Source organism: Delphinus delphis, chromosome 12 (genome assembly GCF_949987515.2).
Source record: "Delphinus delphis chromosome 12, mDelDel1.2, whole genome shotgun sequence".
Classification (NCBI taxonomy): Eukaryota; Metazoa; Chordata; class Mammalia; order Artiodactyla; family Delphinidae; genus Delphinus; species Delphinus delphis.
In genome coordinates this window covers 18,460,857-18,532,945 of record NC_082694.2, presented here as the reverse complement: position 1 = coordinate 18,532,945, position 72,089 = coordinate 18,460,857, and the positions used below count along the sequence as shown (strand labels likewise).

General features: G+C 34.6%; 1 non-coding gene across 1 annotated transcript; it reads right to left on the bottom strand.

Moving 5' to 3' along the window:
• Positions 1-48,987: 48,987 nt before the first annotated feature.
• On the bottom strand, positions 48,988-49,122 carry LOC132435702 (small nucleolar RNA SNORA70). Its single transcript, XR_009521644.1, has one exon. It is a non-coding gene; the product is annotated as a small nucleolar RNA SNORA70 (small nucleolar RNA).
• Between the last annotated feature and the right edge of the window lie 22,967 nt (positions 49,123-72,089).

Sequence of the window (72,089 nt, the reverse complement as noted above, 5' to 3'; positions counted from 1 at the left end):
AACAAGTGATTTTTTCTTATAGACTCAATGGAAGAACTAGATAATGAAAATTGGTTTATTGAAAAAGGTAACATTTATTCTTATGCATGCACTGATTCTAGTCTTACATACTATGGAGGTTTTATGAACTTTTCTGAAATCCTCATTACTGTCTGGAAATTACTTTATGTGTTGGAACATAGGAGCATAGGAACATCAGCTCTCTTTTTGTAAGAAACTGAAGATAAAAAAAAAAAGAACACCTATATTCTTGACAAAAGTTTTCTTTTTTTTTTTCTTGAGTAGTTGATAAATAGTTCTGGCAAGTTAGCTCATTAATTTAGACCTAATACTCATGAACCAGGGTCATCGGTTCATCCTGTTAGTTGTTCTGCTTCTCTGGCCACAAACCTCGCTGATAACCTTGATCTGACATCCTGAATATTTGCAACTTTGTTAGAAGAGGCATTTAAGTACTTGAGCCTTAAAAGCTGGGCCCAAGGCTTCTCTGATGGTGCAGGGGTTGGGAACCTGCCTGACAATGCAGGGGACATAGGTTTGAGTCCTGGCCCGGGAAGACCCCACATGCCACAGAGCAACTAAGCCCATGAACCACAACTACTGAGCCAGCGCTCTAGAGCCCGAGAGCCACAGCTACTGGAGCCCATGCCCTGCAAACAAGAGAAGCCACCACAATGAGAAGCCTGCACATTGCAACAAAGACTAGCCCCCACTCATTGCAGCTAGAGAAAAGCCCACATGCAACAAAGACCCAACACAGACAAAAATAAATAAATAAATAAAATTAAAAAGAAAAAAAAAAAAGCTGAGCCCAAACTATGATGTTATTGATATACAAGTGAAAGTGCATGCACTGCTCACTGTGAGGAAAGAATATCACTCTCACATGGGAAAGGCAGTATATTTGAAAGCTGAATCAGGGCACTGGTGATTTAGAAAACAACACAACTTGTAATTTCTTGTCCTAAATGGAAGTAGCATACAAGTTTTAGCTTAGGTGACACATAAAATGCTAGAAGATTAGAAGAAAATAATCTATAAACATAGAACTATTAGCCAGCCAGTAGAGAAACTAGGAATAATGTCTTACGAGAAAGGTTTGGTATCACTTCCTGGTGTGGAACAAAAGTACTTGTTTCCTCACACATGTTCTTATAATCATATTAATAACTGCACTATGGCATTCCCTCTTGTGAGAGCACCAAAATCATAACTAACTGCTGAACAATCATCGACAGGAAGACACTGGAACTCACCAAAAATTTACCCCACATCCAAAGATAAAGGAGAAGCTGCAATGAGACGGTAGGAGGGTCGCAATCACAAAAAACTCAAATCCCAACCACTGGGTGGATGATGCACAAACTGGAGAACAATTATATCACAAAAGTCCACCCACTGGAGTGAAAGTTATGAGGCCCACGTCAGGCTTCCCAAACTGGGGATCTGACAATGGGAGGAGGAATTCCCAGAGAATCAGACTTTGAAGGTTAGTGGGATTTGGTTGCAGGACTTCAACAGGACTGGGGGAAACAGAGACTCCACTCTTGGAGAGCACACACAAAGTAGTGTGCACATCAGGACCCAGGGGAGGAGCAATGACCCTATAGGAGACTGAGCCAGACCTACTTGTTAGTGTTGAGAGTCTCCTGCAGAGGTTGGGGGTGGCTGTGGCTCACTGCAGGTACAAAGACACTGGCAGCCAGAGTTGTGGGAAGTATTCCTAGGCATGAGCCCTCCCAGAGTCAGCCATTAGTCCCACTAAAGAGTTGGTAAGCTCCAGTGCTGGGTTGCCCAAGGCCAAACTACCAACAGGGAAGGAACTCAGCCCCAACAATCAGCAGACAAGCAGATTAAAGTTTTACTGCTCTCTGCCCACCAGAGCAACACCCAGTTTTACCCACCACCAGTCCCTCCCATCAGGAAGCTTGCAAAAACCTATTAGATAGCCTCATCCACCAGAAGGCAGACAGCAGAAGCAAGAAGAACTACAGTCCTGCAGATTGTGGAATGAAAACCACATTCACAGAAAGACAGACAAAATGAAAAGGCAGAGGACTATGTATCAGATGAAGGAACAAGATAAAACCCCAGAAAAACAACTAAATGAAGTGGAGATAGGAGCCTTCCAGAAAAAGAATTCAGAATAATGATGGTGAAGATGATCCAGGTCCTCGGAAAAAGAATGGAAGCAAAGATAAAGAAGAAGCAAGAAATGTTTAACAAAGATGTAGAAGAATTAAAGAACAAACACCTAGAAGGATTAAAGTACAAACAAACAGAGATGAACAATATAATAACTGAAATGAAAAGTACACTAGAAGGAAGCAATAGCAGAATAACAGGCAGAAGAATGGATAAGTGACCTGAAAGACAGAATGGTGGAATTCACAGCCACGGAACAGAGTAAAGAAAAAACAATGAGAAGAAATGAAGACAGCCTAAGATACCTCTGGATAAACATTAAAAGCACCAACATTCACATTATAGGGGTCCCAGAGGAGAAGAGAGAGAGAAATGACCCAAGAAAATATTTGAAGAGATTATAGTTGAAAACTTCCCTTACATGGGAAAGGAAATGGCCACCCAAGTCCAAGAAGTGTAGAGAGGCTCAGGCAGGATGAACCAAAGGAGAAACACACCAAGACACATAGTAATCAAATTGACAAAAATTAAAGACAAAGAAAAAATATTAAAAGCAACAAGGGAAAAACAACAAATAACATACAAGGGAACTCCCATAAGGTTACAGCTGATTTCTTAGCAGAAACTCTACAAGCCAGAAGGTAGTGGACCAATATATTTAAAATGATGAAAGAGAAAAAACTACAACTAAGATTACACTACCCAGCAAGGATCCCATTCAGATTCAACAGAGAAATCAAAAGCTATACGGATAAACAAAAGCTAAGAGAATTCAGCACCACCAAACCAGCTCTACAACAAATGCTAAAGGAACTTCTCTAAGTGGGAAACACAAGAGAAGAAAAGGACCTACAAAATCAAATATAAAACAATTCAGAAAATGGTAATAGGAACATAAATATTGATAATTACCTTATATGTGAATGGATTAAATGCTCCAATGAAAAGACACGGGCTTACAGTATGGATACAAAAAAAAAAGACCCATATATATTCTGTCTACAAAAGACCCACTTCAGACCTAGGGACACATACAGATTGAAAGTGAGAGGATGGAAAAAGATATTCCATGCAAATGGAAATAAAAAGAAAGCTGGAGTAGCAATACTCACATCAGATAAAATAGACTTTAAAATAAAGAATGTTACAAGAGATAAGGAAGGACACCACATAATGATCAAGGGATCAATCCAAGAATAAGATAAAACAGTTATAAATATTTATGCACCCAACATAGGAGCACCTCAATACATAAGGCAGTTGTGAACAGATATAAAAGAGGAAATTGACATAACACAAAAATAGTAGGGATTTTAACACCTCAGTTCCACCAATGGACAGATCTTCCAGACAGAAAATTAATAAGGAAACACAAGCTTTAAAATGACACAATAGACAAGATAGATTTAACTAATATTTATAGGATATTCCATCTGAAAACTGCAAATTACACGTTCTTCTCAATTGCACATGGATCATTATCCAGGATAGATCACATCATGGGTCACAAATCAAGCCTCAGTAATTTTAAGAAAATTGAAGTCATATCAATCATCTTTTCCGACCACAATGGTGTGAGATTAGAAATAAATTACAGGGAAAAAATCATAAAAAACACAAACACATGGAAGCTAGACAATGCATTACTAAATAACCAAGAGATCACTGGAGAAATCAAAGAGGAAATCAAAAAATACCTAGAGAAAAATGACAATGAAAACATGATGTTCCAAAACCTATGGGATACAGCAAAAGCAGTTCTAAGAGGGAAGTTTATAGCAATACAATCCTATTTCAAGAAACAAGAAAAATCTTAAATAAACTATCTAACCTTATGCCTAAAGGAATTAGAGAAAGAAGAACGAAGAAAACCCAAAATTAGCAGAAGGAAAGAAATATTAAAGACCAGAGCAGAAATAAATGAAATAGAAACAAAGAAAACAACAGCAAAGATCAGTAAAACTAAAAGCTGGTTCTTTGAGAAGATAAACAAAATTGACATTTTTAGCCAGACTCATCAAGAATAAGATGGAGAGGACTCAAGTCAATAAAATTAGAAATGAAAAAGGAGAAGTTAAAATGGACACCACAGAAATACAAAGCATCATAAGAGACTGCTACAAGCAACTCTATGCCAATAAAATGGGCCACCTGGATGAAATGGACAAATGCTTAGACAAGTATAGCTTTCCAAGACTGAACCAGAAAGAAATAGAAAATATGAACAGACAAATCAGAAGTAATGAAGTTGAAACTGTGATTAAAAATATTCCACCACACAAAAGTCCAGGACCAGATGGCTTCACAGATGAATTCTATCAAACATTTAGAGAAGAACTAACACCCATCCTTCTCAAACTCTTCCAAAATATAGCAGAGGGAGCAGCACTGTCAAACTCATTCTACGAGGCCATCATCACCCTGATACCAAAACCAGACAAAGATGTCACAAAGAAAGAAATCAACAGGTCAATATCACTGATGAACATAGATGCAAAAATCCTCAACAAAATACTAGCAAACAGAATCCAACAGCACATTAAAAGGATCATATACCATGATCAAGTGGAGTTTATCCCAGGAATACAAGAATTCTTCAATATACACAAATCAATCAATGTGTTACACCATATTAACAAATTGAATAATAAAAACCATATGATCATCTCAATAGATGCAGAATAAGCTTTTGACAAAGTTCAACACCAATTTATGATAAAAACTCTCCAGAAAGTGGGCATAGAGGGAACCTACCTCAACATAATAAAGGCCATATATGACAAACCCACAGAAAACATCATTCTCAATGGTGAACAACTGAAAGCATTTCCTCTAAGATCAGGAACAAGACAAGGATGTCCACTCTTGCCACTCCTATTCAACATGGTTTTGGAAGTCCTAGTGATGGCAATCAGAGAAGAAAAAGAAATTAAAAGAATACACATTGGCAAAGAAATAAAGCTGTCACTGTTTGCAGATGACATGATACTATTCATAGATAATCCTACAGATGCCACCAGAAATCTACTAGAGCCAATCAGTAAATGTGGTAAAGTTGCAAGATACAAAATTAATGCACAGAAATCTCTGGCATTCCTATATACTAACAACAAAAAATCACAAAGAGAAATTAAAGAAACAATCCTACTCATCATTGTAACTGAAAGAATAAAATACCTAGGAATAAACCTACCTAAGGAGATAAAAGACATGTACTCAGGAAACTATAAGACACTAATGAAAGAAATCAGAGATGACACAAACAGATGGAGAGATATACCATGTTCTTGGATTGGAAGAATCTATATTGTGAAAATGATTATTCTACCCAAAGCAATCTACAGATTCAATGAAATCCCTATCAAGTTATCAATGGCATTTTTTACAGACCTAGAACAAAAAATCTTAAAATTTGCATGGAGATAAAAAAAGACCCCGAATAGCCAAAGTAATCTGGAGGGGAAAAATGGAGCTGGAAGAATCAGGCTCCCTGACTTCAGACTATTCTACAAAGCTACAGTAATCAAGACAATAGTGTACTGGCACAAAAATAGAAATGTAGATCAATAGAACAGCATAGAATGCCCAGAGATAAACCCACACACATATGGTCACCTTATCTTTGACAAAGGAGGCAAGAGTATACATTGGAGAAAAGACAGTCTCTTCAATAAGTGGTGCTGGTAAAACTGGACAGCTACATGTAAAAGAATGAAATTAGAACACTCCCTAACACCATACACAAAAATAAACTCAAAATGTATTAAAGACCTAACTGTAAGACTGGACATTATAAAACTCTTAGAGGAAAACATAGGCAGAACTCTCTTTACATAAATCACAGCAAGATCTTTCTTGACTCACCTCTGAGAGTAATGGTAATAAAAACAAAAATAAACAAATGGGACCTAATGAAACTTAAAAGCTTTTGCACAGCAAAGGAAACTATAAACAAGATGAAAAGACAACCCTCAAAATAGAAGAAAATGTTTGCAAATGAATCAACAAAGGATTAATATCCAAAATATATAAATAGCTCATGCAGTTCAATATTAAAAAAAAAAAATGGGCTGAAGACCTAAATAGACATTTCTCCAAAGAAAACATACAGATGGCCAAGAGGCACATGGAAAGCTGTTCAACATCACTAATTATTAGAGAAATGCAAATCAAAACTACAATGAGTTTTCACCTCACATCGGTTAGAATGGGCATCAGAAAATCTACAAACAACAAATGCTGCAAAAGGTGTGGAGAAAAGGGAACCCTCTTGCACTGTTGGTGAGACTGTAAACTGATACAGCCACTATGGAGAACAGTATGGAGGTTCCTTAAAAAACTAAAAATAGAATTACTGTATGACCCAGCAATCCCACTACTGGGCATATACCCAGACAAAATCATAATTTAAAAAGACACATGCACACCAATATTTGTTGCAGCACTATTTACAGTAGCCAGGTCATGGAAACAACCTAAATGCCCATGGAGAGACTAATGGATAAAGAAGATGTGGTACGTATATTTAATTGAATATTACTCAGCCATAAAAAGAACAAAATTGGGTCATTTGTAGAGACCTAGAGACTGTCATACAGAGTGGAGTAAGTCAGAAAAAGAAAAAGAAATATTGTATGCTTATGCATATATGTGGAATCTAGAAAAATGGTACAGATGAACACGTTTGCCAAGAAGAAATAGAGACACAGATGTAAAGAGTAAACATGTGGAAACCAAGGGCAGGTAGCATGGGATCTGGTGGTGGTAGGATGAAATGAGAGTTTGGGACTGACATATACACACTAATATGTATGAAATAGATAACTAATAAGACCCTGCTGTATAAAAAAATGAATAAAATAAAATTAAAAAATAAATAACTGCACTATGTTCTTTAAAAGCTAACATAAATTTATTTTAACAGAATTTTACATATAAACATAAAACATTATTTGATGATATGCAAGACAAAATTTTTTAATATGTATCTATGTTTTATAAATTCAGCATAGTTTTTTCATCAGAGTTTGGCATTAGATCAGGAATTACAGGATAGGGAACTGGTAGTGGGTAGCCTACCCCAAGTTACTTTATTCACTAAAGAGAAAAATGCTTAGATGCTTTTATTAGGCCCCTCTTCTTGGCTCTTTTTGCCTTACATGAGTACCAGGATTCTTTAAGCTCTCTTTAGGTACAGGCTAATGTCCACCTAGAAGATACTGTTAGGATGAAGAGAAAGGCATCTCTCAATTCTAACCTCATAAGGCTCCTCTCTGCACCTTCAGAGCTGTGAAAATCAGTGAGAACACTTGTTTGAGTGTGCTGTTCAAGTCCAACATCCAGCACACCTCAAGCAGCTTGCAATAAACCAGATTTAGTATCATTTTAAGAAAAGGCAACAAACAATTAAAAACAATTGAACTAAAGCTTTAATTTAGTTTCTCCTCTAAGTCCAGGCTGAGAAACTAGGTTATTACAGCTCTGTCCTCTCATCCCCTTGACACTCCTAGGGAGCATGGACCATGTTCATTGTTCTAAATTCTATGCTCACGACATTCCCTGGCAGAGCAGGCAGTATTTGATAGATGCTTTTTAAGTGTGATAGAAAGAAATGATTAATGAATAATTAAATTATTGATGTTATAGTAATTATACATGTAGAACTATAAAATTGATTCTCACTTAATATGATCAAGAAAACAATTTTCATGTACATAAAGATACAAATGTGAATTTAAAAATCTATGAATGTAGAAGAAAATATAGAACATACTTTTAACTGGATGGATTTAAAGATTAAAAACACAAACCGAGTAATGGAACTTGCTTGCCAAAACTTTTAAATAATTTTAGAACAGAGATATTATTTAGCAAAATGAAAACCTGAGATATAGACTAGAATAAAGTACCTACAAAATATTTAAAAAAAAATACAGTATCCAGTATATATATATGGGGGATGAATCATATTTGCTTTTATATCTTATGCATGGCAAGATTTCAACCTCATAAAAACAGCTGAACTGTAAATTAAAATAGCTTCACATTTGAATAGCAGCTGGTTATGTACAAAATATACAAAATTAAAAAGTAACTTGTATCAATAAAAGCTGGTGAATAAATCACTAATAATTCATTTACTTATGCTACCATATTATCCTTCAGATATAATCATAAAAGCAATAGCATTCACAAGGTGGCACAAAGAAAATATGGTTCAAATTTCTTTTTCTGAATATTCAGTTTCCTACTGACAAAGAGAAGCTTTGGCATCTTCTTATTCTATTCTGTCATCAAGGTTTTTCCACAGACGTGTTCGAAAATATACTTTCCACTGCAGCAAGTGGGAAATTAAGTGTATGTAAGAACTGAATAATTGAGTTTGTGATCTCTGATTACCAGAGCCAGGGCTAGAGATGCTCCTTCAAGTGAGGCCATATCTATAATGAAATCACTAATTGAATCTTCTACATATACCTCTCTGCTTCAAATATAAAGCATGTATTAATAGACATCTAATAATACTTATACAGCCAGGAAGAAATCAAATATGACAAAGATATTAATATTTTAAACAATTTAATACTGTTGTTCCCACATTGGATAATAAGGGAAATTTCTTTCATTTGTTAAAGTCCTTTATTTATTTTGTACTAATTAATATTATTTCCTTTAAAGTTTTCCTCCTTTTTTTTGTACCAAGATTTCTAACAGTTCTTTTCTCAGGCAGTCATACTTACCATACAAAATTCTCAAAAACAGACCATGAGACCAATTTCTTAATTGAATGAAGATGGTTTTTATGGGATGTGACCTTAGGAAGAACCAGTGAAGATCAGGAAGAATGTGACAGGGAGGGAGGATATATTGGTTACTACTTAGCAGGTTACCACTGTGGGGCCCTGGGACTGAATTCTGTAGGTGACCCCAAGGAGCCAAGTAAAACCATCTCAAGATCAGCCTACCAAAGGATGTTAAAGTAGGAGTATATATTTGGGATTCCAGTACTTATTGCTTGCTTCTATGCCATTCATTTTTCATCAGATCAGGGAGTCTTGCATGCACTGAGCAAATTCCCATGGCACCAGAGGAAGACCTTGGGTCAAGAAACAGCAAAGAGACTTGAGTGCTTGAGAAGGGAAACTATGAGCAAGCAAAGCAAATGTCCACCAGCTTTGTACATGAGGGTGAACTCCGGTGTATAGAAGCAAGTGGAGTTAGGCATCAGCTGTACCCACTGTAGCCAGCCTCCCAATCTTCCTCAAATCTATTCCTTAATTTTCCTATTTTTCAGACTTATCCAATTTCTACACTTCCAACATTTTTTACCTTTCTTCCATTTTTGAAAAAATAGGATTTCCTGAATGGCCACAGTAAATTACAAGATAAAAGAACATTCAAAAATTTAGAGAAAACTATATATTTCTCTGCAGTAAATGCTCTACATTGTTTTAACACCACTGAAGTTTGGAGTCACATTATGTTTTTGGTCTAGAGAATCTTCATTGAGCAAATGATATTCAGTAATTGAAAGGACGTGAAGAACTATGGATTCAGAGGTGTTCATCCTACAGGGTCACAGCCAAGAGGCTTATGTATGCCAAATATTGAGGTACATAGCCAGTGTTCTGTAAATTCAATATCTTTTCTATGGCTTAAAAGGTGTTCATTTACCTGTTTCACAGATGACTCTCTAATTTTCTTCCTAATATCCTTTCTCCCTGGTTTACTATACTCAAGCCAACCAAATTCCTTTTTGTTTCTTAAACATATAAAAAATGCTTCTGCCTCTGTGATTGCCTTTTTCCCTATACATGGAACTCTCCTTCCAAGAACTTTGCAAAAATCCTTCCAGTTCATATATGTTATTCAGAACATTGCTCAAAATCATCACCTCTTCAGGGAAGTCTTCCTTGATTCTACCATTAAAAAATAGCACTACCAGATGACTCTATATTCCCTTTACCCTGATTCATTTTTGTCTACAAATAGATATCAAAAATATTAATTTTTAATTTCTTATTAGCTATGTCACCCATCTTGAAAACAAGCTACTTCATAGGAAAGATATTATCTTTATTTACTGCTGTATTCCCAATACCTAGTAGAATATCTTGAATGTGGTTACTCAATAAATGTTTATTAAATAAATAAACATAAACTTATAAAAATAAAAATAAGCTTTCTAATTAGTCCCTTAATTGTTTTAACTTATACCACCAGTATATTTAATCTTCCTCTAAGGAGGGTCATTATTTAATTTGTTTTTAGCCCCAAGACATAATATAGACTCAATTTACTTAATGTTGAACACATTAATCAAGACCCTATAAAGGTAATAGATCTAAGCTGCCCATATAATTGAGGTCAATATATTGCAAACTATCATTAGGAGCAAGTTTCAGGTGATTCTACTGGGTGAGCTGTCACTTCTTTCATTAAATGCACCCTGCTCTTGGGCATAATAAAATTAAGTTAGAATAATAAAACAGAATTGTTTGATTGTTTATACAGGAAATATTATCCTCCAAATTCATGAAGACATTGATTTATTTTCTGAGGTTCTAAGGTTTTGTTTCATTTTGTTTGGTATTGCATTGAGTTCTAAAAATACTAAACGACAGCTATCTGCAGTCACAATAAAAATAAGAAGGTATTCTATGTATCAACTAACTGATTATAAAGTTTATATGGAGAGGAAAAACAACCTGAATAGCTAACACAAAATTGGAGGAGAAAACAAAGTTGAAGAACTGACTTACTTCAAGACTTATGTAAAGTGGCAATGGTCAAGACAGTGTAGTATTGGTGAAAGTGTAGAAAACACATCAGTGAAACAGGGCAGAGGGCCCAGAAATACACCAACATGTAGTAAAAAAAAAAATACACTGGTCTTTGACAAAGTAACAAAAGCAATACAATAAAGCAAAGAGAGTATTTTCAATATATGGTGCTGGAAAATTGGGCATCCACATGAAAAAAAAAGGCACCTTGTACTCTTCACAAAAATTAACTTAAAGTGGATGGTAGATATAAATATAAAATGCAAAACTCTAAACTCCTTAAAGGCGACATTGGAGAAAAACTGAATGACCTTGTGTATAGCAATTACTTTTTAGATATAATACTGAAGGCATGATCCATGAAAGAAATAATTGATTAGCTGGACTTCATTAAAATTAAAAACTTCTGCACAGTGAAAGAAAATATAAAGAGAATGAGAAAACAAGCCACACGCTGGGAGAAAATTGTTTGCAAAAGACACATTTGATGAAGTTCTCTTATCCAAAATATAAAAAGAACACAAAATTTAACAGTAAGGAAATAAACATCCCAATTAACAATAGACCAAATATCTTAACAGACATGTCACAAAAGAAGATATACAGATGGAAAATAAGCATATGAAAAGATGCTTCTTATAGTATGTCATCAGGGAAATGCAAGTTAAAAAAATGAGATACCGGGCTTCCCTGGTGGCGTGGTGGTTGAGAGTCCGCCTGCCGATGCAGGGGACACAGGTTTGTGCCCCGGTCCGGGAAGATCCCACATGCCGCGGAGTGCGTCAGGAGCCTGTGCTTCGCAACGGGAGAGGCCACAACAGTGAGAGGCCCGCATACAGCAAAAAAAAAAAAAAAAAAAAAAAATGAGATACCACTACACATGTATCAGAATGGCCAAATTCCAGGACACTGACAACAGAAAATGCTAGTGAGGATGTGAAGCAACAGGAAATCTCATTCGTTGCTGGTGGGAATGCAAAATGGTACAGCCACTTTGGAAGACATTTTTAGAAAAGTGAACTTATTATAAAATCCAGCAATTGTACTCCCTAGTATTTGCCCAAACGAGTTGAAAATTTATGTTCACACAAAATCTGTACACAAGTGTTTATAGCAACTTTATTAATAATTTGTCAAAACTTGGAAGCAACAAAGATGTATTTCAGTAGGGGGATGGCTAAACAGTGGTACATTCACACAATGGAATATTTTCAGTACTCAGAAGAAATGAGCTATCAAGCCATGAAAATACATGGGAGAACCTTAAATGCATTTTACTTAGTGAAAGAAGATAATGTACACTATGATTCTAACTACAAGACATTCTGGAAAAATATGAAACTATAGAGACAGTAAAGATATCAGTGGTAGCCAGTTGTGGATAAAGTGGACTTTGAGATAAACAGGTAAAGCACAGAAGATTTTTAGGGTAGTGAACGTATTCTGTATTATACTATAATGGTGGATACACATCACTATACATTTTCCAAACCCATAGTATGTATAGCAATAAGAGTGAACAATAATGTAAACTATGATCTTTGAGTTGTTATGATGTGTCAACGTAAGTTCAACAATTGTGAGAAATGTACCACTCTTGCAAGAGATGTTCATAATGGTGGAGGTGATGCATGTATGGGGAAAGGAGATATATGGGAAATCTCTGTACTTCTACTTAATTTTTCTGTGAACCTAAAACTACTTTAAGAAAATGAAGTCTTACCAAAAAAAATAATTTTAAAACACTATCAACTTGTCATAGGAGTGGGATTTAGAATTTGTCAAAATATCTTGAGCCAGTGAATTCCCAATTGATATACAAACTGCAGGAAAGTTTTGGAAATCTGAATGAAATCATTGGTAAGGATGTACAGATGCTTAAGGGGCAGTGATAAAAGGCACATATCTCTCCAAATGTAAGTAATGGGGTTTAAAAATGTGTCCTCACAATTGCTGAAGCTAATATGAAAATTTTTATTGAATTTTTAAAATTTGAAATCCAAGAAAGATTTGGCATCTCACTGGATCAGGAAGTTAACAAATTTAGGGTCTATGGCCAAACCACCCTAGATGGGCCCGATCTCGTCTCGATCTCAGAAACAAATTTAGGGCATTCAGACAGCATTTACAAAAGGGTCACCCTCTGCCCAAGTGTGTTTCCTGATAGGCTGTGTGTCAAAATCAGTATGTTGTTGTTGTTCTTCCATCTAAATTGCCGTGAGAATTTCTTTTGCTTCTAACAGGGTCACTTTATAAATGCTATGCTCTCTTAGCTCTAATTACTATCTGAGTTCTTGGATGTCTGGAAGGGTAAATTAACAAAAACAAAACCTGGAGGAGATTTGTGTAAATTTAGAAAGGCTAGGGATAGATCCTTGGTTTGGGGGACAAAAATTTAAATTAGTCCAAAAGAAGAACTAAAGCTTTATTTAGTAGCTGTGGCATGTAACTTAGTCTGAGGGTTGGGAATATAACCACGAAGCAAATACCTTTTCCATAACTCAGTGAAATCAACATTGAAGAAGGTGTGACTGTATCTAGTGGAACTCAGCTAAAGGGAAAGGGAGGCATACATCAAAGCCTAGAAGTCCACATAGTAGAATATTTTTTAAAATTACTTTTAAATGAATGAAGTTAGAACTGTATGAATGGTAAAAATGATTGTTTACAATATTATAAAAAGTCAGAATCTTGTTCATACAGAATACTCTGTGTTTAGCAAATAGGAGCATGACTAGGACTGATACATGCCATTTGGCAATGAGCAGCTTTCCTTATTTCATGGGAAGAGAATGAGAGGTTGGGGGCCTACAATCAAGCCACATATTTGTTAATTATAGTGTGAGCTCAGGAAAAATCGCTTCACCTTTCTGGTCCTGTTTAGTTTTCTGCAAAATGACAAGATATAATGAAGTTCCCTCTGTCCTCACATGCCCATCATGCCCACTCCTGTCAATGAGGAGAAAATAAAAGAAAAAAAAATGAGTAGCAAGGTCAGTGGTTTAGTCTCTACAATGATTGCCCATTAAATTGCTACAAGATTTAGTGGGATGGACAACATTAACACATAAACCCTCTAATCTAGACTTTAGAAAATCAGTCTACTTGCTGGCTTTGAAATACTGTTTCTTTTAATTCATCTTTTTCACCCCCTTATCCATCCTTCTCATTCAGCTCTCTTCTGTTTTCATTGCCCAAAATGACCTGAGTGTAGTGCTTCCAGTCACAGTGTGTCAGAGATTATTGTTTACCCTGGAAAATTATGGGTAAAATTGCAAGCGTGAGGTGGATAAACCATAGTTATTAAAAAAAAAAACAGGAAAGAGAGGAACAGAAACAAAAATTACAGACAGAAGGAATAGTTTTCTCTCTTTTTCAAAAGTATATTTCTAAGCATTAGATGTACTACTTCAAGTTTCGCTAAAGGAATATAAAGTTCAGTGGATTTATTGAAAAGTTCTATGTAGAATTTTTAAAGTTTGTTTTTCAGTATTTTATTTTTATCTTTGAAAATTAGTATGCTAATAATTCAACTTGCTACACATTTTTCACAACTTCTTACATTCAGTTATATCACATGCACACTTTTCTGCCCCTTAATTGCAAAAGCATTTTTTCCTTCTCAAGTTCATTTACTAATGTAGTTTGATATTTTTTCCTCCTCCCTATGTCCTCTTTTAAGATACTGAAATTGGATCTCTTAAAATAGATTTGGCTAAACACTTTCATTAACAACTTAAAATATATATTTCATTAACAATTTAAAATATAATGTATTCTTGCCCACTTTGTTTTATTTAAAACTTCTTAGTTTTAAAAAATCTCGATAAACTTGATAAGTATAAAAATGACATAAATAATATTTGTTGTTTTACGATTGTAACATTTTTTTCATTTGTTCATTTCTCTCTACTTAGCATACCCATATTTAGATTAGCTTTTCATCAAAGTCATCTTTTATAAAGGCATTCTTGTTATCCAATTATAAGATGTAATCTAATATGATCAAGGAAAATATTATTGTTTAAGAAAGTTTTTCCTAACAGGTTTATTTAAAACATCCATGAGAATAAATAATGTGAGCACAAATGTTTAAATCCAACACTCATGAGTAGGACTGAAATTAGCAGGAAAATATGAATACAGGGAAACACCTCTTTTAGCATTGTAAATAAGGAAGAGTGAAATTCTGTGCAACAATCTATGAAGGATTTTATTTATGAATTACAGAATTGTTAAGACTTTAGGAAGTTATCAAATATCAAATGATGAATTACCACTCTGAATAATAATAATACCAAAATGAAAATGTGTTAGAACTTCCCTAATGTATGCTTGTAGGATCAAAGTGTAAAAGAAAAGGTGGGCTATGGTCAAATCATAACCACTCCACTTTGGACAACTTTCCTTTTCAACTGGCTCAGTATTTCAATAGAGTAGAAACAGTGAAACCAAAAAACAAACATCATTATACCAACAAGGATGAGGTAGGTAACAGCCTTCCCTCCGTAAGTTATTTCCATTATTTTGCATGTAAGCATTAGAGCAAAGGCCAACCTACAAATTATATGATACCATTGCCATACTTAAAGGCTTTCAATTGTTATCCATTACACCTAGAAAAATATCAGTTTTACCATATGCTATAACCTCATATAATGTGCCCCTTCCTTTTACTTCAAAATTATTGACTAATACCACTTTTTAGCCATCCTCAAACACATCAAGCCATTCTTACCTCTAAGAATTATGAATTATGTTTCCCTTTTCTAGAATGCTTTTCCCTGATATTTTTTCTTTCCTCAAGTCATTCAGGTATCTACTCAGACTGTAATAGCAAATAATTGGGAACAACCCAAACAAGGGGAATGACTGAGTAAACATACTTTATTCACACAATGGAGTAACATGAAGCCATTATGAAGAGAGATTCAATAGCTATAGTTTAAGTGAAAAAAAAAAGATGAAAAGGTAACTATATGGTGCGAAATTTTTGTGATAGAAAAGTGGGGATAAATTATACACAATTGTTTATATTTACAAAAGGAAATACTGGAAGTGTAAAAATAATTAGGAGGACAGGTTGATGGAGTATGGAATCAAAAATTCTTGATGTATACTTTATGTATTAATTGTTTTAATTTTGGAATAATATAAATGTATCACATGTAAAAAGAAACTTAAATTAGAAAAATTGAATTGAATATAGCAATCAAAATACTGGAGTTCATCTTTCAACTCAGATGCAAAATGCTAAAAAAAAAGTGTCAGTTCCAATGTAATTATGAGAAAAACTCACTTAAACTTCAAAATTAAAACTTTCTTGAATCCAACAAAGATAATAGGGAAATCAAGAAGTGTAAATTCCAATGGTGAGCAGAACCATCCATGAAAGATGGAACACATGCAATTTCCCACCCAAAGCAGAGCACAGGACAAAAATGTTACCAAATACAAGTTGGTAAGTACAACTCAACTAGAATTTTAAAATGCTGCTAAAAATGTACAATGGACTATCGTGAAGTATAGATTCTTGGGGAGCCTTATTCAAAGGAAGAATTTACAATCCTTATAAGATCTTTTTTAGAGCCTTCACAGGTGCTTCTGAGAAATATTGGATGCAATGTAGAAAAAAAGATAGAATTTTTCTTGTTGGTGAAGACATGGAGAGGAAGATGGCTCCAGTTCCAGAAAAGGTAAATAAGCTCTGCCACCCTCCTTGGAATCATGCATTATAGGAGACAAAAGTTTTAAGCTGCTGGAACTGGGGCACCAAAAGCCATTGTTGCTGAGGTAGGGGTAGAAGAAAAAAACACTATAAACCCAAAGAAGGACAAGAAATATGTCAATATTACTAGAGCACTGTCTTTAACACAAAGATACAAGGCAAATTTTGGCTGCCTTGAGAGTAGTAGGACCACACAGAAATAAATAAGATGAGTCTCTATAATTTCATAGTGCCAAAAACTAAGGAAGTACTTAACAAACTACACAATGTTGGGAGATATGTCCAAGGGATCAAGAACCAACTGAAAGTACCTAATGAATAAAGCTGGAACAATATGAGCAATAGAATATATAAAGTATCAGTAGATTATAAGTGAAAGCACAAAATAAATAACCGTTACTCCATAATCCTGGATATATGCATATGTTTAAATGATTGTATAAGTAAATAAATGGTAAAAAATAGACAAATCTCTTGGGCAGAATTCCAAATCATTTATGTAGACACTCTGTTGTTAAGGAGGTGGAGCATAATCCCCACTTCTAAATTAAGTGTGGGATGCACAAAAAGACTTCCTTCTAAAAAAGTACAGTATAGAAAAAGAGAAAAAGAGTAAGTTTATAGTGCAGAAACCTGACAAACACTACAACAGACAGATGATCAATGGCTATAACCAATGGAGTTTGTATGTTTATGAAACAAGTAAATAAATTCACAAGTATATACAAATACAGACAGACAGCAATGTGTTTGCACCTACTAGAATTGCAATCATTAAGAGGAATGACAACTTTGAGCATTGTCAAGAATGTGGACGTTAAAGTGAAATAGCCCAGAATATTAATGTTTATTAATTATTCTGTGCATATATCCTTTTTTCTCTGCAACTAGTTTGAGTATCAGGGATATAGGACAAGCAGTTTTGTCAAAATACTAAATTAGGGAGAAGGGTCAAGATGGTGGAGTAGGAAGATCCTGATCTCACCTCCTCCCACACCAAAACTACAACTACATATAGAACAATTCTCTCTGAAAATAACACGAAGAATAGCAGAACAGGTATTCTACAATTAACAATACAGTGAAAAAACACATCAAGGTGGATATGAGGGCAGAGATGCAACCTAATCAAGACTCACACTTCTGGTGAAGCAACCCACAAAGTTGAGGGGATCTCACAAATGTGGAGGTCCTACCTAAGGAGCAAGGGGTGTTAGGCTCATACTGGGCACCCCATCCCTGGAGACTAGAACCAGGAAGATGAGTCCCTATAACTGGATTTGAAAGCCAGTGGAGTTTATATCCAGGAGAGTTGGAAAGCTGTAGGTACCCAAGACTCCACTTTTAAAGGGTTTTTGCACAAACTCACTAGCTCCAAGTTCTAGTGTAAAGGTAACAATCTAAAAAAATTCTTGTTACTCTAGTTGGCCTGCCAAGGCCACCCCAGCATACCCCTGGCCTGAACCTACTCTAGCTCCAGCTGGCCTGCCAAAGCTGTTCAGCACACATGGTCTACACAGGGGATGCTCCTACATAAGACCATACCTTCAAGACTGGGAGAGGTCACTGTTTCACCTAATTCATAGAAACAAACAGAGAAAGTCAAACAAAATGAGGAGACAGAGGAATTTTTTCTGAATGAAAGAACAACATAAACTCCCATGGGAAAAATATAAAAGAATGAACTGGAGGTAAGTAATTTACCTAATAAAGAGTCCAAAGTCATAAAGGTGCTCACTAAACTCTGGAGAAGAATGAAGGAACATAGTGAGAATTTCAACAGAGTTAGAAAAAAATAATCAGAACTGGAGAACACAATAACTGAAATGAAAAATACACTAGAGGGAATCAACAGCAGATTAGATGATAACAGAAGAACATATAAGCAACCTGGAAGACAGAATCGTGGAAAACAGCCAACCAGAACAGCAAAAGAAAAAAAATAATAAAATGGGGTATTTTAAAGAACTTCTGGGACAACATCAATCTTACTAACATTTTCATTACAGGGGTCCCAAAAGGAGAAGAGAGAGAGAAAGAATATAAAACTTACGTAAAGAAATAATGGCTGAAACCTTCCCTAACCTGGGGAATGAAACAAGTATCCAGGCCCAGGAAGCATCAAAAAGAATAAAATACCTAGAAATAAATTTAACCAAGGAAGTAAAACACTTGTACACTGAAAACTATAAGACATTGATAAAAGAAACTGAAGATGACACAAATAAATGGAAAGATATACAGTGCTCATAGATTGAAATAATTAATATTGTTAAAATTCCCATACTGCCCAAAGCAATCTACAGGTTTAATGGAATAATACTCAGCCATAAAAATGAATGAAATCTTGTCATTTATGACAACACGGATGGACATATAGAGTATTATGCTAAGTGAAGTAACTAAGGCAGAGAAAGATAAATACCATGCAATTTCACTTATGTGTGAAATCTAAAACAAAAAAGAGTAAACATAACAAAACAGAAGCAGATTCATAGATACAGAGAACAAACTAGTGGTTGCCAGAGGGGAGGACAGTGGGAGAATGGGTGAAATAGATGAAAGTTATTAAGAAGTACAAACTTCCAGTTTTAAAATAAATAAGTATTGAGGATGCATTGTGAATCATAGGGAATATAGTCAATAATATTGTAATAACTTTGGTGACAGATGGTAATTAGGCTTATCATGGTGATCATTTCATAACATATAAAAATATCAAATCACTATGTTGTACACCTGAAACTAATATAATAAGGCAAATATACTTCAATTTAAAAAGTAATCATTTTTAATGAGTGTACAATAACCTAGGAATAATAGTCAATAACTACAGTTCCTGCTTTTAAACACTTGGAAATGTGAGTGAACACTGTGATTTTAACCATTTCACCTCTTGATGTCATTAACCTATTTTATTCATTCTCAATTAGACATCAGATCCCAATGTAAGAACCATGCCAGTTCTGTTTAGATTTCCAAACATGCCCAGCTCTGTAGTGGAATCAAATTAGTCCAAGCCAACCTGCTCAAGCTATTTTCTTGCTAACTATTATGGGTCCAAAAGTAGTCATATAACCTAAAATGTGGTCATATAACCTAAAATGGTCATATAACCTGAAAGTGGTCATATAACCTAAAATGATCCAGTACTATCGAGAGGAAGAACTTACATTTGATGTTTCTGACAAGGTTTTTCTTTCCTTTTTTTAACCAGTGTTCACAAAGAATTATGCTCTATTTGTACTGTCCATCTCCAGACCACTAGATTGACCAGGATTAGGATGAAGTCAGGGGTGGCATAGTAAAGAAACAATAATAATGTAGTTAACAATGAATGACATCATTAGGAAACAAGATTTATGAAAATAAGTATCAGAGTTTGGGAGAATTTAAAGAGAATAATGGTAAATTATTAGGAGGATATATATGGCTAATTTCATTTTTCTGAAAAATTGAAGCAAAAGAGACCAAAGTCTTAGTCTTAAGAACAATTCCTTGTTTACCCAGTCTATATATAACAGTTTGCATCTGCTAGTCCCACTGTACAGCACACGGAACTATATTCAATATCCTGTGATAAACCATAATGGAAAAGAATATGAAAAATAATGTGTATACATATATATATGTATATATATACATATATATATATAACTGAATCACTTTGCTATACAGCAGAAATTAACACAACATTGTAAATCAACTATACTTCAATAAAATAAATTTTAAAAAGGAATCAATTTTTACATTTATTAGATAAAGGAATTGAGAAATATGTAGGGGTAATTATTGAGATGTGTCAAACTGTTAATGGTGCATTCTATCCTGCCACAACTCATGAGATCATTAAACAAACACATCTGGGTACAAATAGAGCATTTTCCTTTAATTATGTTGAATAATGCAGCTTAAGTAAATATTATTCAGAACTTTACATATCTGGAGACTACAAGTTGATTTTCATTTTTTGAGTCAAAGAGATAGTTTAATTAATCTCTCCCTTTGAGTCAACAGGAACACAAACTGTTAGATTATAATATTTTAGAAGTATCTATTAAAGAATGGAATAGTAGATTCCCTTATTTTCTATCTCTGTGCTCCATCATACTGAAAGCCAATATAAGATAATATCTCTATGCAATTGCCTACGGAGCATCTGTTATTAGCTTTGATTTTTGTAGTTTAGAAATGTGATTTATATTTGTCTTTGAAGTTCATATCTCATTGGGCTATATTGCCATATGTTTCTTTCTGCCTTCCCAAATCAATTTCAAATTCTTATCATAAACTATGCCTCTGACTTTGGTAACAGCTGAGCACATGGTGCAAGACTTCCCATAAAAGAGATTCTTAATAACAATGCAACATGACAACTAGGCACAAACTAGGTTGAAAGATCTGAACTTATCATGACAATCACCACTCACTTATGAACCACAAAAGGAGAGAATAAAATCAAATATTTTTTTTTCTAACATTATTATTTTTTTCAACATCTTTATTGGAGTATAATTGTTTTACAATGGTGTGTTAGTTTTGGCTTTATAACAAAGTGAGTCAGCTACACATATACATATGTTCCCATATCTCTTCCCTCTTGCATCTCCCTCCCTCCAACCCTCCCTATCCCACCACTCTAGTTGGTCACAAAGCACCAGGCTGATCTCCCTGTGCCATGCGGCTGCTTCACACTAGCTATCTATTTCACGTTTGGTAGTGTATATGTTTCCATGCCACTCTCTCACTTTGTCACAGCTTACCCTTCCCCCTCCCCATATCCTCAAGTCAAACTCTAGTAGGTCTGTGTCTTTATTCCTGTCTTGCCCCTAGGTTCTTCATGACCTTTTCTTTTTCTTTTTTTTTCTCTCAGATTCCATATATATGTGTTAGCATACAGTATTTCTTTTTCTCTTTCTGACATACTTCACTCTGTATGACAGACTCTAGGTCATCTACCTCAGTACAAATAACTCAATTTCGTTTTTTTTATGGCTGAGTATTATTCCATTATATATATGTGCCACATCTTCTTTATCCATTCATCTGTTGATGGACACTTAAATTGCTTCCATGTCCTGGCTATTGTAAATAGAGCTGCAATGAACATTTTGGTACATGACTCTTTTTGAATTATGGTTTTCTCAGGGTATATGCCCAGTAGTGGGATTTCTGGGTCGTATGGTAGTTCTATTTTTAGTTTCCTAAGGAACATCCATACTGTTCTCCATAGTGGCTGTATCAATTTACATTCCCACCAACAGTGCAAGAGAGTTCTCTTTTCTCCACACCCTCTCCAGGATTTATTGTTTCTAGAATTTTTGATGATGGCCATTCTGACCGGTGTGAGATGATATCTCATGGTAGTTTTGATTTACATTTCTCTAATGATTAATGACATTCAGCATTCTTTCATGTGTTTGTTGGCAATCTGTATATCTTCTTTGGGGAAATGTCTATTTAGGTCTTCTGCCCATTTTTGGATTGGGTTGTTTGTTCTTTTCATATTGAGCTGCATGAGCTGCTTGTAAATTTTGGAGATTAATCCTTTGTCAGTTACTACATTTGCAAATATTTTCTCCCATTCTGAGGGTTGTCTTTTGGTCTTGTTTATGGTTTCCTTTGCTGTGTGAAAGCTTCTAAGTTTCATTAGGTCCCATTTGTCTATTTTTGGTTTTATTTCCATTTCTCTAGGAGGTGGGTCAAAAAGGATCTTGCTGTGATTCATGTTATACAATGTTCTGCCTATATTTTCCTCTAAGAGTTTGATAGTGTCTGTCCTTACATTTAGGTCTTTAATCCATTTTGAGTTTATTTTTGTGAATGGTGTTAGGGAGTGTTCTAATTTTATACTTTTACATGTACCTGTCCAGTTTTCCCAGCACCACTTACTGAAGAGGCTGTCTTTTCTGAACTATATATTCTTGCCTCCTTTATAAGGTGAGCATATGTGCATGGGTTTATCTCTGGGCTTTCTAACCTGTTCCATTGATCTATATTTCTGTTTTTGTGCCAATACCATATTGTCATGATTACTGTAGCTTTGTATTATAATCTGAAGTCAGGGAGACTGATTCATCCAGCTCCACTTTTTGTTCTCAAGACTGTTTTGGCTTTTCAGCGCCTTTTGTGTTTCCATACAAATTCTGACATTTTTTGTTCTAGTTCTGTTAAAAATGCCAGTGGTAGTTTGATAGGGATTGCATAGAATCTGTAGATTGCTTTGGGTAGTAGAGTCATTATCACAATGTGGATTCTTCCAATCCAAGAACATGGTATATCTCTCAAACTATATGTATCATCTTTAATTTCTTTCATCAGTGTCTTATAATTTTCTGCATACAGGTCTTTTTTCTCCTTAGGTAGGTTTATTCCTAGATATTTTATTCTTTTTGTTGCAATGGTAAATGGGAGTGTTATCTTAATTTCACTTTCAGATCTTTCATCATTAGTGTATAGGAATGCCAGAGATTTCTGTGCATTAATTTTGTATCCTGTTATTTTACCAAATTCATTGATTACCTCTAGTAGTTTTCTTGTAACATCTTTAGGATTATCTATGTATAGTATCATGTCATCTGCAAACAGTGACAACTTTAATTCTTCTTTTCCAAATTGGATTCCTTTTATTTCTGTTTCTTCTGTGATTGTTCTAGCTAAAACTTCCAAAACTATGTTGAATAAGTGTGGTGAGAGTGGGCAACCTTGTCTTGTTCCTGATCTTAGTGGAAATGGTTTCAGTTTTTCACCACTGAGGATGATGTTGGTTGTGAGTTTGTCATATATGGCCTTTATTATATTGAGGTAAGTTCCCTCTATGCCTACTTTCTGCAGGGTTTTTATCATAAATTGGTGTTCAATTTTGTCGAAAGCTTTCTCTGCATCGGTTGAGATGATCATATGATTTTTCTCCTTCAATTTGTTAATATGGTGTATCACATTGATTGATTTGCATATATTGAAGAATCCTTGCATTCCTGGAATAAACCCCACTTGATCATGGTGTATGATCCTTTTAATATGCTTTTCAATTCTGTTTGCTAGTATTTTGTTGAGGATTTTTACAACTATGTTCATCAGTGTTATTGTCCTGTAATTTTCTTTCTTTGTGACATCTTTGTCTGGTTCTGGTATCAGGGTGATGGTGGCCTTGTAGAATGAGTTTGGGAGTGCTCCTCCCTTTGCTATATTTTGGAAGAGTTTGAGAAGGATGGGTATTAGCTCTTCTCTAAATGTTTGATAGAATTCGGCCATGAAGCCATCTGGTCCTGGGCTTTTGTTTGTTGGAATATTTTAATCACAGTTTCAACTTCATTACTTCTGATTTGTCTGTTCATATTTTCTATTTCTTCCTTGTTCAGTCTCAGCAGGTGGTGCTTTTCTAAGGATTTTCCATTTCTTCCAGGTTGGCCAGTTTATGGGCATAAAATTGCTTGTAGTAATCTCTCATGATCCTTTGTATTTCTGCAGTGTCAGTTGTTACTTCTCCTTTTTCATTTCTAATTCTATTGATTTGAGTCCTCTCCCTTTTTTTCTTGATGAGTCTGGTTAATGGTTTATCAATTTTCTTTTTTTATCTTCTCAAAGAATCAGCTTTTAATTTTATTGATCTTTGCTATTGTTTCCTTCATTTCTTTTTCATTTATTTTTGATCTGATCTTTATGATTTCTTTCCTTCTGCTAACTCTGGGGGGGGGGGAGGTTTATTCTTCTTTCTCTAATTGCCTTAGGTGCAATGTTAGCTTGTTTATTTGAGATGTTTCCTGTTTCTTAAGGTAGGCTTGTATAGCTGTAAACTTCCCTCTTACAACTGCTTTTGCTGCATCTCATAGGACTTCAGTCATTGTGTCTCCATTGTCATTTGTTTCTAGGTATATTTTGGTTGCCTCTTTGATTTCTTCAGTGATCACTTGGTTATTAAGTAGTGTATTGTTTAGCCTCCATGTGTTTCTATTTGTTAGAGATGTTTTCCTGTAATTGATATCTAGTCTCGTAGTGTTGTGGTCAGAAAAGATACTTGATGTGATTTCAATTTTCTCATATTTACCAAGGCTTGATTTGTGACCCAAGATATGATCTATCCTGGAGAATGTTCCATAAGCACTTGAGAGAATGTGTATTCTGTTCTTTTTGGATAGAATGTACTATAATTATTAATTAATTTCTTCTTGTTTAATGAATCATTTAAAGCTGTGTTTCCTTATTTATTCTCATTTTGGATGATCTGTCCATTGGTGAAAGTGGGGTGTTAAAGTCCCCTATTATGATTTTGTTACTGTCAATTTCCCCTTTTATGGCTGTTAGTATTTGCCTTATGTAATGAGGTGCTCCTATGTTTGTTGCATAAATATTTGCAATTGTTATACCTTCTTGTTGGATCAATCCCTTGATCATTATGTAGTGTCCTTCTTTGTCTGTTGTAATAGTCTTTATTTTAAAGTCTATTTTGTCTGATATGGGAATTGCTACTCCACCTTTCTTTTGATTTCCATTTACATGGAATATCCTTTTCCATCCCCTCACTTTCAGTCTGTGTGTGTCCATAAGTCTGAAGTGGGTCTCTTGTAGACAGCATATATATGGGTCTTGTTTTGCTATCCATTCAGTGAGTCTGTGTCTTTTGGTTGGAGCCTTTATTCCATTTACACTTAACATTATTATCGATATGTATGTTCCTATTCCCATTTTCTTAATTTTTTGGGGTTTGTTATTGTAGGTCTTTTCCTTCTCTTCTGTTTCCAGCCTAGAGAAGTTCCTTTAGCATTTGTTGTAAAACTGGTTGAGTGGTGCTGAACTCTCTCAGCTTTTACTTGTCTGTAAAGGTTTTATTTTCTACATCAAATCTGAATGAGATTCTTGCTGGGTAGAGTAATCTTGGTTGTAGGCTTTTCTTCATCACTTTAAATATGTCCTGCCACTCCCTTCTGGCTTGCAGAGTTTCTGCTGAAAGATCAGCTGTTAACCTTATGGGGATTCCCTTGTGTGTTATTTTTCCCTTGCTGCTTTTAATATGTTTTCTTTGTATTTAATTTTAATAGTTTGATTAATATGTGTCTTGGTGTGTTTCTCCTTAGACTTACCCTGTATGGGAATCTCTATGCTTTCTGTACTCGATTAACTATTTCTTTTCCCATATTAGGGAAGTTTTCAACTATAATGTCTTCAAATATTTTCTCATTCCCTTTCTTTTTCTCTTCTTATTCTGGGACCCCTATAATTCGAATGTGGTGTGTTTAATGTTGTCCCAGAGGTCTCTGAGACTGTCCTCAGTTCTTTTCATTCTTTTTTTCTTTATTCTGCTCTGCAGTAGTTATTTCCCCTATTTTATCTTCCAGGTCACTTATCCGTTCTTCTGCCTCAGTTATTCTGCTATTGTTCCTTTCTAGAGAATTTTAAATTTCATTTATTGTGTTGTTTATCTTTGTTTGTTTGCTGTTTAGTTCTTCTAGGTCCTTGTTAAACGTTTCTTGTATTTTCTCTATTCTGTTTCCAAGATTTTGGGTCCTCTTTACTGTCATTATTATGAATTCTTTTTCAGGTAGACTGCCTATTTCCTCTTCATTTATTAGGTCTGGTGGGTTTTTACCTTGCTGCTTCATCTGCTGTGTGTTTTTCTGTCTTCTCATTTTGCTTAACTTACTGTGTTTGGTGTCTGTTTTTCACAGGCTGCAGGTTTGTAGTTCATGTTGTTTATGGTGTCTGTCCCCAGTGGCTAAAGTTGGTTTGGTGGTTTGTGTAGGCTTCCTGGTAGAGGGGACTAGTGCCTGTGTTCTGGTCAATGAGGCTGGATATTGTCTTTCTGGTGGGCAGGTCCATGTCTCGTGATGTGTTTTGGTGTGTCTGTGGCCTTATTATGATTTCAGGCAGCCTCTTTGCTAATGAATGGGACTGTGTTCCTGTCTTGCTAGTTGTTTGGCATAGGGTGTCCAACACTGTAGCTTGATGGTCGTTGAGTGAAGCTGGGTCTTGTTGTTGAGATGGAGATCTCTGGGAGATTTTTGCTGGTTGATATTACATGGAGCTTGGAGGTCCTTTGTGGACCAGTGTCCTGAATTTGCCTTTCCCACCTCAGAGCCACAGCACTGACTCCTGGCTGGAGAACCAAGATCCTTTCATCCACACGGCTCAGAATAAAAGTGAGAAAAAATAGAAAGAAAGAAAGAAAGAAAGAAAGAGCATAAAATTAAATTAAATTAAATTAAAAAGTAAAGTAAAATAAAATAATTAAAATAAAAGAAATTATTAAGAAAAAAACTTTTTAAGTAAAAACAAACAAACAAAAAACTGACAAACAGAACCGTAGGACAAATGGTGAAAGCAAACTTATACAGACAAAATCACACACAGAAGAATACACATACACAGTCACAAAAATAGAAAAAAGGGAAAAAATAAAAATAATATATCTTTGCCCCCAAAGTTCACCTCCTCAATTTGGGATGATTTGTTGTCTATTCAGTTATTCCACAGATGCAAGGTACGTCAAGTTGATTGTGGAGCTTTAATCTGCTGCTCCTGAGGCTCCTGGGAGAAATTTCCCTTTCTCTTCTTTGTTCGCACAGCTCCTGGGGTTCAGCTTTGGCTTTGGACCTGTCTCTGTATGTAAATCACCTGAAGGCATCTGTTCTTCACTCAGACAGGACAGGGTTAAAGGAGCAGCTGATTCGGGGGCTCTGGCTCACTCAGGCAGGGGGGAGGGAGGGGTGCAGATGTGGGGTGAGCCTCTGGCAGCAGAGGCTGGCGAGACATTGCACCAGCCTGAGGCATGCCATGCATTCTCCTGGGGAAGTTGTCCCTGGATCACGGGACCCTGGCGGTGGTGGGCTGCACAGGCTCCCAAGAAAGGAGGTGTGGATAGTGACCTGTGCTCGCACACAGGCTTCTTGTTGGCAGCAGCAGAAGCCTTAGCGTCTCATGCCCGTCTCTGGGGTCTGCGCTGTTAGCCGTGGCTTGTGCCCATCTCTGGATCTCCTTTAAGCAATGCTCTTAATCCCCTCTACTCACGCACCAGGAAACAAAGAGGGAATAAAAAGTCTCTTGCCTCTTCGGCAGGTCCAGATTTTTCCCAGGACCCTCTCCCAGCTAGCCATGGTGCACTAACCCACTTCAGGCTGTGTTCACGCCGCCAACTCCAGTCCTCTCCCTGCAACCCAACCAAAGCCCGAGCCTCAGTTCCCAGCCCCCACCCATCCCAGTAGGTGAGCAAACAAGCTTCTCGGGCTGGTGAGTGCTGGTCGGCAGCAATCCTCTGTGTGGGAGTCTCTCCGCTTTGCCCTCTGCACCCCTGTTCCTGCACTCTACTCCATGGCTCCGAAGCTTCCCCCCTCTGCCACCCACAGTCTCCGCCTGCGATGGGGCTTCCTGGTGTGTGGAAACCTTTCCTCATTCACGGCTCCCTCCCACTGGTGCAGGTCCTGTCCCTATTCTTTGTCTCTGTTTTTTCTTTTGTCTTTTGCCCTACCCAGGTACGTGGGGAGTTTCTTGACTTTTGGGAGGTCTGAGGTCTTCTGCCAGCATTCAGTAGGTGTTCTGTAGGAGTTGTTCCACATGTAGATGTATTTCTGATGTAACCGTGGGGAGGAAGGTGATCTCCATGTCTTACTCTTCTGTCATCCTGAAGCTGCCCTCTCTAACATTATTTGTATCAATTAATTGAATCTGAAATAGACTCAAATTCCTTCCATTTCCAATATGGGCTGCTTTTCCTAATGTTTCTAAATCTTTCAGGTAAACAACCTAATCTCATAGTAAGAACGTTATGCGGTTGATGGTAAATTCAATAGACCCTTCATGATTAGCACCGTCTGTTTCTATAAAGAAGGTAAACATAAATCTAATCATTTGAAGTTAAACATCAATAAAATGATATTCAAATATGAATAGCCAAAGTACACAATTTGTCTGTTAAAGATGACTAAATTACTAAAGGATACAGGTATAATATGAAATAATTAGGCTGAATCTTGCCAGTATAGACTTCATTAATTAAATACACAGAGAAGATATTAATCCATTAATTCAATCATATATCTAAATTTATTAACATGAAATATATAAGGCTATGAAAAATTATTTATGAAATATTTGAACAGGAGGCAAGTCTGTGCAACTGTATGTTTTATCTTTGAGCAACTGAGGAAAGAAAACATTTAATGACAGCGAGAGAATATTTTTTCAAATAGAACATGTGTATCTCCTCCCAGCCTTACATTCAGTTCAGAAGCATCTTCTGACAGCCCTCCAATATTAGGCTATTAATTCAAATGCCACAGCAAAAAATGTGTAAATTTAAAATTAAATCTCCAAGTCAAATTTATTCCCTAGCTACCCACTGTACTGTTCTTCATGCATTTGTTTGTGTTTGGTACTTAAATTGTGATTGGTCTCTCTTTTCCCATCCCACACAGCAGTTACATTGTCATTAAAGAAGATATCTTAGAATGAAATAATGTCATTTGTAGCAACATAGATGGAACTAGAGATTATCATACTAAGTGAAGTAAGTCAGACAGAGAAAGACAAATATATGATATAGCTCATTTGTGGAATCTAAAAAAATGATACAAATGAACTTATTTACAAAACAGAAACAGACTCATAGACATAGAAAACAATCTTATGGTTACCAAAGGGAAAGACAGAGAGAGATAAATTGGGGATTTGGGATTAACAGATAACACACTGCTATATATAAAATAAAGAATAAGGACCTACTGTGTAGCACAGGGGACTATAGTCAACATCTTTTAATAACCTATAATGGAAAATCATCTGAGAAAGAATATATATATATATATATATATATATATATATATATATATATATATGTATGTAAGTATACATGCATATATATATATATATATCTGAATCACTTTGCTGTACATCAGAAACTAACACAGCATTGTAAACCAACTATATTTCAATAAAAAAAGAAGATATTCAGATGAATAAAGTAAAAGAAAAATAGTTTAGAAATCCTGTTTACAGTATATGGATTACATCTAAATGCAAAAATAAGGGTGGGGGTGATCTTGGGTTGCCTCGGCCTGCAGTGGCTTGAAGCAGGTTTTCGGTTCCTGGCCAGTGATTGAGGTTGGGTCATAGCAGTGAGTGAGAGCACCGAATCCTAGCCACTAGACCAGTGGTCAGTGACAAGGCCCTGGCACTATGGCTTTGCAGAAAAATAATTCCCGCAAAGATGGAAAGTAGTGAAAAAAGTAAAGTATTTATTAAGAAAAAAAAAAAGAGTACGTGTGGATAGACACACGGGTGGGCTCAGAGAGAGAGTTGTACCATCCTGGCAGTTTAAATCACTTTTATGGGGCATTTCTTCCTTGTTTCCTTTGACCGATCATTTTGACTTACCTGGTTCAAAGTCCATATTTGGTACAGCTCAGGATTTTCCCATGTGTGCACACAAATCTCTTAGCCAAGATGGATTCTACTGAAGAGGCCTATGGGTAAGTGAGCATCAGTTGTCCTCACTCCCCTTTTGACCTCCAAGGAGCCTTTCTGCACATGTGTATTTGGGGAGGTCTCCTGACTTCAAGAATGAGGAATATGTGGTCGCTTGTCTTCTATCTGGGCAGGGCCCAGCCTCCTCTCTCAATTGTCCTCTTATTCCCATCTTGGAGTATCAGTCCACAAGGAACAAACTCAAACCATTTTCCCTGGGGGCACATCTGTCTCCTGCCTTGGGGGGACAAGAAGAGAGACAAGATGCAGTTAACAATTCAGTAAATATAAACGGTATACAGATGTACAATACACATAACAGTTAAGACATTTTCACAAAGGTTTTAACCAATCAGACTCCTGTCACCTCTATGTGCCATTGTCAGTGGAGTGTGGCCTTTGTCCTCATGATCAGAGGTGGGCTTTTTATAACAGTAATATTTACCATACTGGATAGTGGTTTCAATCTTAAGCAAGATTATAAAACAGTTAATCAAAGGGATGATTTGCAGGTCACCTTTAGCATTGCAATCACCATGCGAGATGCAAAATGGAAAAAGTGGTAAAAATCAAAGATATTAAAAATGATGTGTTTGTAGATCAAGATCTAGAAAGATATTTATTGTATTCCAGGAACTAAAAAAATTGTCAATCTAGCCCAGAAAATAAGTGAATTATTGATATCAGATGTGTGAGAGAGAAGGGACTGACTTACAGGATAAAGTAATGATTCTGTATATTATCTTAAGTACAATGAAAAGCTGAAAAAACTTTTCAGAAAAGAAATGGTAAAGTTAGTTCTGAGTTTTTACAAAAACCTTACTTACCATAGTATGATGAAACTATTAAAACAAATACATTTGTAAAGCAGGAGATCCATTAGAAAGATATTATAGTAGTCCATCTTGTCTACCAAAAAATTAAATATGCACAACCTAAACATTGAGAGTTATGTTCTATTTGGCGGAAATTTTTAGGACTCCAAGCCCAGGAGGCAGCACCTCTAGTAAGGAGGCAAAGTGGGGAACCAGGATATATAGGAGTTTTGCAACAAAGTGCAGGTAGTCTGAAAGTCAAAAGATTATTGTTAATGAAAGAAAATCAGGTATCAGTTAAGGAATTTAGTGCTTTTCTATGTATAGGGAGATGCAAGAGTCTGGGCTCACTGAACTTCCTTTGTTATGTACCTCAGCTATCTGGAGCCAGTATCCTTTGTTTTCCTATCCTGAGTTTCCTCAGTGCTCACTGTGAGGAGTGGCTGCAGTCTGGTGGCTGCTAGATGGAAGGTATTCTATTCTTTTCTGAGTTCCCTCAGGGCTCACCAGCTCATCTTTGTGGTGGCTGCAATTGCTGACTGTGACATCCTTTGTTTACTGACATAGCAGTCAATATTCCATTTATCAATCTAAATAATGCAAGTAGTAATGGCAATGTTGGCATTAAGTTGTCAGATTCAAAAGAGATTCCAGCAGTACAATCACAGGTCTTAGTAACTGGATGCATTTCAATGTGAGGGAAGGGATGTCAATCACTTTTCTCAGCTTTAGCAATGGTCTCTCTCCACTGTAACTCTTGACATCACCCTTATTGATTTTAATACCTGAATGAGAAACATATTCAAACACCTAAATCCTGAATAGCTTGATCTTGTTTCCAATGAACTTCTCTTGATTTTAGCAAATAATTCTCAGCTGCACCTAATACTTTGACATTCACATCATACTAATCAAAATGTAGTTACTTAGTTCCAGAATCCTACTTTATGAAGGCCACCTTTCATAGTTATCCTCCTGATAAAGAGTTCTGGTTTATTTACATGCATAGTTATCCTTTATACATTAACTTCTTCTGTCTTCCATTTTTCATATTTTGTCCATCTGGTTCACCATCTCAATAATTCTTTAATCAATATTAAAAACTCACATGGCATTCTGTTAATTCCTTGCCCTCTCCTGGCATTCTGGATGCACTCAACTATTGCTTTATCCATATTGTGCTTGAGCTTTGATGTTTCCCTGGGTCTCTATGAGTTTGTTACCACTTCAGACTTGGTTTCCTATGTTAAGTAGGTGTTAACATTGTCCAGGAAACATTTCATCTTTTAAAGTTATCTTTTTCATTACCTCCAACGTTTATTTCAGAATGTCTCCACCTTCTTAAAGTCTCCTACCCATATGTCCTTCAAACATATTAGCAGAAAACTTCACAAAAGAAATAGAAGGTGTGAAATTGAAACTGGTGACTTCCAGTTTCCAATCCATCATACAAAGAGATAACGTACTAAAAAGCTGAGAAATAAAGACAACAAATAAAAAGCTGAACAAACTAACAAATCTAAATTTCCTCTTAGATCCATAAAGGAAGTGAGATTATAAGGTAAACTGCTGCACCCAAATTAGAAACACACACAGGGAGTTACAGATAATCACAACTTATGGCAGAAACCCAAGAGAAGAAGCCTCTGAAGGAACTAGTTCCGGGGTAGAAAAATACAAACCATAATAGTCAAATTGCTAGAAGGTCAATGTGGACAAATCTGATAGTTAAAAATTCCCAGGTGGTGGAGGGGAGTCATACAGGGCCCTCAGATCTTTGTGAGCTTTACTTTCGGGGTCTTTACTAGGTTGTCATGGTGAAAAGCAGAGAAAAATTCCCTAGTGCTTCTGGCAGGCAAAGGGGAAAAGAAACCATTTTGAAATACGCCAGAGTGTTCTATTCTTCATAACATGCTTGCCCACAAAAGAAATTATTTTAATGGAGTTTAACCTACTGGTTCTTTCTTAGAGTCTAATAAACCTGGGGCGAGATAAATACCCAACTCTGTCCTCACCACAGACAATTATTCCACTGATAATAGAAGGGAAATTGAAAAGTATTCTTGAAGTTCACAACCCAGGGCACAGGCTCAAAGAAACCCCAAAATTGAGACCTAATCATAGGACTGTAGACTGCTTCTTGTTCCCCCACACCTAACCAAGTTACCACAATACCAATACAAATAAAATGTCTATATACTAGATTTCCTTTGAACCAGTACTTCATGTTTGGTTTTCAACAACAAAAAAAGATGTACTAAAAAACACTGATGAGACAGATCAAGCATCAGAACCAGAGTCAGAAATGGCAGAAACATTGGAACCATCAGAAAAGGAGTTTAAAACAACCATAATTAATATGCTAAGGGCTGTAATGGATAAAACAAACCAGAACAATCAAATTGGCAATGTAAGGAGAGAGATGGAAATCCTAAGAAAACTCAAAAACAAATGCTAGCTAATCAAACACACTAAAATATAAATGAAGAATGACTTCATTAATGTACTGGACTTGGCTAGGGAAAGACTCTCTGATTTTATATATATATATATATATATATATATATATATATATATATATATATATATACATACACACACACACAATAAATGGAAAATCAAAGAAGAAAGAATAGAGAAAAAAAGAGCAGAATATTCATGAAATATGGGACAACTATCAAAAAGTGTTACATATATGTAATGGGACTACCAGAAGGAGAAGAGAGAGAGAGAAAGAAACAGAAAAAAATGTACATAATGATAATGTCTGAGATTTTCCCCAAATTAATGTCAAACACAAAACCACAGATTCAGGAATCTCATAAAATACCAAGAGGATAAATGCCAAAAACAAACACACAAACAAAACCTCCAAAACCCTTCACCTGGGCATATCACTTTTTAACTACAGAAAATCAAAGATTTTAAAAAATCTTGAAGCTAGGAAAAACAAAAAAGAAAACGGACAAAATCTTTACTTCTACAAGAGTAAGATAAGAATTACGTCTGACTTTTGAGAAACCAAGTAAGAAAGAAGAGAATGGAACGAAATATCTACAGTATTGAGAGAAAAAACACCAACCTAGAATTCTTTACTCTATGAAATTATCCTTCAGAGGTGAAGGAGAAATAAAGGCTTTATCACAAAAACAAAATTTGAGGAAATTTGTTTCCAGTTGGTCTGCCTTGCAAGAAATGTTAAAAGAAGTTCTTCAGAAAGAGGGAAAATGATGTGTAAGACACCCAGATATCCATAAGAAACAAGAAAAGCACTGGAGAAGAAATAAGTGAAGGTAAAATAAAAACATTATTTTTCTTATTCTTAATTAATCTAACAGATAAATTTTGTTCATAATAACAACATATATTTATGCATACTTACATATACATGTGTGTATACTTATATACGCTTATGTATAATTGAAAGGAGTGACAGCAATAGTACAAGGGACAGGAGGAGGGAATTCTTTTTTTTTTTTATTATCAGGTACTTGCACTAACTGTGAAGCAGTGTAGTGTTTTTTGAAAGTGGACTTGAATTAGTTGTAAATGTGTATTTCTCATTCTAGGGCAACAATTCAAAAAAAAAGGAAGAATAATTGATATACTAAGAAAGAAGAGAAAAACAGAATCATAAAAAGACTCAATTAAAAACATAAAAGACAGGAAAAGAGTGGAGGACAAAAAGAGGAACAAAAAACAAGGGTGAGGAATAGCAAACAGTAACAAATATGGTATCTATTAATCTAATTACATCAGTAATCAATTTAGATGTCAATGGTCTTAATGCACTAATTTAACACAAAGATTGTTAGAGTAAGAACAAAAAACAACACCCATCTAAATGTCGTCTAAACAAAACCAATTTAAATATAAAACCACATATAAATTGAAAGTAAATGAATGGATAACTATATACCATGCCAGTAATAATAAAAAAAAAAAAAAGAAAGAAAAACCAGAATAGGAATATTGATTTCAAATAAAGCAAAATTCAGAGTTAAAATGTTATCAGAGATAAAGAGGGGATATTGCATAATGAAAAAGGGATTTATTATCCAAGAAGATATAACAATCCTTATACACCTAACAATACAGCATCAAAATACATGAGAAAAAAAACTAATAGAACTGCAGAGAAAGGGATGAATCCACTATCTAAGTTGGAGATGTAAATATCTTTCTATCACAAGTCGACAGATCTAGGAAGAAGAAAGCCAGTAAGGACATAGTTGAACTCAATAACATCATCTACGAACTGGATATAATTGACATCTATAAAGTACTTCATTCAACAACAGAAAAATAATAACTCTTCTCAAGCTCACATGGAACATTCACCAAATTTGGCCAAATTCTGGGTCATCAAAAACACCTCAGTAAATTTAAAAGAAAAGAAATCATATGATGTCTTCTGCTATCAGTCCAAAAATAAATTAAACTAGAAATCATTAATAGAAATATAGCTGAAAAATCTCAAAATACCTGGAGATTAAATAATACATTTCAAAACAACACATGGGATAAAGAAGAAATAGTAAAACAAATTGAAATATTTTGAACAAAACAAAAACTAAAATACAATTGATCAAAACTTGGGGATGCAGCAAAAATGTCTTAGAGGGAAATTTACATAATTGAATGCATATATTAGAAAAGAAGAAAAAATCTAAAACCAATAATCTAAGATTCCACTTTAGGAAACAAGAAAAAGAAGAGCAAATTAAATTCCAAAGTAAGAAGAAAAAAGGAAACAATAAATATATGAGCCAAAATCAGTTAAAGATTAAAAAAATCAACAAAACAAAGTGTATTCTTAGAAATGATCCATAAAATTGATAATACTTTAGCTATGCTAACTAAGAAAATAATGGAGAAGCTACAAATTACTAATGTGAGAAATTAAGAGGGGACATCATTATAGATCCCATGGACACTAAAATGAAAATAAAGGAATAATATGAAATATTCTATGTCCACAAATTTGATAACTTAAAGTGAACGAATGCCTTGAAAACCACAATCAAAAATTCACAAAAGAAGGAATAGGCAATTTGAATAGAGATATAGCTACTAACATATAAAATCAGTAATCAATAACCTTCTAAAACAGAAAGCACCAGGTGCCGAAGAAATTATACCAGTTCTCCACAATCACTTTCAGAATACAGAAACAGAGGGAATAATTACACATTCATTCTAGGAAGCCAGCATTACCTTAATTATAAACCTGACAAAACACTACAAGAAAAAAATATATATCTCACATGAACATAGGTGAAATGAATCCTCAAAAAATATTAGCAAATCAAATCCAACAATGTATAAATCCAACAATGTATAAAAAGAAATATACACCATGACCAAGTAGGATTTCTCCCATGTATGCAAGGTAATTTTGACATAGAATGTCAATGAATTTAATCCATCACATAAGGAGGCTAAAGAAGAACAATTACATGATTATATGAATACATGCATAAAAATTGATAAAATTCAACACACATTCATGATAAAAAAAATCCCAGCAAACTAGGAATACAGTTGGAATTTCTTCAACTTGAAGAAAACATCCGGCAAAAACATCTATTGATCTAAAAAAATCTATAGCTGACATCATACTTAAATCATGAGAAAATCAAAGCATTCCCACTAAGGCCAGAAACAAGGAAAAATATCCCCTTTCACCACTTCTTTTCAACGTCATACTGGAAGTCCTTTCTAATGCAATAAGACATGATAAGAAAATATATACAGACTAGGAGGAAATAAAACTGTTTTGTTCTTAGATTACATAATTGTCTATGTCGGAAATCCAAAAGAATAAATGACAACAAGAACAAAAAAAGCTTCAGGAACTAATACGTAATTACTGCAACGTTGCAGGATACAACAGTAACATACAAAATTCAATTATCGTTCAACACCAAGGCACAATTCATGAAAGAAATAATTAATAAGCTGGACTTTATTAAAATGAACATTTCTGTTGTGTAAGTGACAGTCAAGAGAATGAGAAGAAACCACACACCAGGAGAAAATATTTTTAAAACACATGTATGATAAAGGAGTGTTACACAAAATTAAAAATAAACTCAAAATTTAACAATAAGAAAACAAATAGCCCAAATAAAAAGTGTGCTTCATCCTGCATCAGGACCTGCTTCCATTTTCTCTCTTCCATTCCCATTAACATGCTGGGTGAGACTTCCCAGATATGAAATGAGACTTTATTAGAAAAGGCATCATATACTGATTGGTACCTGTATGGATTTTAGTACTTCCTGTTAAAACCTACACACTAGTGTTACTTGTATTTATTTTTATTACTTGTATTTATTATTTATTACTTGTATTTATTATAATGGTTCTCATTATAAAATAAATACTTGAATTGTTTTAAACTTTAAGCTCCATAAGCACAATATCCAAAAATGTTTTAAACTGTACCCCCGATCATATTTTATTATTCATAAATATTTCTGAAATAAATGAGGGACAGTCAATTACTGTTTCAGCTATAAACATCAAAAGAAATGGTGGTGTTACATTTGATGGGAAGTAAATTTGGGGGGAGTAAAAAATCATAACAAGATTTTTTTAATAGTATTATATGTAATTTAGAAAAACAAGTAGGAGGTGGCTAGTGTTTTGGAAAATATTGATCAGAAAATAAATCTATACTGGAAGGAGGAAATATATATTTAAAGAATGGATATAAAGTCAGTCAGTAAACTCAGAAAGAAAATTAAGTGGAAAGATATAGAAAAAAAGTCCATAACTGGCTAACAAAATTGATATGAATGATAACAGTTAATTTATTGTTTTATACTGAATAACCTGAAAGCAAGACAGGTAAGAACCAGTAGGAAATCTGCCATGTAGCAAAACAGTCTGGCTTAGCAAGTGCTGCTCCAAGGTGTCTTGCTTACAGAGATTTCTTATTTAATAACATTATATTAAGAAAAAGCAAAGACAAAATTTGTAGTAAGTAAAAGTGAAGTTAGTATTTCCATCTTTGAGGAAGATATCAAGTTTGGGTCCAATATAATGGAAAATAAATGACTTTGAAAGGATATAGTCTTGGGTTAGAAATTAAGGTGAATAAAGATAAGCCTGCAATCTAGGGACATCTTAGGGATACCCACTTGCTAGTGACTACTATATTGGACAACAGAGATTGTATAACATTCTATTACCTCAAAGTATTCTATGGCATATCAGTTTTGTAGACCAGGTATTCTCAAAGTGTGGCTTTGGTTAGCAATATCAGCATTTCCTGCAAACTCATTTAAAAGCAAATTCCCAGGCCCTATCCCAAATCAGAAATTTAGGGTTGGAAGAAGAGGCAATCTGTTATAACAAGCCCTCAAGGTAATTGTCATGCATACTAAAGTTTTAGAACCACTGTATTAGATCTTTTCTCTCTTTTTCTTTCCCTCCCTCTCTCCTCTCTCTCTCTCTCTCTCTCTCACACACACCACACACCATACCCCCCACATAACCCATGGCTCTTGTAAATTACCCAAATATATGTGTCTCCATATCGCCACATCTCTTCTACTGAGAAGGCACTATTGCACCAAAGCAGAGCCCAGGACTGGAAAATTATGGAGTCCATCCTGTTAATCTGGTAGTTTTTGTGATTTGATTTAGTGTCAAATTTCACGTTGCTGCCCTGATGTGTCTTTTTATATGTTGTTGCCACACAAAAGGGGCAAGTGAGCTCATAGTGCTAGCTATGCATAAGCTGAAGCCTGCCCCACTGGGTAAGATATATGTCTTAAGTCACATTTCTTAGAAGCATAAGATGAGACAGTGGTTCTTCTGTGGGTGGTTTGTTGAGGAAGAACTTTTTGACGAAGCCTGTTTGAGAGTAAAGGAATCGAAACAGGACAAGGGAGAAAGCAAGCAAAGAACTGTGTTCAGGTGAAATTGAGGCTCAAGTCTGATCCCACAGGAAGCTCTGAATCATTAATGGCGATCGTGAACCACCAGCTTGAAGCAGGAGGGCCAGAATACTGTAAGCCCCCCACGTACAAACCTTCAAGTTGCAAACTTTCAAAGATGCGAGCATGTGATCCATCAACGTCAGGCGTGAGTGAAATTTCAGCTTGCCCTCTGTCTCCTGTTGCTGACGATCCTTCAGCTCTACCATCTCCCACCTCCTTTCCCTCCTCCAGTCAGTACCCCTTCTTGCCTGTTCACTCGATATCAGCCCCTGTATGCAAGCTGTTGTACTGTAGTACTATACTTTTCAAGGTACTGTACTGTGAGATTAAAAGTGTTTTCTGTGTTTTTTGTGTTTGTTTTATTAATATATTAATTTGTGTGAAAAAGTATTATAAACCTATTACAGTAGAGTACTGTATAGCCGATTGTGTTAGTTGGGTTACCTAGGCTAACTTTGTTGGACTTAGATGAACGTGCTCTCAGACCTCAATGATATGTAGGGACTTACTGTATTATACATTTTATGAGTCTGTCATTGGCTGTGGGTTACCCCCAAAGATGAGGACATTACCTTCCAAGCATTTCTGGATAATTTGGCTTGTGCAGGCTGCGGCCAATTCTCAAAAGAACAGTTAAGGAATGTGTGCTCCTGGGTAGTAGACTGGTTCTGGACAGAGCACCAGCAGTATCTACTACAGATTCCAACATTGCAGAAAGGTGGTTAGAGAGAAAGGTCAGAGTTCAATGCTATTAATGTTGATTCCATTGGAAATCCCCCCATGCTAGGTTTTATCCCCATGCTAGATTTTATCTTCTTTGTGCCTTGCAAGGTGGCAGTTAGAAGTAATAATGTACTATAACAGATTTGCAATGAATATTTGGGGAGAATTAAGCCATTCTTCTGAATAAGCCATTGGAAACAATTGGTCAACCTTCCTTATTTTGTACTTGATGAAAATGAGGCTTAGAAAGGAAAGTGACAAATATATATATAAGATTAGGGATTTAGAGAGGCACTATATATGTACCAAGATCAAAGTGGTGTCGTTTTCCGGTATTAAACTACTCAATCAAACTAAAATAAGGAGCTACTGAAGATGAAAGAAAAAAAAAAAAAAGGACCTCTTTCAGTTAAAGTATGTGATCTTGATAGCAGCATTCTGGAAGCAGTCTTTCTTACTTGTTCCATTAGTGAGTCTAAAGAAAAGAATCTAATTTGACTATGAGTGCAGACTCTTGCTACTTCTCAGTTCTTACTAAAGCTACAACAGCTAAATCCATCTATTTATGAGGCTGGCCCTAAGGAACAATGTGGGGAATAGTGAGGGGAGTAATTTGTCACCTACTACATCAAGTCACCATGGAATATTGACTCCCTCATTATCACTCCACGCAAGTCATCCTGGTGCCTAAATGAACACATTTGTCATAGAGCCCTGTAAGGAAAGCAACATTTTTGCTGTGGAATTTTGAAATTTCTTAGATCCTTAATAACACTTAAAACCATCTACAGATATTAATGTATTCCGCAATTTCCTAAAGGTTCAAACTGCTGTGAAATAGTGCTTTCTCTGGGAAGTATGCATTTTTGTGAACAAAAATAAAACGTTATGTTTGATAAGCCAAACAGAGAATCTCAGTGGAGTTGTAAGAGCAGGTAAGCAAAAGAGCCTAGAAACTTAATCTTGTTCATTCTCTCCCCTCCATTTGCTCTGATTATTTTATTTAATTTTGTATACCATTTTAATTATTTTTTAACAGTAAGGAAAAACATAAGTTAATATAGTTATTGGTGAAGAGATTTATTTGTTCTCCTTATCTGATGATTGCTGTTGTAGATAATGATAAAATATAGAAGAAATTTTTCAATTATTCAGAAGGTGGTAAAATGAGCTGTTATTCTGTTTGCCTGAATAAAGTGGATATTGGCTTTCTTCGGTTTATAACTTCTTTGGGGGACAGATAGATGAATTTATAAGACAGAAGAACTGGAAACATGAAGTTTTTGATAGACTTGAAGCCATTCAGGACTATCCACTGCCTCTGAAAATTTACAATTTTCAAGCCCACTTATGAAAGTTTCCAAATATGTAAGGGTTGAGTCCAGTTACAGAGTAAACTCAGATATTGATAAACATGATAATGTGGCAGTTGGGAAAAGAGGCTTAGGTCCAGTATAAACCCTTTGAAGCTAGTTGTGAAACACAGGCAAATATTCCTGTTTCCAAAGACATGATTTGTTTCCTTATATAACAGATAACCAGATACTGCTCACTCCTTTAAATTACCACCAGTTTAAACTCATTTTGCTTAGTATAACTTTGATTACTTATTTATTTAGTCATAAAAAGACAGCAGAATAACCTATATTCTGTCATCAACAGTGAGCTGACAACAGTGAAATAGTCCAAGTGCTCTGTGAAACATGGTAAAAAGTTGAAATTCAGGGGTGTGTTCCCAGGCAGGTGAATTTCTGTGGCAGGATGTTTTTTGACTGTGTATAGATAATTCAGCAAGCATATAAATGTTTCTGTGATTAATAGTTTAGGAGTAGAGGAATGGAAAAGGGACTGAAGAAGTTACAGAAATTCATTTTCTCTCCTAACCTTCTTCTCTTCCTCCCTCTAGCAGTCCTTATGGGAGACTATGGAGAAATGCATTCAATCTAAAGGCTTCACATGTTATAGTTGTATGTATTATAATGTATGCATTACAATGAGCACACTAGGCAAGAGCATTGCTATTGCTCTCTACTTGTTTGAAGTCTATCTAGAGCAGTAAGAGAATACATAAATAAATAGAGGAAACAGGTGGAGGACTGTGTAAATGGTGGAAATAAGTAGCACATAGATTTAACTGGTAGAAAAAGGCTCTACCCTTACAGGTTTACACTAGACATATCAATCTTACCCCTTTGCATTACAGAGAGATACTAGCTGTGAAAAATGCTCACCTGGTCTTCTGATCTATTCTAGACTAGATTAAAAAATATGTGTCAGATATCATGCTAGACTTGAACAGCTGAATTGTCAATCAGTGGTAAAAGACAGGCCTTTTAAAAGACTATAATGGTGTTATGGACTGAATATTTGTGTCCTTCTCCCCTCTTCCCAATTCATTATGTTCAAGCCCTAATGTCCAATGTAATAATATTTAGAGGTGGAGCCTTTGGGAGGTAATTAGAGTTAAATTAGTTCATTAGGGTGGGGTCCTCACGATGAGACTAATACCCTTGTAAGAAGAGAAAGAGACAGGAGAGAGCACTTTGTCTACAGGAACAGGCAAAAAGGAAAGGCCATATGAGCACACAGCAAGAAGGCCACAATCTACGAGCCAGGAAATTGGCTCTCACCAAACACTGAATTTGCCTGCAACTCGAGGGTAACATCTCAGCCTCCAGAACCGTAAGAAAAAGTGTTTGTTGTTTAAACATCCCAGTCTATGGTATTTTGTTTTAGCCACCCAAACTGACTGAAAACAAATAGATTTTGGGAAACAGAAATAATTGGCATGGAGCTTTGGATTTGTTCCACTACCTCCGCATCATCCTAGACTTTAACACTTCATTCCTCCTTGATGTTTAATATGGACCCATATAAAGAAAATTTTGTGCCAGTGATATTGTATAAGGAAACGGTGAGGTAGCATTAAGGCAAACTTTGAAGCATGTGTGGAATTACAATTAAAGCAGAAAGATAGGACTTCCCTGGTGGTGCAGTGGTTAAGAATCTGTCTGCCAATGAGGGGACACGGGTTCGAGCCCTGGTCTGGGGAGATCCCACATGCCACGGAGCAACTAAGCCTGTGTGCCACAACTACTAAGCCTGCAGTCTAGAGCCCACATGCCACAACTACTGAAGCCTGCATGCCTAGAGCCCATGCTCCACAACAAGAGAAGCCACTGCTATAAGTCCACACACCGCAATGAAGAGTAACCCTTGCTCGCGACAACTAGAGAAAGCCCGCGCACAACGAAGACCCAACACAGCCAAAAATAAATAATAAATAAATAAATAAGTAAATAAAAAGGAGAAAGATAGAAAGGTAATTAAAATAATGTACATTAAAAAATTGGGTTCTGAATATTTATACATAGGAATTAATATATTCATTGTGAATATTGAGTACATTTAAAATATAAAGAAATAATTAGGAATAATAAAAACCCTCATTCTGGATGGTGATTACCATTTTCTTTTTGAGTGGAAAGAAGATAGAATTTGATTACCATTTTTTATCTAAACTCTTTCTTTATAATTGTTTTAAAGGTAAAACAATTCACAGAAATAAAAATAGTTGTTATTAGGTAATAAAATACGAGGTGTATTTTAGTCTTCTATTTATATTCTTCCATGTTAAAAAAAATCTAAAATGTGTCTATATCTCTTCTCATATTTCTATAATTAGAAATGAACAAATCCCTTAATCAGGGTTTTAGGCTGCTCACATATTTGGATTTTCTGCTTTCAAGATCACTTATCCTATTCCTCAAAGTAATATTAGGTTTGAATAGTTCTTAGATATCTGCAACTTGTCTCATTGGTTCCTTGGAGATAGAGACTGTGACCATACCTTACTTAACCTTGCTTGTATTTTCAGTGGTTAATTTTCAATAATTGATGAATAAAGGAATGAATAATTACAAACACTTATGTTTTTATTTTTCCAGTCTAAAACCCAGCATTTGTTTCTTGTTGCCCACAGGCTGTAAAGTCCATCTTTTCCAAACAGCCTGGACTTCCTTGCTAGATTTCCACTCCATGGTTAAAACTAAATTTTACTCAGATTGTGGTGATTAGTTAATGCTCTGGTACGTTTGTATTTTACTGCTTTTGGGAACATCCTATGTGAGAGTAATGCTAGTGTGTCTCAATAGAGTATTATGGAATGCTCTCAAAATACCGATTAGTAGAAACAAAAATCTCATCTCAATACAGAGACTCTAAATATAGTCTCCCAAAGAAAATTTCTTTCCAGGTGAAGAAAATTGTTACATATATATTTCCAACTGTTCCTAGTCAGTACGACTTAAGAGGAAGTATAGAAATTTTTAGCTAAAGCATGTATCCTGAAGATGCAGAGAAGTTAAAATCTAACAATAGTGCAGGGATTTATATGTGGTCTTTCTGTCTTTCACCATGAACAAAACTGGCTGTTTTCCTTCCAAAAGTGTTCAAGACACTGGTCAGGAAATCTCAACAGGAAGCCTCTAATCTCTTAGTGGAAACTCAATATTCACATCCATTCCTGTCTGAGACAGATATCCTCAACCACAGTGTAAGTAGCAGCCCAAATCTGACAGCCGCATATTTCCATAATTTGTTCAAAAAAGGCAATTTAAAGTTGATTTCCAGCTTTGTAAGAATATTAAACCCCACTGAATATCATTTTTTCTTTCTTTTACTTCTTCATATGTCTGTCTGTAAAAGAGGTAAACAGCAGGATTCAATCGCTCAATACTGAAACAATAGGTGTGTACAAGTTGGTATGGGCCAGGAAAAGTAGTTAAGATTACTTACCATACATATTCATTTCCTTCTTTTATGCTTTTCTCAACCTCAGGCTTCCTTGTTTTTTCCTAAAAATTATCCACTGTTTTTCAGTGTCTGCCTAATGAAACCAACTAACTCTGTGTCCTACCCTTCCTAAAATTAGTCTTCTTTCCAAAATTATCATGTTTTAAATTAAGGCTTTAGCCATTTATTTAGAGAACAGTATTGATATAATCAATACTAAACTGCTAACATCTCTACAATTAATCTGTGACCTGTTTGAAGAACATCAAAATTTCTAAAGAAAAAAACTTTGCATTATATACAAAGATCCATTAAAAAGTTTGGCATTTTCACACAGCAATACCATTCTACAAACCTGTTAAAAGAAACAATATTTATATAGTTAAAAACTCATGCAAATACATATAAATATGTAATTTAGTACTGTTTATAATGTTTATATAAGAAATATAATTGTCCAGGAATAGCTAAATAGGTTTCAGGACAATGGGACTGTGTGCAATTATGAAAAATTATGTAGAATTATGCAGCTATTAACAATTATGTTTATTAATATTTCATGCATACATTAAAATTCACATTTCATCCTTAGGATGTTAAAATTTATTAATTAATAAAGTTATTATAAATATAAACCTTCATATATATGATTATATAGAATTTAGAAAACTTATAATTTCCTAAGTAGTAATGTATTCTGTGAGAGTATGGATTTTTTGCACTGATACCAAACTCACTTTTCAACTTTTCTATGAGGAAAATGTATATTTTCATTATATCTTAGGATAGAACTTCATTTTGCAAAACAGGAGTATACATTATAATAGAAAGTGAGTACAGTGTAGAAAATGATACACATACATATAAATATCCATAAGATTTTAACAGATATGCTTCTGTATATTTTATACATAGATGCAAATGTAACTAACAAAATTAGAACATACTGAATGCTATTTTATATTCAGCTTTATTAGCCTAGGTTTATTAAAATTTCCCACATATCATTAAAAATTATACACCAAAGACTTAAGTACTTTACATAGTAAAGTTTGAACACCAATGGACTAGTAGGTTTCCAATAAACATTTGTTGATTAAAAAAAAAATATTTCTCAAGTTCCCAAGTGGTATTGATGAAATAAAGGACATGTTAACTTTCAGGGCTCTTGTTTTCTGTTATGCTCTTAACACTAGGAAATATTAAATAATTTTGGGTTTAACTAGTCACACCTGAAATTTCCTGCTTGTCTGGCCAAGTGTCAACACAGATAATATCATAAAAACAGCTACACTAACAAAAGGAACACATAGTAACATTTTGTTTTTAATTTGACAGATAAAAGCCTAGTTACTTATGGTTTTAAGTTATATTTATTTCATTAGATGTAAATTTGGATATTTTTTCACTTGTGTATTAGCCCTCTATTTTTTATTTGGTGAATTTCCTTCTCATATCTCTTACTAATTTTATATTAGAGTTTACAATTTTTATATTAATTTTAAAGATTCTTTAGTGTGTGGAAACTAGTTTGGAGATTATATATATATATCTCCATAGTCATGCCTTGAACAGAATGTCCTAAATTTGGGATCATACAGTATGTGTCCTTTTTCAGATTGGCTATTTTTTTCACTTAGTAATATACTTTTAAGTTTCCTCCATATTGTCTCATGGGTTTGATAACTCATTTCTTTTAAGTGCTGAAAATGTTCCATTGTCTGGATGAGTCACATTTTATTTACCCATTCCTCTACTGAAGAACTTCTTGGCTTCTTTCAAGTTTTGACAGTTATGAAGAAAATAGCTTAAACATCCATGTTTAGGTTTTGTGTGGACATAATTTTACCACTCTTTTGGCCAAATACCTAGGAATGCTATTGCTGGATCATATGGTAAAAGTATGTTTAGTTTTGTAACAAACTGCCAGACTGTCTTCCAAAGTGGCTGTACAATTTTCTATTCCCCCCCAAGCAACAAATGAGATTTCCAATTGTTCCATATCCTTGCAGAATTTGCAGTTGTCAGTGTTATGGATTTTTGCTACTCTGGTAAGTATGCAGTGGCATCTCATTGTTATTTAAATTTGCATTTCCCTAATAACAGTATGTTGTGGAACATCTTCTCAATTGCTTTTTTGCCCTGCATATATCTTTCTTGGTGGGATGTCTGTTAAGGTCTTTGGTCCAGTTTTTAATTGCTTTTTGTTGTTTTTTGTTTCCTTACTGTTGAGTTTTAAGAGTTCTTTGTACATATTTGGTAACAGTCCTTTATTAGATATGCCTTTAACAAATATTTTCTCCCTATCTGAGGCTTGTCTTATTCTCTTTCACAGAATGTAAGTTTTAAATTTTAATGAATTCCAGTTTATCAATTATTTATTTCATGGATCATGCCTTTGTTGTTTTATCTAAAAAGTGATCATCATACCAAAGTTTATTTAGGTTTTCTCTTATGTTACCTTCAAAGAGTTTTATAGATTTGTGTCTTATATGTCAGTCTGTGATCCATTTTGAGTTAAGTTTTGTGAAGGGTGTAAGATTTGGGTCTAGATTCTTTTTTATTTATTTTTTAATGTGGATGTCCAGTTGTTCCAGCACCATTTGTTTAAAAGACTATCTTTGCTCCATTTTATTACCTTTGCTCATTTGTCAAAGACCAGTTGACTTACATATTTACTGGGTTTATTTCTGGGCCTCCTATTCTATTCCATTCATCTGTCTATTCATTCACCAATACCACACTGTCTTGATTACTGCAGCACTATAGAATTCTTGAAGTAGGGTAGTGTCAGTTCTCAAACTTCGTTCTTCTCCTTCATCATTGTCAGGCTCTTTTGCCTCTCCATATAAACTCTATCAGTTTGTTGATATCAACAACATAACTTGCAGAATTTTGATTAGAATTATGTCAAATCTATAGATCAGGTTAGGAAGAACTGACATCTTGACAATATTGATTTTTCTTATCCATGAACATGGACTATCTATCCATTTATTTAATTTTTCTCTGATTTCATTTATCAGAGTTTTTCAGTTTTCATCACGCAGATCTTGTACATGTTTTGCTGACTTATACCTAGGTATTACATATTTTTGTGTGCTAATATAAATGGTGTTGCATATTTAATTTCAAATTTCACTTGTTTATTAATTGGATATAGGAGAGCCATTGACTTGTATATATTAACCTGGTATAAATATATTTTTAAAATTTGTCTTGAAATTTCTACTTTGATCCATGTCTTATTTAGAAGTATGATGTTTAGTCTCTATGTGTTTTAGTTGGGATTTTCCAGTTATCTTTCTCTTATTTGATCTCTAGTTTAATTCCTTTGTAGTCTGAGAGCAGTTGTATGATATCTACCTTTTTATATTTGTTAGAGTGTTTTATGGTCCAGTATGTGGTCTGTCGTGGTGAATGTCCCATGTGAGCTTGAAAAGAGTTGTGTATTTCACTGTTGTTGAGTGAAATACTTTACAAACATCAGTTATGTACAGTTGATAGTGTTATTTAGTTCAACTAGGTCTTTACTGACTTTCTGCCTCCTACATATGCTCATTGGTGAAAGAGGGGTGTTGAAAGCTCTAACTTAAATAGTGAATTTATTTATTTCTCTTTGCTGTTCTAATAGTTTTTCTTCATGTATTTTGATGCTGTATTGTTAGATGCATAAGAATTGTTATGTCTTCTTGGAGAATAAACCCCTTTTTCAGTATGTAATACCACCTCTTTTCCCTGATATCATTTTGAGCTTTGAATTCTACTTTATTCTGAAATTAAGATAGCTACTCTAGTTTTTCTCTTTTTCTGATTAGTGTTAACATGGTATATCTTTATTCATGCATTTACTTGTAATTAATATGTGTCTTTATATTTAAATTGGGTGTGTTGTAGACAACATATAGATGGGTCTTGTTTTTTGATACAAGCTAACAATTTGCATCATTTAATTGGTCCATTTAGACCACTGACATTCTGAGTGATTTTGATGAAATTAGCATTGATTATATCTGTTCCTGTTCTCTATTTTTGCCCTTATTTTTGCTACTATTTTTGATTTCCATTCTTTTTCTGCCTTTTGTGGGTTTAAAAGAGCATTAAATATGATTACATTTTTTCTCCTTAATATATCAGTTATACTTGTTGTTATTGTTGTTGTTTTTCATTTTTCTTTTTGGACAGGAAGTAGGATTTATTGGTGAGTAAACACAGGGCAGTGCTGAAGTTCTTATGAGTGCAAGTCTCACCATTTGTCCAGGGGTTATTGTTAGAAATGTATTTTACCCCACAGCCATCTAGGATGAGCTGCTTTTCAGCTACCATGTCTTCAAAATCATCTGCATTAAACTTGGTAAAGTCCTACTTCTTGGAGATGTAGAATTCTAGCAGCCAGCTAACTTGAACTTGTCCCTGAATAGGGTCTCAATCACATGCTTCTTGTTCTTCAGTTTGGTGCAGATGGACATTATGATTTGGCCAATGTGGACCTTGGCCTGTCTAGCTCAGGCTTTTAGAAGCCACCACTCCATACCTGTCTGGAGCCTATGCTGGGGACAATATGAGGTCATACATGAATGTCTACTAGAATGGGCTGTCTCCATGTCACTTTGGGCAACCCATATGAGCAACAGTTTATATACATTACCAAATAGGCTACTATTTGCAGCCATTAGATACCAGGACCCCCATGAGGAAAAAAGCATGGTCTGCTTAACTGGCTGCAGTTTTTTGTTGTTGTTGTTGTTTTTGTTTTTTTGTTTTTAAACTTTTTTTTAGTGTTTGCCCTAGAGTTTGCAATATACATATTCAGCTAATCTAAGTCCACTTTCAAATAATACTATACACATCTCAGGCAGTGTGAGTACCATATGATAACAAAATAATCCCAGTTTCTCCATCCTGTCCCTTGCCTCATTGCTGTCATTCATTTCACATATGTTTACATAAGCATACATATATGTAATATATGTATAAAATATAAACATGTATAATCAAATACATTCTTGATATTATTATACTTAACAAAGTCTTGTATAATCAATTAATAATATGAAAAATAACTGTTTTTATTTTAACTTTTCTTATTCAATCTTTGGTGCTATTCCTTTCTTTACACTGATCCAAGTTTCTGACCCATGTTATTTTCTTTCTCTCTAAAACACCTTTTATAACATTTCTTGCAGCTTAAGTCTACTGGCAATAAATTCTCTCAATTTTGTTTGTCTGCAAAAGTTTTTATTTCTCCTGCACTTTTGAAGGAAAATTTCACAGGGTACAACATTGTACATTGGTGGGTTTTTTTTCTTCTAATACTTTATTTCAGTTCACAGTTTCTGAGGAAATGTCAAATGCAATTCTTGTATTTGCTCCTTTGTAGATAAGGTGTTTATTTTTCCCATCTGGTGTCTTTTAGTAAGTTTTTTTTTTTTTTTTTTGGCATTTATTGTGCTTGATGTTCTATAAGATTCCTGGATCTGTGGTTTTGTGTTTGATCTTAATTTGGGAAAATTCTTGGTCATTATCATTTCTCATATTTCTTCTGTTCTTTTCTTTCTTCTCCTTCTGATAGTCCCATTTTTGCATTTTGTACCTGTTCCACAGTCCTTGGATAGTCTGCTCTGTTTTTATCAGTCTCTGTTCTCTTTGCTTTCTGGTTTTCATGGTTTTGTCATATAGCCTCTAGCTCAGAAATTCTTTCCTCAGCCATGTCCTGTGTACTAAGAAGCCCATCAAAGGCTTTCTCATAGTTGTTTTAAATTATCAGTCTGAAAATTCCAATATTCCTGCTGTGTCTGTTCTGATGTTTGCTCTATCCCTTCAAGTGTGTGTTTGTTTTTTTTTTTTTTTGATTTGTTTGTTTTGTTATTTTACCTTTTGATATACCTTGTAATTTTTTTTTCCCTTGGAAGCAGGACATAATGTACTAGGTAAAGGGACTGCTGTAAATAGGTTTATAGTAATGTGGTGGTGAGGTGTGGTGGGAGGGAAGTGTTCTATAATCTTATAATTAGGTCTCAGTCTTTTAGTAAGAGTATGCCTCTGGACTGTGAACTTCATAAGTATTTCTCAGTTCTTTTGTTTTTGTTTTTTGTCTCAGCTGAATTGGGATATTTCCTTTCTGCTAAGTTAATTAGGCTGTGCTAATATCCCAGCATGTTAGGCTCTAGTTAATTAGTTTACCTGAGGGCAGGGCTTGCTAAAAAGAACCCAGAGCTTTGTGGTATTTCAAAATGGTTCCTTTCCCCTTTTCCCTACCAGAAGCCAATGGGGATTTTTCTCAGATATTTATTCTGAGAACTTGGTTGAGCTTCTGGAGGTAGATCTCACAAAATTGTGGGGATCCCCTTATGACTGGGGTCCCTGAATGATGTAACTATCAGAGTTGCCCACACTGAGCCTTCAGCAGTTCCTCAATTTCAGGTTTTCTAACCCTGGCACTGGTATCTGCAAAGGTTTCTGGTTTTTTTGGTCAAACTATTCCAGCTTTGTCCAGTAGGAGCTCTTTTAGTTGACACCTAAGTGTCCACTTATATATCCTACACCTCCATTTATGTATGAGCATGTGTGTGTGTGTGTGTGTGTGTGTGTGTGTGTGTGTGTGTGTGTGTCATACATTCTTATTTTCTGACATTATGACACTCATCTTATATATTTCTGCCCTGGTCCTAGAATTTGGGATTCATCCAAGGAACTCTAGTTCCTTTTAATGAAGAATGGTATTAGAAACTAAGATCTGGGCATTAGGTGTGTTCTTATTTCATTTTCCTTTCTTTTCTCTCTTCCTTCCTTCCTTTCTTCCTTCATTCCTCCCTCCTTTCCTCCCTTCTTTTCTTCATTCGTTCTTTCCTTCCTTCTTCTTCTTTCTTGAATCTCAGACTTCATTCTTGGATCATTTTCTTCATTTTCAAATACATTTTTCAGAAGTACCTTGAGTTTGTTGGTGCTGCATTTTAACATACGTAGCTTTTTAAATTTTTAAAATTATTTTATTTTTTTCATCAGTCTTGAAAACTTATTTACAGATTTTTCTTATCTCATTGCACAGTATTATATATAAAGTTTCCCTCATTTTTTACAGTTATGTATTTCTAAATTGAACAACAAATTAAGTAATTTTATAGCTCACATTATTTTGCAGTGTATCTGAAAGATCTGATTTGAAGTTTTTTTCATATCATAGTATAAATCACATTGTGAAAGAAATAATTTCTCCATCATCCTGGGACTAAAAATCAATGTACGTAGAAAGGAATAAACTTAGGAGAGCATCATATTCCTCCTCCTTCACAATTTAATGCCATAGACATAGATAATAATGACCATGATAATTTGAGAGGAACATGTGTTGACTTATGAATTCTCTACCCAACCGTAAAGCCAGCTCAATGAGTTAGGATCCATGCTCTCCCCCTTCCTCTTCTCATCCCCTATTTACTCCAACACTCCAATTGCTCTAGACTATATCTTTGTTAAAATGTTTTAAAATATTTAAGGACTTTGAAAAGACAAATCTCTGTATTTGTTGGGCAGAGTTTTCTGTATGACTGTGATTTAAATTGACTGACTTATTAACAGATAATGTTTTAAATTAAGAATGATATTTAGATTTATATATTATGTAATTCTGCTTCTTGGGTTAAAAAAAAAGTAGAATTGAGGTGATTATAGAGGCAAGAAATCAGTTCAGATAAAATATGATGAACCCCTGAAAAGGGAAACTGAAGATTATTGTACCATATTCTAAATTTATATTCAAAAAGAGTAATTAGAACTTATACCAGTGCAGGTAACTTGAGGGATATGATAAAGAAGGGAAAGCAGAGAAAAAGTCTAAACTAATCATTTGGCTGAATGTGTTGGATATAGTGCCATGTAGTGAGACAACTGAGAGGGACTACATACTACATATTGGAATAATGTTATCGGGGTCTTTTTAAGCATATAGGTTTGCAATGTGTTTCTCTTCAGCAGGTATCCAAAGATATTAATCTGCCCCCCTGTAGGACATATGAGCTGAAGATAGATTTAGGAGTAATCAACATAGTGTTTGTTCTTGATGAGATTGCCCAGGAATAGTAGGTATGAATCTTCTACTTTATCAGAAATGACAACTTGATAGGCTCCCCAGTTAGACTAATTTTTGATATGCATTTGACTATCTGAAACATTTCTCTATTTATTTATCAACTACCAATTTATTTATCTATAAGTTCTTCCTATGTAGAACTTATGGATAGAAGTAATCATCAAAATAAAATCTAAAAGAGAAGAGCTTCATTTTTTTCTTGAACAGTGTCAGGCTGTTTTGTCAATAATCTGTTGACATGAAAAACTTATCTGACATGATAAACTTATCTGACATCTTCATGATTTAGAAAACTATTGGAGGAGATTATTAAAGTTTTCAATACAAATCAGTTGTAAACAGATTTTGCTCTTTAGAAAACCTTATCACACTGTCAGTGAATGCATATTTTAAAAGAATCTGAATTTCATTGGAATATGTACATGCCTGATGTTTGAGTCTACCTCTCTCAGTTGAAGTGGATTATCATTAGAATACTTGGCCCAGATCAGTCTGGCAAGAAAGTCTCTTGTTCAGTAAATCTCCTTTCTCCACTGAAATCTATAAATATTCTCTTCATTAAAATTTATGAGAAGACTCATCTGTCTTAAATATTTGCTAATATTAGTCATGGTTAAATCTTTACATTTCAAAATTTCCTCCCTCTCTCTCCGTCTTATCCTCTCTCTCATAAAAGGAAAAAAATCAAAAGCTTGAGTTCTACTTAAGTTCTGTGGTACTGCAAAAATATTGAAATACAATAGAAATGGACAGAATAGTATTATCATCGAATAATAAAGATGGAGCTGGAATTTCCTCTGCTTTTAACCTAATAACCCAAGGGTCTATTTCTGATGAAACAGGCCACAGAGTTACTCCTGGTGTTAAACATGATCTCATAGTCATACAAATCAGAGTAAGAATGTTTTTAGAGGAAAATTAGATTTGTGGACTCATAAGATTAACATTGTATATTGAGACAATCAAATATATATCTATCAAATCTTATTTCATAGTTATATGAAGACATGTAGCCCAGGAAATTAACTCATTTCACTAGTTAGGGGATACATGTTGATATTAGAGTTAAGAGAAATTATTTAACCTCACATAATATTATGTGGTATCTGGGAACATGACCAGATGAAAATAACTTTCTTGTTGTTTATATAGCTTTATGCATCATAAACATGAAAAACCAAACCCTCAAAATAGTCCAATAGGTTGCTTTCTGCTTTATCATTATCATTATTATTAGTTTGCTTGTTTTTTCTTTTTAGGAAACTGAAAGAAGTATAGCTGTCATTTATCCTACTGGTTACCTAAACCTTTAAATTGAAAAGATATAACATTAAAAAAAATATTTCATTAAGTTCTAATGCTTTATAAGGCATACAACCTAGATACTCTATTTGAGGTTGCAATCCGGGATAAGACTCTTGTCCAGTTATCCACTCATTCTACCTCTGTTGTCCCTTTATCACTAGAACTTCATGCAACAATGTTTGAAAACCTTAACATATCACAGTTTTCTTATTTACTATATAAAGAAAGTGAGAATCAGCATGAGTGATGAAACTAGAGTGTATCTCAGGTACATTTACAAATACCTTTGCTTATGCTGCTCTTATAGAAAGAACACTTTCATTCTGTCTATTCGCATCAATTTTCAACTATCAACAGACCTTCTGATAATGAAAGTAGGATATCTTGCTATTTCTCTTACATGGTATAAAGAACAGATCTACCACTCACAAAAGTGTTTTAAATATAGATTTTGTGCAATACCATCTTATTTAAACACAAGCTGATTCAATAAATGGTTGCTGTATCAGAAGTAACACTGAAATACTCACAGGATCATGCCGGTTTGTCTTTCAGAGGTAAAGCCTAAAGAGTGATAGGCTTTTCACCTTTTAAAGAGATATGTCCCTACCCATTTTTCGAAACATTCAACTCTCTCTTTGTTCATTAGTTGTTTCTTCCAATTTTGATAGCCATACCCTAAATACAATAATAAATGACTGGTTAACCTCAGAGTAAGCAGACAGGAACAAGTTGTTGGAAAGTTTGTGTCCCATCAAAAGACAGTGGCAGCTATGTATTTCACCTGGTTGTTATCAAGTTGGAATTGAGACCAAATTTTGGCCAGCTCCTCATATATTTTCAAATCATACCAGAAATTTAGATTTTAATAAGAAATCTAAAATTTTTTGATAGTAGCCAATGTATATGTGTTTAACATTTTACAGTCTAACACTACATATGTCATATATTATATCTCAATGAACCAAATATAGCCTGTGAAGCACTACTTTGGAACATCTTCAAATTGTATTTACTTAATCACAGGCACTAAAACAATTAATCCATTCAACAAATAGTGAACATACTGTCAGCATTTGTTATAATTGATTTACACATATTTTTTTAATCAGTTGTTTCCAAAATTCTGTGATTTAGTGTTTTCCTTATTCCTATAAGAAATGGGAGAAACTGGAATCACAGAGAGGTTAAGAGTTGTTCTGTTAGTACAAGAATAAGTGCTACAAGAAACAAACCAAACATGTATAATGAGTACTATATATTGTACCCAGTAGCAGTTAATATCTCACATAAGTAAACTCCAAATGACTGCTTCAGTTAGATGAGTAGCTCCCTCAAACAATGATTCAGGGACACAGGTTTCTTCTTTCTTGTAGCTTATCTTCAAATCCTGAGTTCCAAGTTCATTTCAGTTATCATAAGCAAACTGGTGGACAAAGAAAGGCCATAGAAGACCATAAGCAATAGGTTTCTATGATTCAGCCAAGAACTGGGACTAGTGTCAAGCAAGGAGAGAAAATGAACTAGATGAAAATAAAGTCATTCTCTATCACAGTCAGTCAATATCAGAATCAAGAGATGGATCCAAACAAGCTATGTTCAAGTCCTGCATTCTTACTGTATGCTGGTTATTAAAATAGGTTATATAGTACAAAACACAGGGCTTTCATTCTTGTAGAGAAGGCAGTTAGGAACATGTGGACATGGTGGGTGTGTATATATGTTTATATGTCTGTAGATATAGATATGGATATAGATATAGATATTCCCATCTGTATCTCATGAATCAGGGACACTGATCCTGAAACTGAAGCATAAGGTAAATCCTGGGAAGAATGCAGTTTCCTTCGTAAAAAAGGAAAAATTACAGGCACAAGAAACAACATTTGTGAAAAATAAAATAGTACATAAAAGACATTTAAGTTTAAAAGGTTAATATAACTGGATTAGAAAGCAAAACACAAACAAACAAACAAAAAAAACAAGGTGAGAGCAATGAGAAACAACGCTGTATAGAAAATCAAATGATATGGAGCTCAAAATATCTTATACTAAGGAAGTCAATTTTCACCCTAAGATCAATTAAACCCATTAAATAATTTAAAAAGAGAAATAAAGTAACAGATTTGGTTATGAAAATATTTATTCTGACAATTGGAGCCTCCTCATTCCTCTACTCGGTGTAGGATAAATTTTCTTCTGGAGAAGAAGCAAAATTGTCCTACAGCCCCAATTTCAACAAGAAATTTTATCATTGCTTCAAGCCTTCTCTTTTCTTAAGAACTTTAATTGTCAAAAAATGTTTTTTCAGGCGATAATAGTATTTATGCTGCCAATCTACAATGAGATACAGAGATGACTAATTTTTTAAATAGAATGGGAGAGTAAACATTTAATAAATGTAGTTGATGTATAGAAAATGCCAAATGATTCTTAGATATTATAATTATTTCACTCAATTGAAAATGTAAAGTAACAACTGGATAATTTTGCTGAGAGATCTGAAGAGAGTCCCGGGCTAAATACACAAACATAGATATTCTGAACATATAGATGGCTCCCTGGACTTTATAAGTTGTCTAACCATCATCAGCCCCCTATTCAGACCGTACCATAGCAACAATCTAGTTCAAGGATCCATCTTTCCCCAAAGAACCCATGGAACTCAGTGAAAGTTGACCCATCTCTAGTTCCTGGGAAAGGTATCAGTTAATCCAAACTTCTAAAGTAATCATGATAATCACAGCCACTTTACCCCAGATAGATGTCAGAGCTCAGAATTAAGGAAATCAGCCAATAGTATTACCTTGGAAAGATAATTGGTGCTAGGATACAGAGAAATCTAAATTGACTCAGTTACATTGATTAGAAGAGGTTTTATTCCTTAGTTAATGGAGATACCCTGTCTCTTACCCCTCTGCACATGAACAGGGTAGCAAATTTTCACAACTGTTTTTTGTCATCTTTGTAACCATGAGGAAATCTAGTCTGAAAGACAAGAGATGAGAGAATAACAGAAACAGGGATGCAGCCTTGGTCATGGACCTGGAAATATCACCCCATTTGAAGGCTTTTGAGTCTGGATTTCTCTTAAAATAGGTAATAAATGAAGACATCAATGTATATGGCACTACATAGGAAGAACATGAAGAATAAAACAATAAAATACAGAAAAATCTAGGGTGTTAGGTGCACAGAATTATCCTCACTTTTGATCCAACTCTGAGGATATATGACTCATTATAGAAGCATATGTACAATTGAAATTATAAAAGTATTGGTGAGATGTAAACCAAAACATCTATATCTGAAAATCTACTCATTTCTCTCTAAACATTAGCTAACATGACAATGACCCTGGAATTTTGGTAGCATCTATGTTTATTACAGCAGTAATGCCTAAGTGCTCTGGTACAGAAAACAAAAATAACTTTGGGGTAACTGCATAGTGTTTCACTTCCCCTACTTGTGCTGTCAAATGTTACGACAGCAGTGTAATATTATTCTCAGAAAGGCAAAACAAAATAAAACATGACACTAATAATGTTATGTTTAATTCATGGAAATTTGATGTTCTTACTTTTTATGATCAGAATAAAATAGCTTGTGTAAGATAATACATTTGATTCATTTTGTACCAAGTCTTCTTTATTATGAGGCCTATAAAAGCATCAAATAATTACAACAAACAATTTAGTTGGAACTTATTACTACAAATAACTTCTAAATTGAAATGTTAGCTTCAATAATTTCAGAAAATAGCAACAACAAAGAATGTATAGTACTTTAAACATCCTGTGGGAAGAGTTACCATGCTGTTATGCCAACATTTTAAAAAAATCCCTTCAAGATGTCCATTTAGGACTGAAAGGGTAGAGATCCATTTCATCACTATAGTTATTTTTCTCCCCTTTGACAATTGCCTGTTCAGTTGTCATCATATTGCCTACTCCAAAATATGTAGTATATTTTACTAAAATATAAAAACATTGAATTTTCTTTTAGGTGTTCTGGGAGCAGAACCTTTATATAAGTCCTAGATAGAGGTTTTTGCCTTGAGGGGTCAAAGGGGTAAGATAATTCATGAGATGCGAGAGGTTCAGTAATGCAAATTTTAAGTACCCAGGAAGACATGAGGAAAACCTTCCTAAAACATGGAATATGCTCTGCCATTATTGAGACACGGTTATTATTTAATCATGATCACATTGCAATGGTGCCTGGAAAACTATTTTGAAGTGGTGAAAATTGTTGGTCAGGAAACAGTTTGTATGATTAGAATAATTTACTAAATCAAATGGATTTTGGTAGAAACTGAGTTCTATTTATCTTAGAATCACAAAATGAGGCCAAATATATGAAATTCTATGAATTGCTTGTATTCTTTAAACATGTCTTCAAGTAAATTAAAAAAAAAAACAACTTTATTTTCCTCTGCCTCAATGATTAAATCTGTGCATAGTTAATCTTGGTAGAATCAATAAATAAAGTATATCTCTGTAAAGAATTACTACTCACCAACTTCTATATTCCGGGTTTCTATATTGTGGGCTCAGTGAAACTTTTAGTGGAAGGAAAACAACATGAAGGGATTGTTTGGCTATTATTGAAAAATAAAATGATAAGTGTTGGTGAGAATGTACAGAAAAGGGAACCCTGTGTACTGTTCATGGATGTAAAATGGTACAGCAACTATGGAAAACAATATGGAGGTTCCTCAAAAACTTAAAAATAGAACTACTGTGTGATCCAGGAATCCTTCTCTGGGTACATATACAAAAAAATAAATCAGTACTTTGAAGAGATACCTGAATTCCTGTGTTCATTGCAACATTATTCACAACAGCCAAGATATGGAAACAACCAAGGTGTCCACCTATGCATGAATGGATGAAGAAAATGTGATGTGATATATATATATATATATATATATATATATATATATACACATATATATATGTATATATATGTATAAAATTCTACCTTTAAAAAAAGGAGATCCTGTCATTTACAACAACATCGATGAACTTGGAAGACATCATGCTAAGTGAAATAAGCCAGACACCGAAAGAAAAATACTTAATTATCACACTTATGTGTGTAATCTAAGAAAGCTGACTACATAGGAGCCAAGTAGAATGGTGGTTACCAGAGGCAGGGAGGTGGGCGAAATAGGAAGATGTTGGTCAAAGAGTACAAAGTTGCAGTTATGTAAAATGAATAAGTTCTAGAGTATAGCATGGTGACTATATTTAATAATGCTGTATTGTATACTGGAAATTTGCTGAGAGTAGATCTGAGGTGTCTTTACCAATAAATGAATGAATGAGTGAATGAATGAATAATAAAGATACTATGTGAGCACATGGATATGTTAATTAGCTAGACTAGTAATAATTTCACTGTGTGTATGTGCATCAAAACATAATGTTGGGGGCTTCCCTGGTGGTGCAGTGGTTGAGAGTCCGCCTGCCGATGCAGGGGACACGGGTTCGTGCCCCTGTCCGGTAAGATCCCACATGCCACGGAGTGGCTGGGCCTGTGAGCCATGGCCGCTTAGCCTGCGCATCCGGAGCCTGTGCTTCGCAAAAGGAGAGGCCACAACAGTAAGAGGCCTGCATACCACAAAAACAAAACAAAACAAAACAAAACAAAAATATAATGTTGTACACTTAAAATATAATTTTTATTAAAAAATAACAGAACAGAATAAAATGGAATGGCAAGTATTAATACTTAACACAGCGATTCCTAATTTAAACTGAGGTAGCTCTAGGTATTATTATTATTTCTTTTCTTTTAATGATTAATATGATATAGGCTAATTCTAGTGTATACATTGTAAGAACATTCTTATTAAAATTCCTTTCTTTTCTGTGACCTCCAATGACTTCTTTTTAACCTGGCATAGCAAATTGCTTCTGAAGTTCTTAAGATAAATAGGATAGACATTTAAAATTAAAATACCATCATTTGTAATTACCTAGTCACATATTATGTTCTTTCAGAATCACTTATTATAATACAATTGAGATGATGAGCCTCCAACACTTACCCAGCATTACTATTTGACTTTTGTCTTACTCTAATTAATGTATATGAGATTGTAATGAACAGTTTTGATTATTCAAATTATATTTTCAAATCTTATACACATTACTAGTTCTAGTCTCTATAATTGGGAGGCTATAAGCCTGAACTCTTCTAGACACATTAGAGGAAAACAGTCAATTTTCAATACTGCCTTTCTTTGTTGTTGTAATCATTACCCCCATGACACGCACTTATATTTAGCCTCAAATGTAATTTTAAAAATCACCTACAATTGATTTACTTAAGTAAAAATTGAAGGAGAAAAGGACAATGGGAATTGGGCTCCTTCAAGTCGTTTACATATATTATCTCCTCTCCTTCATAGCACTATGGAATACGGTACTATTATAAGGGTACTGTTATCTTCTTCGTTATAAATAATGAAGTGATCCACAGCAATATTAAAGGAATAACTTCAAATAACACTGTATATGGTAGAGTCAGGTTTCATAATGTATGATCTTAACCATCATGGCACATTGAAATTCATTGATAAACTAAAAATGTGTGTGCGTTTATATAAAAATAATCACAAAAGAAGGCAATGTGAGAAAATTCCTTCTTCATTCTTTTATTCCTGCTATTCCTCCTGAGTTTAAATCACAGATACAAATATTTAGCCCTCTAAATATTTTATGGTGTAATATTGTGCAAAATATACACAGATTAGAATATTTTATGCATGTTCCTTTTTTTTTTTTTTTTTTGTGGTACATGGGCCTCTCACTGTTGTGGCCTCTCCCGTTGCGGAGCACAGGCTCCAGACGCACAGGCTCAGCGGCCATGGCTCACGGGCCCAGCCGCTCCATGGCATGTGGGATCTTTCTGGACCAGGGCACGAACCCGTGTCCCCTGCATCGGCAGGTGGACTCTCAACCACTGCGCCACCAGGGAAGCCCGCATGTTCCCTTTTACACAAACTGAATCTGAAAACATATTTATCTTTTATCATATAAATAGAATAAAGATCACAGAGCCCTTTTTCATATTTTGAATTAACACATTGGTTTCCATTGTGTAGATTCATTGCAATTTATCAATGGATATAGACTTAAACTTCTCAAAATTCTAAACTGCACCTACTGCTGTAAAACATCTAGAAATCATTTTTGTAGCTCTGGTAATATCACTTTTCAATGTGTAGCTAATATCCCAAAACAATAAGAGCAATCTTAGGATACAGATTTTATAAGGAGGCTATAAATAAAATTTCCTGAGAAATTAAAAAAAAGCTCTTAAAGTATTACTGAAAAGAGTGCATTCTAAAATCTGGAAAAATGGTGTCTTGGGTTTTAATGATTGCATAAGTATGGACACTTGGGCTCATTCCTGATGACTTAATTGTAAAAGAATCATGTATGACACCTACAGCCTTTGAGAAATAGAGAATTAGAAAATGTATGCTCATCAATAAAAGAAGAGGGCACAGAGATTTGACTAAGTCATTTTTGACGCTGGGTGGGAAGAATACGAAAATAATATTTTCTGGAGATATTTTTATAACTGTAACCTGATCCTTATAAAAAATTGTGACAAAGTGAGAGAGTGACATGGACATATATACACTACCAAACATAAAATAGATAGCTAGTGGGAAGCAGCCGCATGGCACAGGGAGATCAGCTCGGTGTTTTGTGACCACCTAGAGGGGTGGGATAGGGAGGGTGGGAGGGAGGAAGATGCAAGAGGGAAGAGGTATGGGAACATATGTATATGTATAACTGATTCACTTTCTTATAAAGCAGAAACTAACACACCATTGTAAAGCAATTATACTCCAATAAATATGTTAAAAAAATTGAGATATGAATGTACACAACCCTGTTTTCCAGGACTCTTCAAGCTAAATATTTAGGTAACATTAACTTAAAATAAGGCCAAGTATATAGTAACTGCTGCTCAAAACTTTATACATATAATTCAGTAGTTCTGAGAGAAGGAAACATTTTCAGAGAACATAACTTTCTCTCATTTAGACCCTTATGAAATCAGTTAACTAAAAACAAGAGGAAATGGATTAAAAAAAAAAAAAAGACCCAACATGAAATAATCAAACATCATGTTAGTATTGTCTAATACATAATATAAAAGTTTATATATAAAATATTTTAAATGCAAAATTTAAAAGACAGTAAAAATTATTATTGAGACAATTTATAAACCAAACTAAACTTTCACTCAATAGTGGGATAAAAAACAATAAATAATTCTAAGTGAGATCATACAAATAAAGGAAAATGTTATCATATGTAAGAATAAGCTGCCCAGAAAATGGTGGAAAAATATAAGGATGTAAGAAAGTGGTTGAAGCAAAACATATACTGACTGTTACAAAACAATAACAACAATGATGAAGTACATTGCATTATTTATTAATATATGTTCTTCCACATGTACAATAAAATTATAAAGAAAATATTTAAATAAGTTTTATAAATACTAGCAAAGATAGGAAAAAGAGAAAAAAGTAACTAAAAAGTCTAAGTGGGAAAAAAGTTTAAAATGTAAGTAAAAATAGTAGATATAAAAATGAAAAAAATAAGGTGATAGATATAATTCAAAATATATCAGCAACAATAATACATAAATATGTACTAAAATATATAACTAAGGGGTTTGATTAAAATCTTCATAGTATTTATGAAAAGATAACATAAAATTTTTGATAAAAAGGTATTTTAATTCTAACCAAACACTAATGTTGTAGCTCTAATGGAGAAATACAGACTTTATGTTAAAAAGTATTATTAGAGTTAAGAGCATCATTTGGTAATAGCAAAGTTTCAGTTCATCAAAATGTAACATAAATTTGCATACATCTGCTTAAAAAAAGAGCAAAATGACATCATTTTAATTAATTAATGATACATTTGTCTTTATAATGGAAAGTATTTTAACAACATTTCTTGTTAATTCATAGATTTAATAAATTAGTAAGGATATAGGAAATTTGAAGAACACAGTAAATAAACTTAATAAACAAATAGTGAATACATAGTCTTCAAAATAATAAAATAGCATGTTAAAAACAAACTGTATAATAAGGCATAAGTCAATTCTTTTTTTTTCATAAGTCAAGTCTTAACAAATTTCTAAAAATCAGCATTATATAGGCAATTTTTCTAACAAAAATTCAATGAGCAGAGAGATTGAAAGAGAAACTGAAAGAGAGAACTTTAAAACTCTATTGACTTGAAAATTTTTAAAATATACGTTTCTAGGTAAACTGCCAGAATATAAATTGTAGCAGAGATGTAATGGAAAATAAGAATTGAAAAAATCATATAAGAGCAATATTTTATTAGAATATGTATATTTATCTGATAACAATAAAATCCATACAATAAGAACAAATATTAAGTATAATTCTTTTGGATAAAATTTATAAATCATTATTGAAAATCAGTTGAAAAAATCTAAGTAAACAAAAATTAAAGTTCATAGATATGAAAATTCAATAAAAATAAAATATCACAATATTCAATAATAGTATATAAATCCAATACATGTCCTTTCAAAATTCAGGTGGAAATTTGTTGCGAAACTGATATAACTATTTCAAAACACACAGGAGGTTGCAGTTCCCAATTTTAAAACAAGTTAAAGGATTTGTTCTTGTACATATCAAAATTAGTTATTAGTATTATGGGACTGGGGCACAGATAAATAGATAAGGCATTAAAAATAAAGAGCCTTATGTATGTACAGATAAATGGACACATCATATATGACAGCTGTATTATTATTTATCAAGAGGAAAAAGATATACTGTTCAATAAATTGTATTGGTACAATCGACATCCATTTCAAAAAAACCCATTAAATTAAATATAATCTTTACAACACAACACAAAATCAGCCGTATTAAAAACCTGAATATGAAAGGAATATTTAAAATTTGTATGAAAATATAAGAAATATTTCTGAAATTTGAGAATATGAAAAATTAGTTAAACAAAAATTAGCAAAAAATATTATACATAAATACATGCATACATATATAATTACACTAGGTTAAATTATTTTTTTTTCGAAAAGCAGTATATAAATATGTAAAAATTAACACTGGGAGAAAGTAGGGAAAGATATTTAAAATGCATATAATTGACAAAGCATGAGTGTTTAATGGTGGATAAATGACAGATAATAGATAATAGACAGATAGATAGGAGCTCTACAAATCAATGACTGCAATATAAACAGGCTAATTGTAAAAGAGGCAGAATCTATCAACAGGCAAATCATGCAAGAAGAAATATCAATGATGTTTAACAAACTTTCAAAAGATGTTCCATATTACTAGTAGTAAGAAAAATGCTAAATAAAGCCAAACATAAACTTTCAAATGCATAAGATTTGCAAAAGCATTATAAACTCTGACAGCCAGCAATTCTTTTAATATGTGTAGGAAAAGTAACACATACACTGGCATTGAGTGTATAAACTTTAGAAAATACAATTTGGCAGTATATAATAATGTTGGCAATGAGTGTGTGCTATGGTTAGCATCTTTCACTCAATACAAAGGAGGGAAAGTCTTGTGCATGTAAATGAGAAAATATATAAAATTTTTATCTATAATTCAAATTAAAAGAATTATTGTGGTACACTGCTAAGGAGTCTGACTCTGTACACTTCACAACCCCTCATTGCTCTACAGGAATAAACTCTTTTAAGTTGACATTAAAGGAAGGAGAGCAATTAGAAAGTATGACAGTGACTGCGATTATTGACTATGAAATGTAAATTGCATGTGGCTGGAAATAAAGGCATGAAAGCAATGATAGAAAGCTAAAACTTCCTCAGACTAATTGATCATGGTCATTTCAAAGGTCATTAGAGTCAGAACATCAGTGAGAGAAAGAAAAATTGTGATGATCACAAATCGGGATACTTGAGATAAAGATAATGTAGTGTTGTAGCTGTTGGTAATGCCATATTCTAGGGCTTATCTATTATGGAGTAGGTGAACTAGAGTGAAGGGCATCATCATTGGAGGAGAAGAGGTTAGTGAACCAAGAAAGCAGGTTACTGAAAAGATTATCTACATGGAGACTAAAATCATCAATAATTACAATAGAAATTTTGGGAAGAAGAAAGATGAGATATGATATAATTTTTTTAAAAGATGAAGGGAAGAGGGCTTCCCTGGTGGCGCAGTGGTTGAGAATCTGCCTGCCAATGCAGGGGACACGGGTTCGAGCCCTGGTCTGGGAAGATCCCACATGCCGCCGAGCAACTGGGCCCGTGAGCCACAACTACTGAGCCTGCGCGTCTGGAGCTTGTGCTCCACAACAAGAAAGGCCGCGACAGTGAGAGGCCCGCGCACCGCGATGAAGAGTGGGCCCCCGTTTGACGCAACTAGGGAAAGCCCACGCACAGAAACGAAGACCCAACACAGTCTAAATAAATAAATAAATAAAAATTAAAAAAAAAAAAAAAGATGAAGGGAAGTGACTCTGGAGCCACTAGATGATTATGAGTTCAAGTTCTTCTGAGTTAAATTATATATTTTTTCCTATGTAAACAAATGTGAATTAAAATTTAGTAATTTATTAATAAGTTAAATTAAAAAGTGAATTATGCCATCTGCCATCTTTCATAACTAAACTAGTTGAAGGGATGTAATACAATCCACATTCTCTTGTCCATCCACATTTTGCAAAAATTATGGTCTTTTTATTACCTTCTATATTAATAACATTTACTTCAGCAGAAAAATACATTGAGTGCTAGATAATGTAAATAAATAATTAAGAATAAAGAAGCAAGATAAAGACAATGCTAGTAGTGCTAAAATAGACACACATAATCCAATATTATAAGCACCATCTTAAACCTTTTATAGATATTGTCTCATTTAATCCTTATAGCAAATATATTATTGTACCTCCATATATGCCATAAGTAAAACTTTCTGAACTAAAATCACAAAGTACATATATTTTCATTCTATTAACTCGAGGATATTTAAGACTATGGATATGAGATTTTTCATATAATAGTTTTAAAATGTAAAAGCTTAAGTCTTCCTACACTGGGTCAAAAGAGTATCTTTAAGCTTCTATCAGGTTTAAAACATTGACTCTGTAATTGAGGCAAATGAAGGCAGAATGTTTTTTGTCAGGAAAGATGAAAGTAAACTATTGGGGAATTTTTATATTGCTCCATTCTTTTCAGTTTTCAGTAATGATGACAGTTGTTCATATTTTTTTTGCCAGGAAAGTACAAATTAAAACTAGATGGTGCTAGATATAGAAAACTTGCCACCTCATTTAATTTGGCAATCGATTTGTAATGAAAGATCTAAAAGCAAAATGCAAAATGTTAATTGGAATACAAATGAAACTGTGTAATATTATTACTCCAGATATGTTTTAATTTTACATGGATTGATGACATAGGACACTGTAATGGAGTTCCGTGTTATTGAAATATAATTCAATTGATGAACTCCCCCAAGCTACATTTCCCACCAATTCTAAAAATGCATTTCCAGTGAAAACTAAGTGATGAAATTGAATTGATTGGGAGCATGATTGTTCTTTGTATACAAGTGGGCCATTTTATTTATCCCCAAAGTAAAAATGTATGTTTCCTGCACCATTAATTGGTTGGGGAAAAATATCATTTTTATAAATTCTACATGTTTGCTTTGAACCCTCTATAAATTATGGCTTTGAAGTTTTGTTCTTGCATTTTTTATTTAACCTTGTGATTAGTCCCTTATTTTTTGTTTTTTCTTAACTTGTTCCTCTTCAGTGTCACTCTGACTGCTCACACTAAGAAGACAATGAAATATCAGGAATTTGGTTTAAATTTACCAGGATTTGGACATATAAACAATTTACTTACAAATGGTCCCTAAAATTAAAAAAAAAATTAAATTGTCCCATCTAAAAATCTGCCTAATTTCCACTACTGAAAACTAAATAGATGGGGTATAGAATAACTTAGGTCAGCTGTATTTGGCTCACACACTGTGACAGGTAGTAACCTAAACCCATTAAATGAGTTATTTTTGCAGTCTTTACAATAGCCTTAGGTAGTAGATACTGTTGGAGTTCCCATAAAATGGCTGAAAAAAATGATGTTTAGATAAATTAAATACTTTGCCTCAGGTCACATAATAAGTAGATGGAGAAGATAAATTTCAAACCCAAGTCTATCTGATATTTTAAACTATAGCATTGGAGAAAAATGAACCTATCAATAGTGATATTGCCAGGGAATTAAAAATCTCACTTCCAATGCACGCCTGCATAGTGGCCAAAAACAAACAAACAAACAAAAAAAGATGTAACTGATAAAAATTTGACAAGAGACAAAATAAAGACAAATGTTAATGGTTACATAAAACAGAAAACAATGCAGTAAATTCCCGGAGAAATTGGTATGAACTAATCCCAGCACTTTGTATTTGGTATGAAATCACAAAGTGAAAGTTAGAAGCGTCCCTCAACAGATCGAGAGTTCAAGCCTGTCTAAGAACCATTCCTGCACTGCTTAAAACTTAGTCACCTTGAGTCTTTGACAGACATATTCTTTAAGATTGTAAGATACCTAATGTATAAATTTGGGGAAAGTAATATCTCTGTATTTTTCTCACAAGGTTCAACCCACTGAGGATGAAATGAATTACTGTTTGTCAAGTATGTTTTGAGTTGTAAGAAAATACATGCATGAACACACATAGATATTCCACAGCACTAATGAGCCCATTTTATCCCTTCATATTCTATCTACCACTCTCCAAAAGCTGTTCTTTTACTACCCAGTAACATACTTTACATAAACACTTCTCCTGGTCAGCAACCTGATATTCAAAACTAATCATGGAATGAGAATTTTACAAAATGATAGTTCCAAGCTTTCATTTGTTCTCTTTTAAGAAGGTGGATTCAAGAGAATAGCAATTATAAAAAGCAATTATGAGGTTTTCCACCATTAATGTCACTCTGCTATTGCATAGACCAAACTATGATTATCCAAATGGCATGTTTAGGACCTTCATGGACATACACTTCCTATGTTGCAGGAAATAGATAATGAGCGTAAAATGGGCAATTGGTACAGTGGGATATCCAACTGAGGTATAATTATATCAGAACAGACCAACTATCCAAGTGTAGGTGTTGATGTTTAGTTTCAGTTTTGACACGTGAATTGCTTGGAAGTTATCATTTCCATCCTCACAACAAGAAAGACAAGTTAAAAGTAAATAACTTTCATGCACCCATCTTAAAACTGAGTTTACAGAGTAAATTGCCTCCCCAAACTCTGGATAGACAGGTGCATTCTGAGAGTCACAGCCAAAATATACTTACTTGGAGCAGAAACTGCTGGAGCCTTCAACTGGTCGGCACACCTAAATGATAAATTGATGAAGTTTAAATGAAGAATAGATTGAGACTGAGAAACTCCTGGAAACTACAGTTTTAGGGATGCCTTCACACTTTCATGGACCTTACCTCTACGATTCTTGGAGTTTCTTGTGGTCAAGAGCCAAGAAAAATCAGATTATGGCAGCAAGGTGAAGGGAGTATTCTCCAACACAAAGATCTAATCTCCAAGTAAACACATAATGAGCCTTGTCCAAGAGCTATAGGAGAAGGGCATTCCTCTCATTCTAGCAACTTCTAGATTTCCTTTCTCATCAGTGGAGAAGGAAGAAACTATAAAATAAGAAATAATTGTGAAAATCATAGGGCAGAGACTGGTGCTCGTTAAAAGCTTGAGATTCAATTAGAACATTATAGAATGCTTCCCCTTATCATACCTTACCACCATATTCCAGTATAATAATAGTGGATTTCAGATTAAAGAATTTCAAGACACAGACTCTCTCTGAGGAGTACTGAGAAAACTCAAATCAAGAGAGGAGACAAGGGCTTCCCTGGTGGTGCAGTGGTTGAGAGTCCCCTGCCGATGCAGGGGACACGGGTTCGTGCCCCGGTCCAGGAAGATCCCACATGCCGCGGAGCGGCTGGGCCCATGAGTCATGGCCACTGAGCCTGCACGTCGGGAGCCTGTGCTCCACAATGGGAGAGGCCACAACAGTGAGAGGCCTGCATACCACAAAAAAAAAGAAAAACAAAATAAAAAGAGAGAGGAGACAAAAACAAGGACACTAGAGGATTTTGTGTGCTCTGGAAACTATAGCTAAAACAAATATAAAACAAAGTCAAAGTACTAGCCTAAATAGAAGGTCCTATTACTTGATACAACATGTCTGGTTTTTAAGAACAACAACAACAGAATTACAAAGCACACCAATTCAAGAATGAAACAGAACCTGAAAGACAAAACAAGCATCAGAACCAACTGAGGTATGACACAGATTATGACGTTAACAGACAAGGAAATTGAAATAATAATGATACGTATGTTCAGGACTTTAATAGAAAAGGTAGACAAAATGCACAAGCAGAAAGATTGGGCACTGGGCAGTAACTGTAGCCAGATCAGCTTTGATGAGTGGAAGTTCATGTTACTGAGCTCATCATTGAACCCATGAGTACATTGGGAAATGAAAAGAATGGCTCTGGAAGGAGACTGACTGAATTTTATAGGACAACTAATCTAATCCACTTGACTATTAAAATCCTGCTCTGCTGAGGTCACACATTGGTTATCATTCACATGGGATACAGATATCTTTACAATTTGGCCCGTTCAGAGATGTCAATTAATATACCTCTTTCACAGATATCCTTGTTGGCACTTTACTAATTATATTCCTTCCAAGTCCTTGACCTTCTAGCCAAACTTTTGGTCACAGCCATGAGTCAGTGTAAACTCATACCTTTGGTCATTTTACCTTCCAGGCAAAATAAACGAACAGCTGCACTGCTCAAATTATGCTCACTAGAAGGATTTTGCTTCACCCATATCCTTTAAGGATGTCACAGAGAGAGGCTGTAGTAATACCACTGGCAACTTTTGGGTGGTACCTGCATATCAGGCAGATCTACCTGTAAATCAGGCCCAAATTTCCTCTTCCTCAACTGGTCATAGGGAACTCTAAATGAGAACATAGGTATTGGCTGGGAGAGAGAAGATAATGTAGCAGGTGTAGGGGTCCTAGGCATACAGGGCACTTCCTCATGTACCTTGCTGTGCCTTCAGGACCTACTTAAGTCTGATCTTTTATATACTACTTCCATTTGAAAATGGAGTGCTACTGTACATGCCCAAATTTATGACTTAATGGGTCAGAAAACACCAAGCTCAGGTCACATGGTAACATGGAGACTCGTGGTAAAGCTTTTAGTCTCTACTAAAGCCAGGAGCAAGCCAAAGGCTGCTTCTCTAAAGGAAAGTAGTTTTACACATAAAATGGTAGGGCTTTGCTACAAAATCCTAAGAAGGCTGTGCTGTGACTCTTCTATAGGGGAGGCCAAAGGATCCAAATAGAATCTCTATCTACCACCGACATTTCAAGTACTATAGAATCTTCTGGATCAAAGGGCCCAATTGGCATATCAGCTTGCATAGCAGTTTGAACTGGTTGCAGAGCCTTCCCATCTTCTGGGCCCCACTCTAAACTAGTGGCTTTTTGGACCACTATGGCAGGAGTAGCACACCTGAATGAGAATTATGTTGTTTCCAAAATCCAAAGAGGTCCACTAGTTACCGAGTGAGTATTTTTGGTTACAGGAAGGGCTAGTGCAGTGACTTATTCTTTATATTCTTCACCTCAGAAGAAATTTCTGAAGATACTCCACTCCACTGGGTCCCTAGAAATTCCACTGAGGTGAAAGCTCTCTGAATTTTTCTAGAATTTATTTCCCATTTTCTGACATGCAATTGTTTTCCCATTATGTCTAGAATAGTTGCTACTTCTTGCTAACTAAGTCCAATCAGCATAACACCATCAATGCTACATATCAGTGTGATGTCATTTGGAAGGGATAGGTGATGAAGTTCCTTGTAGACTAAATTGTGGTATAGGGATGGAGAGTGATATACCTCTGAAGTAGAACACTACACTAAAAGTATATTGTTAGTTAATCATCTGAAAGAAAACTGTTTCTGGAGATTTTTACTAACAAGTATTGAGAAAAAAAATTCAGATCAATAGCGGCAAACTAGGTACCAGGGGATATGCTAATTTGCTCAAGCAATGTATCCATATCTGGAAAGCAGCTGCAATTGCAGTCACTCCTGGTTAAGTGTATGATAATCTATTCTCATTCTCCAAGATCCATCTGTTTTCTGCACAGGCCAAATAGGCAAATTGGATGGGGAAGTTGGGGGAATCACTACCTGTGCATCTCTCAAGTCATTTATGCTGGCACTAATCTCTGCAATCCCTTCAGGAATGTGTCATTGCCTTTGGTTTACTATATTTTTATTTAGATAGAGGCAGTTCTAGTTGCTTCCATTTATCCTTTCCAAAAATAAGTGTTCACTCCACAGGCCAGACAAAAAAGGTAAACATTCTACCAGTTGGTGTATGTATCTATTACATTTATGCTTGGAATTGGGAAAGTAACCACAGGATGGGTTTGGCAATATACCATATACACTGGGAGATGGACCAGAGCTAAAACTCTGAGTATTTGACTTCTATAAGCCTCTTCTTTTACTGTTGGACCACAGAGATGTTTTGGGTCTCTTTGAATTAGTGTCAATTCAGAGTCAGTGTCTAGCAATCTCCCCCAAAACTTGAAAATATGAATAGTTCCCTTTTCAGAGTAAACAATCACCCTGATAAATGGTGACAGGTCTCTTTGGAACTTTTTAATAATTTTAACATATAAATTATAGCAGAGTGCATCATGAATGGGACCCATCCTCTCCTTCATTTAAGGGGTTTTGGGTCTATAAACTTCCTAAAGCCTGGGAATTGATAAAAGAACCATGGTTGTTTTGTTATTTCAAGTTAGATTTCTTATATCTAGCCTAGATTCATATACTTATACAGGTAAGTAGCAATTATTATACCGTCCATCTATTTCTTTTATAGGAACACCACAAACACTAACCAACAGCATAGGTCACTGTAACTTGAACTATTCTGACAACTACCTTGACTTAGCTATCCATTACAGAATGCTAAGCATGATCATCTTGGCTTTGATGATTCAGTGCTACCAGTTGGACCCTTGACAATCGCTATCCAATTTTCTCCACTGAATTTGGGGAAGTCAGCTGAATTGCAGAAGTTTCCACTGTAGTTTCTGACCAAAAGGAAGAGTGGCA